We start from the raw sequence: 72,089 nt of genomic DNA, 5'->3' as shown, positions 1-72,089 counted from the left end.
GGGTTATCCCAGAAATATTTAAGGAAGCAGAGATGTAATCCTGAACAAATTATAAGTGAATCTGTGCCTGCATGAACAAAGGTAATAGAGGAAATCTATAAAGTCACGGTAAAAGTCTTTCATCTTAAGAGCCATTTCCCCATAGAAAAGTGATTATAAGGTGTCCTAGGTGGTGCTGTGAATAGAGCGCTGGGCTTGGAATCAAGAAGACTCATCTTCATGAGTTTAAATCCAGCCTCAGACTCTTTGTAGCTGTGTGACTCTAGTTAAGTTACTTAACCCTGTTTGCCTCAGCTCCTCATCTGTAAAATGAGCTGGAGAAGGCAATGAAAACCACTCTAGCATCATTGTAAAGAAAACGCCAAAATGGGTCACCAAGAATCTGAAACAACTGAATAACAACAAGAGATCAAAGGGAAAAAACAAACAGCTTTAAAAAAAATGATAAACTAGGTGGCTCAGTGGATAGCACTGGACCTAGAGTCAGGAAGACCTGATTTCAAATCCAGACGTAGACGTTCAATAGCTGTGTAAACCTAAGCAAGTCATTTAACCTCTGTTTGCTTCAGTTTCTTCATCTAGAAAATGGAGAAAATAATAGCACTTAGCTCTCAGGGTTTTTAGGACAAAAAGAGATAATAATTATAAACATGAAACCAACAAGACTTGGCAACTGATCAAATATGAGAACTGAGGCAGAGTGAAAAGATGGAATATCTGCAATGTTGATAGTTTGGGACACTGAAAGAATGATAGTATCCTTGACAAAAGTTAGGAAAAGTGGGTTCATTATATAGTCAAGAGCACTGACAATTGAAGGTATTAAATGAATCACCCTAGTTCACAAAATTAGTAAATAGCAGAGTATTAATTCAAGTTCATATCCTCAGACTCTAGATTCAGCACAATTCCCCCTACTCCATTTTGCCCTATTATAACAGAGAGTAAAACCCAAAGCTGAAATAATTTGGAAAGAAGTCTACTAAGTTGCCTGGCAGAGGGGAGAGCCAAAAATGCTGTGGCCTATTTTTCATCACTTCCTAGAAGGTTTTGAGGTTCAACTTAACCTAGACCTCTTGAGTTAAGCATCAAGTAAATCTATTCTCTAAGCAAGTGGTCTGGTTTCTCAGCCACACAGGGCTGAATTCAAATACTGCAGTAAAGTTTTTCCATAATAGTAGGAGTATAATTACAAAAGCAGAAACCTATTTTAAGGTTTAAAATAACCAAAATCAGTGGAGGTATCTTCTTCATTGTCAAATTGTCTTCCTATCAAGAACTTGATATAATTCTTTTATGGAGGGATGTTTTCCCAGTGTGTCATAGTCAGAGGGATCAAATTGGGTAAGCATCGAATTGGGTAACATAAATCAGGGGACTTAGACTTGCACCATGAAACAAATGTACAACCCAATACAAGGAGATTTTCTCAGTCATTGAAAGAACACATGGCTACAAGTATCACAAAAAGTTAAAAAAAAAGCCAGATTCACAATGCTACTTTCAATGTCATAAAGGTCAAGCAAACTTAGTTAAGCAGAATCATAATATCATATATCCCCTAAGGCAAAAATAAAATCTTTAAATCTGGTGTCTGTTGATAATAAGTTGACTCAAAGATGTAATTTCAATACATGCTAGTTGAAGTGTACTTCAAGATTTTCATAAGTAATGGACAAACAATTTCTCAGATAAAAATCATTCTTTATAAAATACATCTGTAAGCCCCCTTACTTCAGGTATGGGAGGTCCTTGTTTTTCATTCAACCACTTCATTAATTTAGAACTTCACAACATTCTTTAAGTCTTTAAAGTGACTTCTCTCACAGAGTTATTAAGATTTTATGACCTTATTAAGCCTGAAGATCCAGGGACCTGAAAATCTGGCAAATACCCAAGAACTTCACAGATATTTACAAAGCCTTTAGTACTAGCCCAAATAGTACACAATTATTATTATTCATTTTAAAGCAAGATATACCCAATTAAATACTTGATTTTTTTAAACCAGAATGACAACACTATTTATCCAAGGAGGAGTTAAATTTCCAGTGATACAATTATGTCACCCTCTGGGTATTATTTTTAAATTAGTGGTATTTCCTATAGGATTTTCCAAAAATCACAATACAAGAAAAATTAGAAGCCTGACAGTAATATAAACAATATTGTAGATTTTTAAACGCAAAACTTATTTCCAGTCAAATAACATCAATTTGGATGAATGCATTTGCAAATCATTTCACACAAAAAATCATTTCATCCATCTATCATTTGGCATTTATACTAATTGTATTTAAAATCAGTAGAGAGTAATTACTTTTTTAATTCTTATTCATGCAGTTTCTAAGTATGTTGCCTTGTTTCTGAATATCAAGTGTATCTTGTATAAAGGTCTGATCTACCTATAAAGGGTCAAACATCACAATTATGGAAGAACACATATTACTTTAAATAAGACCACATTATAGTTTGGTTTTGGAAAATAATTAAATCTGGATTTACAATCACAAATGGTATCATTCAAAATGTCAGTTGTCCCAATGATTATTAGCTGCCCGCACCTCAAATTGTAGAGCCTATTGCTTTCAGTAAGCTCCATTTCAAATTTTTATGGTGGTAGTCTCACATTCTTAATTCCTTCTTAGAATATTTAAGCATTTGTAAAAAGTCTTCAAAACATGATTTAGAAATTTGTAGCCAAGGAATTACATTTCAGTTACAAATGGAGTCTAATTATAATACATATTAGGAAAAAAAATATTTCCTGGAAAGAAGGGAAATCTTCCCTTGTCTGAGTTTTTCTTTATAACCCCAACCTAGCCAGGGGTGAAATAACAGTATATAACTGTATCTTGCAGTTTTTTTTTCTTTCCTACTTAAAACCTTATCTCCCACAGAAAGTCTGAAGTGGAAGTAAGTCTCTGCTCACTGAGAAGGAGAGTTTAGCATCAGATTACAGGAAGATGAAAGAATTGTTTCAAGTTTGAAACTTCATTAGGTTTCCCCACCATTCTAAACTCTCTGGATGCAACATTTTTTTTTTGTTTTGTTTTTAATAGTAGCCTTTTTGGCTGCTTGCATTTTCCCCTTAGAAATCTTTCAAGGTAGCAGAGTATACAAATAACACTAGATAACCACATACAACAAAGGTTTTCCTGTGAAGCTTATAGAGAGGATAGAATGGAAAAAAAAATAGGAGTTTTGTACTCCTGGGGTATGAGTGTTCAGTCCATAAATGATTTACCCTGGATAATTATTTGAATAATTCACTTTCTAGTTTCCCTCTTTAACCTGAGGTTGTCCTAGGTGAAGGGGTAGAGGACTGATGTTAGGTGATCAGTTAGTCATGGTCACTCAATCAACTAAATGGTACCAGTACAAGATAACCCACAACACAAATGTCTGAAAAAAGGTTTCCCTCATGGCAGGTCACGCGGTTCATCTGGCAGCTCTTGGGTTTGCGTATTGGATCATAGAACCATACTCAGCAGGAGATCAGGCTGGCTGCTGCCAGTATATGTAACAGACACAAGCATATGGTTTATTTCTAATAGCAATAAGAGGTTGAGAGAGTACAGGAAGACACTACAGATTTGAAGACTGCAGACTACAGGAAGAGATAGATAGACAGAGAGAGAGAGAGAGAGAGAGAGAGAGAGAGAGAGAGAGAGAGAGAGAGAGAGAGAGAGAGAGAGCTAATCGCCAAATTTAATCCAAGAACTTTTGAGTGATCAGTCTCAAAATGGCTACTAATTTGCCATTCAGGGTGGTTAAGCTCCTTCTACTTTACCTTGAGTAAGGTCAAGGTGTCACATAATCACTGTGTAGAGTTCAAACAAAGGAGCAAAGATAGTGTTCCATTTAAACTGTAAGATTACTCACCTGGTTCTCCTCATATAGATTGATCCCATCTAGGTCCACCCTGGCCCTTGGGTTGACCATCAGAGACCCTGCTTTTAACATTAATTATTGAGGCACAGAATAAAATTAGAACTGAAAAGGTTTAGAAAGAAATTTATGAAGTTGTCTGGTAGATAGGTGATCCACATAGCCAAAAAAGGGGTGGCCTGCTCCAAGTTACCTGTAAGTTATATGTTATATAGGATTCAAATAAAAGACCAAGGTAACAACAGTGATTGGCCAATACAAAGGTAATTTCCAGATAAAGCATGTGAGTTGCTTGAGATATATAGCATATTTATTTCCCTTATCCTTTATATTAATCTTGATGTCCCTGCAAGACTTTGGGGATCAATATAACCTAGACCTCTTGAGTGAAGCTTTAAACAAATCTAGTCTCTAAACAACAGATCTGGTTTCTCAGCCACACAAGGCTAGGTTCAAACAATCCAGCAAATTTTTTAAACAGCTCTTTGTGTTTTAAAGGTATTTGTAATAAGAACAGGAGGCTTATGATATTTAGGAATAAAATGGATCATTTAGAAAATTCAGTAACTGCAAAAAAATCAGAAAAGCAGGGAGTAAATATAGACAAAGAAAACATATGGGGTAAATGCAAAAATGGTTAAGAAGGACACAGAATTATAGTAAAAATACATATTAAAGCATTTTTACAACCTTTTTGTGTCTTTCATTTCCTTCTAGGAGTGAGTGGGTGTGAGATGGGATTGTGGCTCTGTGCAGAAGCTCCATGGCGGACTTCAATGCCAGTATTGCCCTATCTACCACCTTCTACCTCACTGGAATTCCTGGCTATGAGGCAATACACCACTGGATCTCCATCCCTTTCTGCATCCTTTACCTGATTGGGATAGTGGGAAACTGTACCATCCTTTATATAGTCTGGACTGACCCAAGTCTCCACGAACCCATGTACTATTTCTTAGCCATGTTGTCTCTCACTGATATGGGCATGTCCCTTCCCACTGTTGTATCTTTGTTTCGACTGTTGTGGTCCATCTCCAGGGAGATTGAATTTAACACCTGTGTGATACAGATGTTCTTCATCCATACTTTCTCCTTCACAGAATCAGCAGTGCTTCTAGCAATGGCCTTTGACCGCTATGTGGCAATCTGTTATCCCTTGAGGTATTCCACCATCCTCACCCCACAGCGCATTGCCAAGATTGGAGTAGCAGCTATTCTCAGGAGCTCCCTCTGTATCACTCCATTAATGATCCGCCTTGCATACTTCCCCTTCTGCCGTTCCCATGTCCTGTCTCATTCCTACTGCCTACATCAGGACATGATTCGCTTGGCTTGTGCTGACATTAAGTTTAATGTAATTTATGGATTAGTTTTGATCACTATTCTATGGGGATTGGACTCCCTAGGTATTCTAGTTTCTTATATCTTCATTCTCCGTTCTGTGCTAAGTATTGCATCCCGGAAGGAAAGGCTCAAGGCTCTCAACACATGTGCCTCCCACATCTGTGCTGTCCTCATCCTCTATGTGCCCATGATTGGTCTATCTCTTGTCCACCGTTTTGCAAAGCATGCCTCTCCCCTCATCCACATCTTCATGGCTCACATCTACTTGCTGGTGCCTCCTGTGCTCAACCCCATAATCTATAGTGTGAAGACCAAGCAGATTCGCACAGGGATCATTCGTCTATTTGTCCCTAAGAAAATTCACTCCATGAGGGGGTAAGTCATGCCAAGAAATTTTTTCTATCACATATGACAATTGGGATGAGCAAAAATCAGGACTTAAATCATATGGATCATTACCACTCTACTCAGGAAAAAGATGTCTCAACTAGGGGAAGATCCTTACGTTGCTGAGAAGAGCCAAGTCTATCAAAGTCAGTCATTGCACAATGTGGCTATTTCTGTGTGTAATATTCTCCTGGTTCTGCTCATTTCACTCAGCATCTGTTCATATAAGTCTTTCCAGATTTTTCTGAAGTCCATCTGCTCATTATTTCTTTTTTCTTTCTTTTCGTTTTGTTTTTGCTTTTTGGTGAGGCAGTCGGGGTTAGGTGACTTGCCCATGGTCACACAGGTAGTAAGTTTCAAGTGTCTGAGGCCGGATTTGAACTCAAGTCCTCCTGACTCCAAGGCTAGAACTCTATCCACTGTGCCACCTACTTGCCCCCTGCTCATCATTTCTTATGGCGCAATAGTATTCCATTGCATTTCTATACTACAGCTTGTTCAACCGTTCTCCAATTGTAGACATCTCTTCAATTTCCAATTCTGTGCCACCACAGAAAGAGCTGTTATAAATATTTTTGTACATGTGGGTCCTTTTGCCATTTTTATGATCTCTTTGGGATACAAACCTAGGAGTGCTATTGCTAAGTCAAAGGGTATGTACAATTTTATAGACCTTTGGTCATAGTTTCAAATTGCTCTCCAAAATGGTTGGATCAGTTCACAACTCCACCAACAATGCATTGATGTTTCCCACATCTTCTCAAACTTTATCATTGTCCTGTTCTGTCATGTTAGCCAATCTGATAGGTGTGATAAGGTACCTCAGAGTCATTTTCATTTGCATTTCTCTGATCAATAGTGATTTAGAGCATTTTTTCATATATCTATAGATAGATTTAATTTCTTCCTCTGAAAACTGCCTGTTCATATCCTTTGACCATTTATCAATTGGGGAATGACTTGTATTTTTATGAATTTGACTCAGTTCTCTATATATTTTAGAAATGAGGCCTTTATCAAAGACACTGGTTGTAAAAATTCTTTCTCAGTTTTCTGTTTCCCTCCTAATCTTGGTTGCATTAGCTTTGTTTGTTCAAAAACTTTTCAATTTAATGTAATCAAAATTATCCATTTTGCATTTCATAATGTTCTCTATCTCTTGTTTGATCATAAATTCTTCTGTTTTCCATAAATATGACAGGTAAACTATTCCTTGCTTTCCTAGTTTGCTTATAGTATCAGTCTTTGTATCTAAATCATGCACTCATTTTGACTTTATCTTGGTATAGAGTGTAAGATGAAGGGGCTTTGTTCTTAAACTATTTATGTATTTTACTAAGACTGCTTACAAAGGGAGTGGGTTGAAGCGTGAAGAATATACAGGGGTACATAGCTTAGGTAAACAGGATGTGTAAAAGATTAGCCAAAATGGAGTTGGTTGCTAGCCCTACAGCATTCTTGATCTAGTGAGCATATTTCTATTTCTTGTTCTTAATTTCAACCACAATCCATGTAACCCACAATGCTTCTAATCATGATCTGTTTAATCCACAGAGAATCATTTATGTTTTACAAATTGATACTTATCTTAGCTCTAGTCAAGATTGCCTCCTCACAGTCTTCTTCACATTCCTTGCTAATCTTCTCCAAGCTCATTTCTACCTCCATGGCTGCTAGAAATCTTCATATGGATGATCCATAGATATTTCAGTTTCAATATATCCAAAACAGAGATTATTATCCTCCTAGCCCAAACCTAGTCCTCTTGGCGCTTCTCTATTTCTGTCTAGGATACTACTATCATTACAGTCACATAAATTCATGATCTCCCTCAGAATAATTCTCAATTTCTCAATCTCCCTCAACCTCCTATCTAATCTCTTGACATATCATGTCTACCTCCACATTTCCTGCACCCATCTGCTCCTTTCTACTCTCATGCTCATCCTTTTGGTTCAGGACCCCATGACCTGTTACTTTGACTCTTAGATTAGCTTTCTTATTAGTTTCCCAACCTCTAGTCTCTCCCTTCTCCACACCATTCTCTCCTCAGTTGCCAAATAAAAAATCCTGAAGCATATGTCTGATCATGATGCTTACTTGCTCAAGAAGCTTCACTGGCTCCTTATTAATTCTGGAATAATGCATCAACTCTTCTGCTTGATATTTAAAGTACTTCATAATATGGATACAACCTATCTTTCTAGGCTCATTTCAAATTGCTTTGCTTTATATACTTTATGTTCCAGACAAACTTGGACTACTTGCTGTTTCTAATGTTATTGCTATTGCCTTCTCATCTCCAATTTATCCTGTTATAGTTGATTGTACATAATTTTTTTGCTTGTAGTTTCACCCATTAGATAGCAGGGACTATCTTTTCTTTTCCCTTGTATTCCCAAAATTTAGCACAGGCACATAGTTGGGACTTAATAAATGCATACTGACTGACTGACTCTGCTCCATGACATTCCATCTCCTGCTACCAAGCCTTTGTAAAGGCTGCCTACCCTTCCTGGAATGAACTTCCGTGTTCCCTTTTAGAATCTCTAGCTTGCCTCAAGACTCCAACTGTCACCTCCTAAACCCCAGTTATTGGTGCTTCCCCACACTGATATTACTCAGCACTTAGTTTTTAAATATTTGTTTTTACTCATTTATGATGATATTGCTTCACATGGAATAGAACGTAAGCTGTTTGAGGACAAGGACTATTTCATTTTGATTTTTGTGTAACCAGCACTGAGCAAAAAGCCTAATGTATAGCAGGTGTTTAATAAAGATATATTGAGCGGCATTTCTCCCCATATAAACTGTACATTTTTGAATAACTAGATAACATATTTCAAAATTATGAAATATATGAAGATAAAAAATATGACACCATTCCTATTACCTACAAGCTCTTATTTCACTTGGGAAAGGGAGTATGATATTTTCATAATTAAGTATAAGGTAAGGAGCAAAGAAAGATCAAGTAAAATGCACCAGGTATAAGTGAGGGAAATTAAGTGTGTGTGTGTGTGTGTGTGTGTGTAAACATATATATTCAGCTGGGGGGGACCAGGGAAGACTGCTTGGTAGAGCTATATTCTGATTGAATCACAGAAGCAAGAAGACTGAAAACTGAAGCAAGGACAGAATGCATTCCATCTTATATGGATGTTTTATATGATGTCTTATAATGCATATGTGATGTCTTACAATGAGTGGGGTTTGTTTAACTCCTCCTATTTGCCCCTCTCATCGAAAAATTATTGTTTCATTTCTCTTGGAAATTGTAACAAGATTGTTCTGTGATTCTCTCTGTTTGTTTTTTTTAAACTTTAACCATCCCGCTAGAAATATTTTCATTGTGGCAGAGCACCCCAGTGCTTATCTCTTGCTCTCTGTCCCTGATTCTCTTTCTGCCTCCTCCACATACTTCTGCCTCCATTCTAGATTGCTTTTTTCAACTCCAGTTAGAAAAAAATACACCCAGACTAGCAAAGACTAGTGATTTGAGCTTTGTTTTATTTTTTATAAAGATGAAGAAAAATTTTTAAAATTTTAGCAAGTCTGTAGCAAAACAGAATTTCAGACTCTTGTGAAGGAGACCAAGGGGAGAAAAAAGATGCAGAATTACTGCCTTGGGCTCTGAAAACTAACAGGTCTCATCAACAGGGCTTCAGGCCTGATACTCCTCCCAATTGATTGACCCACATATCCTTGAACCCAGTGACCTGGGCTCTGTGTTCCTTGTGATGTCTCTCTCTGTCTTCCTTTCTGCTCTTCCAGCTCTACCAAGCTTCTTGCCATCTTTCCTTCTCCAGTTTCCTTTGTCTTTAATGATAACCTTGGTTCTTTAAATTTTTCTTTCTCCTTCCTGGACTCACTTATGCTGGACTCATTGCATAGTGATAGTCTGACTCAGCTATAATCAATCCCAACCAGGGGTGCACTTTGCTCTTTCAGAAAGATCAGAGACCCTAACCCTAGGATTTACAGAAACCTCCCCAATTCTGCTGCCTTGGGGCCTTCACTTGGAAGCCTGTCATATCCCTGTCAGAAGGTGGGAGATGGAAGGATACTCTGGTAAGTTACATTCCTTTCTTCCTGGTACAATGTTGGGTGACCTGGGTGAGAGATCTCATCTGAATTTATGATAGCTATCTAGAACATTCAAAAATCTTAATCTCTCAGGCCATAACCAGACAATAACATTTGCCAAGCAATCACCAAAAAGTTCTGGGGTCCTAAGTTCTTCAGCTATTGTATTTGCTTGTTTATGTTTCATCTCTAAATCTTTCCTGTGTGTTCATAAAAGCATGGCTATGGAACTGGTATAAAAGTTATTCTTGCTCTGGGGCAAGTCAATTCCTCACAAAGCATTTAGTAAGCCTGCATTATATGCCACATATTATGTCCATTGTCTCAAATATTTTCCATTCCTCTCAGTATGCCTATGAGCTACTCCAACAATAATACTCTTTTTAAAGGACAAACAAGTACACTTAAATCCTCTACTAGGTATTGGGCAGCTAGATGGCATGGTGGATAGAGCCATGGGCTAGAAGTCAGCAAGATCTAAGTTCAATCCCCCCTCAAATACTAACCAGCTATATGACCCTGCCCAAGTCACTTCATCTCTGTTTTATCAATTGTAAAATGGAGTCAATGATAGCACCTACCTCCCAGGATTGTTGTGAGAATCAAATAACATAAAAGGTAATGTGATGTAAATTAATGTAAAAACATTAAACACAGTAAGATAATATTTAGCTTAGCAAATGAGATAATAGTTTTAAAAGTACTTACTTCAAACATAGTAGGGAAAATAAAAGCTTGTTCTGTTTTCCTTTCCCACAACGTGGATCAAAATTGAAAGAAGATCTCAAAGATCACACAAAGATCAAAAAGAAGATTTGCAAGATGCAAATGCATTTTGAATAGGAGCATTGGGGAAAGGTGGGGTGATGAGGCTTGTGTAAATGCAAGATGATTCTGGCACCTTAAGTTCAGAGTACTAGTAAGGGTCCATAATGACTAGAAAATTGCATGGATATTCTGGCCCCCTGATCTCCCACCTAAACATGTTTGGTTCCTTTCAACCGTTCCATATGATATGGACTCGAGACCACTTACCACCCTGACTGCTCTCTTCTGTATGCCCTTCAGCTTATCAAAGTCCTTCTTAAAGTGAGGTGCCATAACCATTGTTGGTGCTCCCAATGTGATTTGACCAGGAGAGAAGACAGGGCACTGTGACCTCCTCGTTCCTAGGAACTAGGACTCTCCTGATGAAGTCCATGATCAAATTGCCTTTTGTGACTGCCTTATCACAATACTGACAAAAGCACATTAAAAGGTTACAGATATTTTTCATTTAAAATGATTATTTTAAAACATCTCTTCTCTCATTTATACTTGTGGGGTATATTTTTAGAACCTCGGTATGATTTTATATGTATTGCTATTGAATTGATATTAAGTTAGATTATTAGATGCAGCATAATGTTCCAACTAGTTTGAAAGATCTTTTTAGATCCCAGGTCCGGCATCCATTATGTTAGATGTGTCTCCTAGCTTCTAGTCATTTGCAAAATTTATAAGCATTCCATCTATACTTTTGTTCAAATCGTTTATAAAACTGTTAGGTGACACCTGTCAGATCCCTGTGACACTCCACAGGAGGCTTCTGGTCAGGGTGGTATTGAATCATGTCTTTACAAAGAGTCATATCATGAAAGATGAATGAAATGAAAGTATCAATCAATAAATAACCATCCATTAAGCACCTTCTATGCATCAGGTATTGTGTTAAAACCTGAAGCTATCCAGGAGAAGAGGGTCACTAACAGTGTGAAAAGCTACTGAAAATTCAGGAATATGAGGACTTGGAAAAGAGAATTGGGTTTATATAATCATAGCACTGGTGGTTAGGTGGTGCAGTAGAAAGCATGCCAGGCCTAGAGTCAAGAAGACTTATCTTCCTGAGCTCAAATCTGGTTTCAGACCCTTACTAGCTGTGTGACCCTGGGCAAATCACTTAGCTCTGTTTACTTCATTCCTTATCTGTAAAATGAGCTGGAGAAGGAAATGGTATAATACTCCAGAATTTCTTCCAAGAAAACCCCAAATGAGGTCAAGAAGAGTTGTACACACCTGAAACAACTGAATGAGAAAGCTCTGGGAGAGATCTGATACCCAAAACACTGTTTTCTACCGTGGCTTCAAATGACATGGCCCCAGGAAGCACTCAATTGCAAAATGGATAATCTTAAAACACAGTTATAACCATGTCCTTTGCCTGCTCAGAAAGTTTCATTTGCTCCTTATTACCTATAGGATGAAATATGAAGTGGTACAAACTAGTTCCTAGGGCAATAGCACTAGAAAGGGCAAGGAGGTCAATGTGACTGGACTATAAGAGTACATGAGGCAGAGCAAAAGGAGATTAGCCTACAGTAAACTCAAAAGATGAAAACAAAGATATTTTAGAGGTTTTAAAAATACTGTTTTCTTTTTTTATCAACTGCACTTTTCAATATAGCTTAATAACCTCACCCTACCAAAAAGAGACATCCCTTATAACAAAGAATTAAAAAAAAAATCAGCACAACCTAATCACACGTTCACTAAGTCACCAGATCTTGTATGCACAGTTCTACATCCACTGTCTCCTTGGTGTTTGCCCTCTATCTTTTCTGCTCCTCTCACTTATACAAAAAGGTAGGGGAGCACATTTTTACAGCTCTTCTTTGGGGCCAAATGCTTGGTTATTATTACTTTGTAGCATTTTGTTTCAATTATTTTTGTTCTTATGGTTCTTTTGATTCACATTATAGTAGCTGTTGTATCTTGTTTTCCTGGTTCAGTTTGTATCAGTAGAGATGTTCAGCTTATGTTTCTACTTCTCTATATTCACAACATTAATTGTTTCTTAGAGCACAGTAATATTTGATAACATTCACATGCTCTAACATGTTTAGCCAATCTTCATATGATGAGCAATGACTTTGACTTAAGTTCTTCCTTACTATAAAAAATGCTACCATAAATATGTTGGTGTATGTGAGACCTTTCTTTTTAATCTTGTTGTCCTTGGGGCCTATGCCTTGTAGTGGGATGTCTGAGTGAATGGATGCTTTATTCACTTTCTGAGCGTACAGCTCCACCAGCAGTGCATTAGGTACCTGTCTATCCATGATCCTTTCAATATTCACTATTCCTGTCTTGTCATCTTTGTCATTTTGATCTATATGAGGTGAAACTACACTTGTTTGGATTTGGATTATCTTGGAGCATTTATCATTCATATGCATTTGTATTATTTGTAATTCTTCTTTTGAGAACTATTTATATCCTTCAATCATATGTCTCTTGGGAAATTGCTTTTTGTGTTACAACACAGAGTTACATTAATTCGATATAAACCTTGGATAACAGACCCTTACTAAAAATAGTTGAGAAAGGATCATAGAAATAAACAAGAGGAGGATTCTGGGAATATGGTGGAGTACATCAGAAAACTTTCAGCTTTCCAAATTCTCTACACACAAAAAAGACAGAACATTACTTCAGAGGGAACTTAGAGCAGTGGAAATAAACAAAAGTTGGGGTAAAGCAGTTGTCCTCCTAAGAAAACTTGAGAAGAACCTAGGAAATACTTTATCTCCAGAGGCAGAGATTTGGTCTTAGTGAAGTACAGACACCTCCAGGCAGACTCTGCAGAATCAATAAACAAGAAGCCCTGGGGACAGCTGGGGTTGAGAGGCAGCCTCAACCTTAAATACTTTCGTCTCATGGACAGTATGGGGGTCTAAAGACTGAGTAGGAGAAGAATGAAGAACCTTCCACTTTTGAGGGATGCCAAACATGGCTGTGCTGATCAGATGTCCTGGGCTGGGCGCAGGTGCAGGGGAGAAGGAGATAGCACACACATGGTGAGTGCAGTAATAGAGGGGTGTGTACCCTGCTGGCTGTGGGCACTTGCAGGAGAGCAGAGTCCCTTGTTTCAGTTTCAGGGCAGAGAGGACAGCTGTAGTTTGCAGCTACCTGAGGAATGACATGGAGCAAGACCATTTGCGGGAAAGTGTGGCTGGGGACTCTAGCCTTGGCTTAGGTGTCAAGAGAAGAGCCCATGGTTGAGCCCCGGAACAGACCTCATAAAATAACAGTAAGAAGGACCTGAGGCTTGGGACATTATTCCCCATATCTTGGTACTAAAACTTGATTACACTAATAGCTGCTTAAAACAAAATAAAACCATTAAATAATTAAAAAGCGTAAGCAAAGACAAAAAAGCACAACCATAAATAACTACTTTGGGGAGAGATCTGGGTTCATATTTAGAGGAAGATATGGAGCTAAAAAGCCACTATTTTTTTCAATAAGAAGAATCAAATAGTCTCAAGCACAAAAAGGGTTCTTGGAAGAATTTAAAAAGGACTTTAAAAATCAAATAAGAGAGATCAAGGAAAAATTAGAAAAAAAAGCAATACAAGAAAATCAAGAAAATTGTGAGAAGAAAGTCATCCAACTTGAAAAAGAAAATTAAAAAAAAATAAGGAAGAAAACAATTCCTTGAACTCTAGAACTAGGCAAAGGGAAATAATGACATTCTAAGACACCAAGAAATAATAAGATGAAATCAAAAGAATGAAAAAATAAAAGAGAACCTGAAACATCTCATTAGAACAACTGATCTGGGTGACAGACTGAGGAGAAGTAATATAAGAATAATCAGACTATCTGAAAAGTATGATAATAAAAGACTCTTCATATAATATTACAAGAAATTATTGAGGAAAGTTGTCCTGAAGTTCTAGAACAAGAAGGTAAAGCAGAAATAGAAAAAAAAAATCACTGATCCCCACCTGAAAGAGATCCAAGGAGGAAAACTTACAGGAATATCATAGCTAAGTTTCTAAGCTCCCAGGTTAAGGAGAAAATATTGAAAGCAACAAGGAAAAAAATAATTTAAATATCATGGAGATAAGAATTGCCCAAGACTTAGCAGCTGCTACGTTGAAAGACCATAGGTTTTGGAATGCCATATTTTGTGGAGCAAAAGATTTGGAGTTATGACCAAGGGTAAGTTGCCAACAAACTTAAGTGTAATCCTGAATGAAAAAAAGAAAGATATTTAACAAACTGAAAGACTTTCAGGAATTTGTCACAAAAACAGCAGAACTTAAGGGAAAATTTGACATATAACATCCAGGAGAAATATAAGATAAACATTAAAGGCCAATTATGAGGGACTTAATAAGGTCACCTGTTTACTTCTTATATGTGAAAATATTTTCAGTACTTTTATGACTCTCATCATTATTTGGGTTGTTTGAAAGAAAGGCTTGGGCTGAGCTGTGTTTGATGGAGTGATTCTAAGAAAAAAAATAAAGCTGTTTGGGAAGAGATAAAAGGGAGTGATTATCTTACACAAATGAGGCATAAAAGGTGAAAAAAGTGATACAAGAGAAGTTAGTAGAGGGAGAATGGGTAATGCTAGCATTTTACTCTCATTGGGAATGGGTTGAAGAAAGAACAACATATAAAAGTCTTCCACATTCAGAAAGAAATAAGATGGCAAAGGGATAAGGCTGGGGGAGAAGATAAGGAAGGTGTACTTAGAGGGATTGGTAGGTTAAGGAATAGAAGGGCAAGGTAGCAGGTAGAAGCAAAGTAGAGGAGGAATAGGGTATATAGGGTTAAAAGTATAGTAAGGAAAAATAGGAAGGAGGGAAATATATAAGTAGTTATAGCTTAAAATGTGAATGGGATGAATTTACCCATAAAATGGAAATGGATAGCAGATTAAAATTTTTAATTTAAAAATATGTTGCTTTCATGAAACAATAAAGATGAGAGATACACACAAAGATAAAATATAAGGCAGGAGTAGAATTTAATATGTAAAAAAGCAGAGGTAGAAATCATGTCAAAGTTAAAGCTAAAATAGATTTAATAAAAAGAGAAAAATAGAAAAACTATTCTGTGAGTCAGCAATATTAATATTGTTATAGACCATTTAAAATAACTAGACAGTATAAAATGCCTTAGAGTATACCTGCCAAAACAGACATAGGAACTATATGAATATAAAACACTTTTTATACAAATAAAGTCAGATCTAAATAATTGAACCAATATTTATTGTTCATGAGTAGATAAAGCCAATATAATAAAAATGGCAGTTTTACTTAACTAATATATTTATTTAATTCTATCCCAATTAAATTACTTAAAATATCTTACTGAGTTAGAAAAAAATATAATAACAAAGTTCATTTGGAAGAACAAAAGGTAAAGAACTTAAAATAAACTGGGAAGCAGGGAAGATGTAAAGGAAGCAGATTCAGTAGTATCAGACCTTAAACTATACTGTAAAGTGAGAGCATTGTTAAAGTGTAAAATGAATAATTTTGATTACTTTAAATTAAAATTTTCTTGTATAAATAAAAACTATGGAGCCAAGAATAGAAGGAATACAGGAAATTGGAAGAAAAAGAAACTTTCATAGACAGTCTCTCAGATAGGATGTGATAGGGTTGGAATACTACTGTGACCTAGGAAATGATCAGCTGTTTGGTTTAGTAAAACATGGAAAGACTTGGACTTATGAAGGAAGATGCTACCCATCTTCAGAGAAACAGATGACAAGTGAAAATAAGCATAGTACGGTCTTACATAAATATGTATGAGTATAGATGTGCATATATGTTTAGGTTTATAGATTGCTATATATATGTATATGTGTGTATACACATACACAGATATCTGTCTATCTATCTATCTAATATGGATATCTGTCTATCTATCTGTCTGTCTGTCTGTCAATCTATATCCATGCTTTATCATAGCTTTCTTTAGGGTGGGGTAGGGTAAAGGAGGGGAAAAATTAAAATAAAAGGTACACAGGAGAGAACAAAAGAAAACCTACAAGGAAACAAAGGAAAGCTGGGCAGCTTTGAAAACAACATGTAGTATTTATTATATAGGTTTTCTTGACGTGGAAATTTATTGTTTTATATTGAATGCTCTGTTATATTCTTCTGTGTCTGTGCCAATTTTTTTCCTTTTCTCATTTTGTATTTAAGTTGAAAATAATAAAAAAAAATTACCAAAAGAAGAAATAGGATAATTTTGTTACTGTCTTATTAAATTTAATACTCACAGGGAAGATCATATTTATTGGCTGGCTGGCTGACTGTCAACTATAAAATGAGGATAATAGTAGCACATATCCCCCAGGATTGTTATGAAGACAAAATGTGATAAAATCTATAAAATGTTTTGAAAACCTTAAAGCATTACATAAAAGATGATGATGATGATGATGATTGGTGCAAGGACGTGTTTGGCCACTAGACCATAAAGTGAGTGAAGGAGAGTAATGTATAATTCCAGAAAAATAGATTGGATTTAGATTGTGAAGGAGTTTGTATATTTGACTCTAAAAATAATACAGAGTCATTTGACATTACTGAGTAGGAGAAAGACGTGATCAGAGCTGTGATGAAGGAATGCCAGTTGGCCACGTGCTAAAGGATGGCAGTTAAATCATTACCATCACCACTGGATCAAAGAATTTCAGAATCTCTTGAAGACAGATCTCCAAGAGATTAGATCTCTTAATGAGAGAAGTCCAATCCATATTTAAACTGGGGACCCCTCTATAACATTTAAAAAAAAATCCAACTTCCATATAAAGACAGTATTTAGTGATTCATTAGCATAATGATAGCAATTTCTCCACATCTTTTACTTCTTCCTCATAATTCTTCAAATCAGTGTGCCATAGTTGTCATCATAGATCAATACAATGTATCTGAAAGAAACCTTACAAATCCTAACCCCTTCCCACCGCCATCATCAAAAATTTTATTTTGTTCATATGTACAAATGGAACCCTGAACCAAGCTTCATATTTCGATGTTGAGAGAACTCAGAAAAAAGAATGGACATTCAAAGCACAAAATTCAATTAGCTATACCGCAAGACTATTTACATCACATATAATAAATGTGTTCATGTAAATTGTGTTCTTCAGAAAGAGTATTCCAACAGGGTAAGTAGTGACATCTTAGTTGGGAAAGGTTCCAAGATGGGGTAGAAGATCAAAAGCTAGTAGAATAATAGGAGAGAGCCAACTCAGAAGGCTGGAGTGGAAGGAAGTTGGAGAGATAAAAAGCAGTATGGGGGAAGACATAGAATGATATGAATTTATATGGAACATGGGCTTCTACAGGACTATTGTCACTGCCCACAGCTGTCCAGATCTAAAAGATATTCATTCCTAATCTCCGGAGAGTAGTTAGGTTTTACCCCCTTCCATATCTCATTTGGATTAGTCTGAAGATTTACTGGTTAGCCCTACATTTCATGATTTTTTTTATTAATTTATTTTGATTTATCAACAATCACTTCCGTAAGCTTTGAGTTTTAAATTTTTCTTTCCCTCTCTCCCTCCTCCCTCCCCAAGATGGCACACAACCTGATATAGGCTATACATATCCATTCCTATTAAACATATTTTCACATTACTGGTGTTGTAAGGAAGACTTAGAAGCAATAGGAGGAACCACCAGAAAGAGAAAACAAAACAAAACAGAAGAGAAAAATAGCAAATAGTATGATTCAAGCTACATTAAAACTCCGTAGTTCTTTCTTTGGATGTGGATAGCATTTTCCTTCATGAGACCTTTGGAGATGTGTTAGATCCTTGCATTGCTGAGAAGGGCTAAGTCTATCACCGTTAGTCATTGCACAATGTTAGCCCTATATTTTATATTCATTCCTTCTCTGCCACTGCTTCCAGATGTCCTTAATCTATTGTTTATCCCTGTTCTTTTAATCCCTTCACAATTGAGATTAGGTGTTCTTCTTATAGGTAGTTGTCATTTTTTCTTTTTAAACCAGGGAGAATTTAATCTATGAATAATAGAAAATACAAGGAAATATTATTCAAAATACCAATTGTATTTAAATGTACGTCTAACGTTTTAAAGGTAGTGTAGTAATCTGTTAACGGTGATTTGGAGACTTCAAGGAGGTTTCATAAAAGAAACAGGCTGTCTATAAATGATGAAAACAATAGGGTTTTAGTGTGGTACATCCACATTAGAAAAAGTTTAAGGCTTAAAGCAATAGCTCTGGCTAGGAGCACAGAAACAGGGACAACATGAGAAGGATACAACTCAGGCAGAAATTGACACCTTCACATAAAGGCCAAGGAAGGAGCATAGCTCAGGAGTTTAATGGCATAAGAAAGCGTTCTGTTTTTTATTGGAAAAGAATCAGGTACTTAGAAGTTGGACTGATTTTTCATCCTTGATATCACAAAAAGAGTGTCAGCCAAAAGATATACAGGTGATCAAGTGTGGGGTAGGGAAATTTTTAGAAGAACAAACAAATATCTAAAGAATAGACACACAGCTACATGAAAAAAATTTAAAAAAACTATGTCATAAAAAATCCCAAAACAAAACAAACAAAAAAATTCCACAGATAGGTAGTACAAATAACATCAGCATTTTACAGATGAGCAAACCTCTGAGTTCAGAGAGGTTTTCCAGGTTCATGTAGATAACAATTTTCAGAGTTATTACTCAGTCAGACTTTCTAAATCCAACACCAGGGGTCTGGACACCATAGCAGGTAACGAGGGCTAAAACATACTGAATACATGACTTAAATCTGTACAACTTCTAAACTGGTGCATGTGTCTGCCTTGTGAGTCCCAGGTTCTCCTAACTTTCAACATCCTCTCTAATTGTGATCAGGTCTAGATCTCAAATTATGAGCTTGTTCCTCTTGATATTCCAGGAATGGAGATTCTTCCCAGCATTTTCTGCACAAGGTCAGTTACATTCAGCTTCTGAGTATAGGCCTTAAGTCAGTTGGTTAATTTCAAAATTCAATTCACAGTATCAGTAAATAAGGAATGGCCATCACCTCCTGCGTGGCCATTGGTCTTATCCAGTCATTGCCATTTGTTTAATCAGTCACTCAAAAAACACTTATTAACCACCTACAGTATGCCAGGCATTAGTCTAAGCTCTGAGGATATAAAGAAAGAAAAAAGACAGTCCCTGCTCTCAAGGCCTCATATGTAAAGTGGGAAAAAACATGAAAATAATTACATACAAATAAGCTATACCCAGGATAAAACTGGAGATATAAAGAGAAGGTACCAGAATTATGGGGGAATCAATGGTTCCCTCTTTCCCTACATCACTGACTCCTTCCTTATTCAGTGGGACACAGTCCAATACATATGTTTCAGATTAACTACGTTCAACGTCTCACCACAGATTTAACCCCACGAGTCACAAAGATAGATTCTTCCTTTACAAATAAAAGAAAGAAACATTGGAAATTTTGACTAGGAAGAATGAATTTTATGTGCCCAAAGTTATTCTAAGATACTGTTTTACAATTAGGAAAGCAAGTCGGAAAAGTAAAGTGCCTCTAGTCCATAGACCACCCAGCTTACAAATGAAAGAATTGAATCTAAGACCTAAGTCTTCTGACACTATAACCTGTGCTGTTTGTGCTAACCAGACTGGGCATCTCTAGAGCTCATGTTCAGTAAAATTTCTTTCTCTTTTTCTGGAGCTATGGCCTCTTGGCACTGGGTGTGGCTTGACATCTTGAGGATGAGCCCACATAATAGATTTGTGTAAGAAGTCCCATGCAGAGAATCTACACTGGGTTCCCCTGAACCATCATACATCTCTTTTAAGAAGACTTCATCAGGTGAAAAAGCCCTAGTACACGCACTCGTATCTCTGAGGTCTTCACCCCATAGATGATGGGGTTCATTGTAGGGGGCACCAGCAGATAAAGGTTGGCCAAGAGGATATGGGCATGATGGGGAACATGGGGACCAAAGCGGTGGGTGAAGAAAGAAAAGAAGGCCAATGTGTAGAAAACTAGGATAACACAAATATGTGTCCCACATGTCCCAAAGGCCTTTGCTCGGGCTTCACGTGAGGACAGTCCCAGCACTGCTCGGAGGATTAGCCCATATGAAATAGCAATGAGGATGAAGTCCATCCCTGTGGTGAGAAAAGCTGCTGTAAGTCCATAGACGCTGTTGAGTGTGATACTGGCACAGGCCAGCTTGGCTATGCCCATGTTCTCACAGTAAGTGTGAGGGATGACATTGGTCCGGCAAAAGGGCAGATGAAGGATAAGGAGAACACCAGGAATGACTACAATCACACTCCGGGACACCAGGGCCAGCCCTAACTTTCCAATGATAGATGTAGTCAGTAGAGAAGTATAGTGGAGTGGTGTACAGATGGCAACGTAGCGGTCATAGGCCATGGCAAGGAGCACAGCTGATTCTGAGAGGAACAAAGCATGAACGAAGAACATTTGAGTAAGGCAGTCTGCAAAAGTGGAGATAGCTGGGCCCCTCCAGAAGATAACAAGCATTTTGGGCACAGTGACTGTACAGAGGATGATATCATTGAGTGCCAACATGGCTAAGAAGAGGTACATGGGCTTATGGAGGTTTCGGTCCCCAGCTACCACCACCATCACCAGAGTATTGCCCACCAGTGCCAGAAGGTACATAAGGACAAAGGGGATGGAGATCCATACATGTGCTGCTTCTAACCCTGGGATACCAGTCAGCAGGAAGGTCATAGGGCGAGTAGAGGTGTGGTTGGGTGCTAGAAGAGCAAAAGAACCAAATTCTGTGATATAAAGTAGAGAAAACACAGAAAAGGTAAGTGAGAAGAGGAATAACAACCAATATCTCGGAGTAGGAAAGGAACACAGGGGTCATCTAGATATTCTCTCATGAGCTGGGATTCCCTTGACTGCACAGCAACAAAGTGGTGGTCAAACCTCTGCTAGCTTGAAAGCCTCCTGGGATCCCACTACTTCCCTAGGTAGCCAATTCTACCTTTAAGAAACAATTAGTTTTAGGATTTTCCCCTACTAGCCTTGAGCCTAAATCTGGCTTTGAAACTTCTTCTACCCACAATTTCTAGATTTACCCTCTGGGACCAAACAGACAAAGTTTAGTCACTCTTCCATATATCAATCCTTTTAATACTTGGATATCATGTGCCTAAGAAAAGTTAGAAAATAATAAGATGCCCAAGATAATTAAGAAAATTGTAAGATAACCTAGCTATACTCCTAATTGACCTAATTGTTATCATGGAATTATAGCAAGAAAACTAGGTCTGGAGTCAGAGGATTTTGATTCACATTTTGCTTTTTAAACTTTTATCCTGCATGATATAGGGAAGTCATTTAACCTCCCTGGGCCTGAGTGATATCATCTGTAAAATGCTAAGAAGTGGGGAGGTGGGGCAGGGAGAATCAGTGGACTAGATCAGATGCAGATTTTCTTAAATACTTTTGTCTCATGGACCCCTTTTGAATTCTGGTAAAAACTATTGACTTTTTAGAATAATTTTTGAAGTAAATAAAATGAAATGTGTAAGATTGCACAGGAAAGCAGTTATATTAAAATGGGTAATAAAATAGAGGGGAAAATGTCACAATCACCAAGTTAAATACCCTTGATCTAGATGGCCTTTGAAATTCCTTCCACCTCTCGATCTATGATGATAAGATATTAAATAATTATAAATTACATGCCAGGTATTGAAAGAACTTCCTGATGAAATTGCTAAACCATCATATATTATAACCAGGTGTTATTTATACCAACAATGCAGGACTGGTTCAATATTATGAAAACTATCAGCGTAATTAACCATATCAATAACAAAACCAACAGATATCATATGATTATCTCAATAGATGCAGAAGAAAGTTTTGACAAAAAAAGAGCACTCATTCCTCTTAAAAACACTAGAAAGCATAGAATAAATGGAGCTTTCCTTAAAATGATTAGTATCTATCTAAAACCATCAGCAAGCATTATCTGTTATAGAGATAAGTTAGAAGCCTTCCTAATATGGTCAATGATAAAGCAAGGTTGCTCATTATCACCATTATTATTCAATATTACTAGAAATGCCAGTTATAGCAATAAGAGAAGGAAAATAAATTGAAGGAGTTAGAATAGGCAATGAGGAAACAAAACTATCACTTTTTGCAGATGATATGATGTTACATTTGGAGAATCCTAGAAAATCTACTTTAAAAAGCTAGTTGAAATAATTAACAACTTCAGCAGAGTTGCAGTATGTAAAATAAAAGTATAAATTTCTTGTCCTCCTCTTGGATATAGGTCAGAAAGTGGCCAGGACAAAGGTATGAATGCAGTTTTTAATCTAGAGTTGAGTCATTGTCTTGCTGGCCTCTTCATAGGCAATTGAACTGAATAGCTCATATTCAATTCTCAGATACTTTCTAAGGTGGGAAGGGGGTGAGGGGCCACATCTTTTTTTTTTTAATTTGAAGACTTTCCCCTTTGCATTTCCTTTCTGACCTTAGAATTTTGCTGAAGTTACTAGGAAGCAACTTTTACATACGATATTTAATAGGAATAAATGTAACATATCACACTTGGGTTTTAAACATAACATTAAAAAAAAGAAGCTGGTCTAGATTTATTTCAAAAAGATCTTAGAGTTTTATAGATCTGTAAGCTAAAAATGAGGCAGTAGTTCAAAACGGTGTCTGAAAAAATCTTAGGCCCTATTAAGAGACCCATGGTTACAAAGAATATGATTACTTTCTTGTATTCTCTTCTCTGAAGATTACATCTGCAATCTTGTAGTTGGTCTAGGTAATACATTTGAGGAAGGAAATCAACTGATAAACTGAACGGTTGACCAGATGAGAGCATTCAGGATGGTAACAAGAGTAAAGATCATTCCAGCAGAGAAGAGAACAACAACAACAACAACTAGCATTTATATGTCATTTTAAAGTTTACAAAGAACTTTATAAATAATATCTCATGTTATCTTTATAACAGCCCTGAGTGTCATGCATTATTATTATAATCTCCATTTTACAGGTGAGGAAACTGAAACAGACAGAGGTTAAAACAGAGGTGATGATAATAGTCAGGAGAAGAAAAAACTTATTATGGGATAGTCTGTAAGTCTTTGAAGGCTTGTCATATACAAAAGAAATTAAGTTTTCTCAGAGTGAAGAATAAAAGTTGCAGAAAGGCAATTTAGGCTAGATGTTACAACATACTTTGTAAAAATTGCAGCTATTCAAAAGTAGAATGGGTTGCCTCAGAAGGTTGTAGGGCCTGTTCTCGTGATCTTTGAAAATTTGAGTAGAGTAATTAATAAAAGCATATTTTGGTTGAAAGCAATACTATTCCATGCTTAGTCTGATAATTGACTACTAATGCTGTTAATAATTATTAGGTCCATGGTGAAGCCAAACTGTTGGCCTGTGGAGCTTTAAGGATCATTAAATTGTCCTATCCATCATCCTATATTTAATTCAACCCTCAGAGATAGGAACTGGATGTGTGCTTTCATGGGTAAACTCTCATTGAGGAAATTCCCTTTGTTAAGACAGGGCTTCACTTTCTTTGCAACTTATGATTTTATGGAATTGCCTAGGGCAGCGGAGTCAAACTCAATTTAAAATAGAAATGGGGCAACTAATCCATACATAATTATGGATTACATAATGACTTAGTTTTAAAATGGAATATTATCTCCATTTTATTTATTTCCCAAATATACATTTGTCTGGTTCAGGCTGCTCTCAGGAGCTGTGGGTAACATGTTTGACACCTATCTCTGACTTGCACTCAGAGGTACAATGACGTCCTATTTGTTACAGAACCGGTAAGTCTCAGAGGCAGGCCTTAAAAACCCAGGTCTTCTTGGCTTCTCCATTCACTGCAATATGCTCCCTCTAATAACTGAAAACCTATATCCATAAATGTGTCCATAGAAGAAGATTTCCCTAGTTTCTATTACCTTAGTGCCCTACCCTCATATTCCAGAAGTATTATTGATACATTAGGAATGATTCAACAAAAATTATTAAACAACTCCTATGTGTATAACATTTTTTTTCTTCTCTCGAGATGGAAATCAAAAAACCAGAAGGAAGAAAATAATTGATCTGATCAGCTTAAGGTAGCCTAGAGTTTGGGGTATTGATAGGGGTTACCCCTATTTCTAGTTACTCTCAAAAGTACAGTTAAAAGATAAGAAAATACCTTTTAATTGCATTGTTTTCCCAACCACTTAGCAAAGGAATTGGTGAGGCACAAAATCTCTTCTTATTTTCAGGATCTGAGATACTCCAAGTACAGTGGTATAAGGGTCAAGCTTTGCTGGTGAAACAACTATGAGTAAGTAAGAGAGATGCATGTTGTATATATGTGTGTGTACATGCATATTTTATACACACAGCGTAGAAAATCACGTGTGGTGTCAGAGAGTCACCTGGGAATCATAGCAGATGAGTTTCTGAGTCTGTCTATCTCCCTTGTCAATTTATACAATGCTTCGTGTGTGTGTGTGTGTGTGTCTGTGTGTGTGTGTGTGCGTGTATGTGTGTGTGTAACGGTTGCCATCTCTAGGGCAAGGGAGGAGTAGGGAAGAAAAAAAGGAAAAAATAAATTTACATGATAGTTTTTGTTGTATATTTAAAGGAATAGCAAGTTGTGCATAGTGGATTTGCAGTTTCATGTGCAATCATCTTTTTTAATGTACTATGTTATGGAAATTCCATAAATTAAAAACAAAATAAATTATAAAAAGGATTGTGATGAGGATGAAAATAAGATAACTTTGATAAAGTATATTGTAATTCTTCAAGAACTATTTAAATGAAATCATCATTATAAAGGGATATCTTCTGAGGAGGATATTGAGAGAGGAGACTGGTTGAATAGGGGAAGGTCCCGGGCGAAAAATCCTACAATTTCAGATGGAATGAAGATGACTGATGGAACAAATCTGATACTGATAGAACAAAGAATACCTTGGCCTTGGGTGAATTAATGTATCCTCGCTATCTTATTAGTTACTTGATTCACAGAGTGGGAAAGGAAGGATGGGGCTGAGAAAATATTATCAAGCACACAGACTTTTCTGGCCCAGCAAAAGAGATTCATCATAGCCAAATACCTTCAGACATCTCCTTGAGGCTTGACCAACATGGGACAGAGACACATAAAGAGTTACTTTGTCCAACGTCTCTAGGCCACTGGACCTGGCATCAGCCAGGTTCTGACATCTGACCACACGAATGGGACCCAGTGAGGAAGGGACAGCTCTATACCCCTTGCCAGCAGGAAGCAGTTTCAGAAGCTGAGACCTTCACCCCTTATCCCAAAATAATTTGGGTCCCATTTGTTTGAGGGGGAATGATGAGGTACTGGCCCAAGCAGAGACCTTTGCCCCTTACTCCAAAAAGAATCTGGGTCCCATTTGTCTTCCGGCCCTAAGGCTTGGACTCTCTTTGGATTCTCTTACTTGATTAAAGAACTCTGTAGTAGTCACCTGAGGCTATGATCCTATCAACTGGCTTTTCATTATGGCCTATGCCCAATCTCCCAATTCTCTGTTAGCCTTAACCTAGCCTAGCCCTCCATTGTCTTACCTCCACATGGTCCTGGCCAATTTCTTCTTCTTCTTTTTTTTTTTTTTGGTAATTTTGTTTTGAATGCACAGTGTAGAATTTATTTTATAGGCTTTTTTAAAATTAAATATAAATTTATTTATTTTTAGTTTTCAATATTCACTTCCACAAGTTTCTGAGTTCCAAATTTCTCACCCCTCCCCCCACTCCAAGATGGCATGCATTCTGAATACCCCTTCCCCTGGTCTGCCTTCTCTCTCTCCCTCCCCCTTCTCTTATCCCCTTCCCCTTCTATTTTCCTGTAGAGCAGGATAGATTTCTGTACCCCATTTCCTGTATTTCTTATTTCCCAGTTGCATGTGAAAACATTTTTTTAAAACATGTTTTTAAAACTTTGAGTTCCAAATTTTCTCCTTCCTCCCTCCCCACCCACCCTCATTGAAAAGGCAAGCAACTCAATATAGGTTGTACATGTGCAGTTATGCAAAACACTTCCTTAGTAGACATGTTGTGAAAAACTAACTCTATTTCCCTTAATCCTATCCTGCCCTCCCATTTATTCTATTCTTTCTTTTGACCCTGTCCCTCCTCAGAAGTATTTGCTTCTGATTACCCTCTTTCCTAATCTGCCCTCCTCTCTATCACCCCCTGCTCTCTTGTCCCCTTCTCCCCTATTTTCCTGTAGGGTAAGACAGATTTCCATACCCAATTGAATGTGTATGTTATTCTCTCCTTAAGCCAAATCCTATGAGAATAAGATTGCCTCATTCCCTCTCACCTTCCCCTGTTTCCCCTCCACTGTGAGAGACTTTTCTTTTTTTTTTGTGAGATAATTTACCCCATTCTACCTCTCCCTTTCTTCTCCGAGTATCATCCTCTCTCATCCCTTAATTTTATTCTCCAGATATGACCCCTTAATCTTCAACTCACCCTGTGCCCTCTATCTATCTATATATACATACATACAATTTTTTTCCTTCAACTACCCTAATACTGACAAAGTTCTCATGAGTTACAAATATCATCTTTCCATGCAGGAATGTAAACAGTTCAATCTTAATAAGTCTCTTATGATTTCTCTTTCCTGTTTACCTCTTCATGTTCCACTGGAGTCCTGTATTTGAAAGTCAAATTTTCTGTTTAGCTCTGGTCTTTTCATCAGGAATGCTTGAAAGTCCTCTATTTCACTGAATGACCATTTTTTCCCCTGAAGGATTATACTCAGTTTTGCTGGGTAGGTGATTCTTGGTTGTAATCCTATCTCCTTTGCCCTCCGGAATATTATATTCCATGCCCTGCGGTCCTTTAATGTAGAAGCTGCTAAATCTTGTGTTATCCTGATTGTGTTTCCACAGTACTTGAATTGTTTCCTTCTGGCAGCTTGTAATATTTTCTCCTTGACCTGGGAACTCTGGAATTTGGCTACAATATTCCTAGGAGTTTTCCTTTGGGGATCTCTTTCAGGAGGAGATCTGTGGATTCTTTCAATTTCTATTTTGCCCTCTGGTTCTAAATATCAGGGCAGTTTTCCTTGATAATTTCTTGAAAGATGATGTCTAGGCTCTTTTTTTGATCATGGCTTTCAGATAGTCCAATAATTTTTAAATTCTCTCTCCTGGATCTATTTTCCAGGTCAGTTGTTTTTCCAATGAGATATTTCACATTGTTTTCTAATTTTTCATTCTTTTGGATTTGTTTTACAGTGTCTTGATTTCTCATAAAGTCACTGCTTCCAATTGCTCTATTCTAATTTTTAAGGAAGTATTTTCTTCAGTAATCTTTTGGACTTCCTTTTCCATTTGGCCAATTTTCTTTTTAGGGCATTTTCTCCTCATTGGCTTTTGGACCTCTTTTGCCATTTGGGTTAGGCTGTTTTTAAGGTGTTATTTTCTTCAGTATTTTTGGGTCTCCTTTAGCAAGCTGTTGACTTGTTTTCATGATTTTCTTGCATCACTCTCATTTCTCTTCCCAGTTTTTCCTCTACTTCCCTTACTTGCTTCTCAAAATCCCTTTTGAGCTCTTCCAAGGCCTGGGACTGATTCATATTTTTCTTGGAGCTTTGGATGTAGGAGCTTTGATTTGTTGTTTCTTCTTCTGGTTGTATATTTTGATCTTCTTTTCACCAAAGTAAGATAATATAGCTGACTCTTTTTGTGCTGCTGCTCATGATCCCAGCCAATTACTTGAGTTTTAAACTCCTTGTTAAGGTAAGAGTCTGCTTCCAATGTGGAGAGTGTACTGTCCCAAGCTTCAGGGGTTTGTATAGCTGTTTTCAGAGATACTTGTAGGGACCTGTAAATTGTCAGTTCTTCCAAGGTGGTATGATAAGGGGAGAGGTGTTTACTCCTGTCCTGGCCTGTGACCACAAGTATTCCTTTTGGTCCTGTAACTTTGAGGAGAGGTTTCTCTCCACAGCCACTACAAGCTCCACCATGCCAGTGCTCCTCCTCACCCCAGCACTGACGCCCAGAACTGTGACCCAGATCCATACACAGGCAAAGCAAGAGATTCCTGCCTCAGTACTGGGAAATAGATCCCTGCAGTCCCTCTCTGATCAGCCACTGGATTCCCCCTCAGTCTGTGGGCCAGAAGCTCGGGAAGCAGCTGCCCCCCCCCCCGGCCAGGCTCTTGGGGAATGGAGCTGAGACCTCACCTTCCTCTCTGACCACCAACAGAAACAGACTTTTCCCACTGACCTTCTAAGTTGTCTTTGGCATTTGTGAATTGAGGAGTCTGGAAACCTCACAGCTGCCCGAGATTCAGTCCTCTGAGGCCTGCTCCAGGTTTACTGTGGCCTGTGCCAGCAATATGCCTTTCTGATCAATCATCCAGGTTGTCTTGGGCTGGAAATTTGTTTCACTCTGTCTTTTTGTGGGTTCTGCTACTTCAGAATTTGTTTAGAGCCATTTTTTATGAGTATTTGGAAGGGTTTGGGGGAGAGCTCAGGGAAGTCACTGCTTTCACTCTACCATCTTGGCTCCACCTATCGGCCCTGGCCACTTTCCACCCTTAATCTTATCTAGACTCTATTCTCCCTTGACCAAGTGGTCCAAGTCCCTGGCATTCTGTTCACTCTGGCATACTGGCCACACTCCCATCAACATCCTCCCTAGATCCCTCCCACAATCTTTCTGTATATAAGGTCCATCTTGTCTGCATTTAGGTGCTGAGATTTTTATATCTAGCCAATAGCTCACAAATGTTCAGATTCCTTAAGAGTCTGGCCAATATGGTGGAAGTTTAATAAACTTTGTGTTTGGCTGAAAAAAAAAGTTACTTTGGGAGAAACAATTGGGAGGCACCATCTTGTAATTTTGTTCTGTTTTCCTGTGGGAGAAAATAGCTTGAATACAAATAGAGAATCACCTGAAGAACTTTTGAACATGCAAACCCACAGTCCTAACACATCCAGGGTACTACATATGATAGTGGTGTTTAACAACCGTCTTTACAGAGAAAAGAATAAATTTAAAAAAGGTGTTTTAAAGTTTAACCTGAATTATTCACATTTTCTCCATTACCCTTTTATGTCTAGATTATCAACAAAATAATAAATTGAACCCTGATTTGTAGCGTTTGCAAATTTTTAAAAATTTAACAATCAGCACCGTGGAAACTGAAACTAGCAGGCTCCAGCAAACTTTGGAAGGTGTCTTTCCAGAGCAGTCATTTAAGCTTAACACCAGCAAAATGATTTGTTCATATTTGCTTACATTAGTTTACATATCTTTCAGGTGGCCCTGTTGTCAGGAAAAAAAAAATCTGGGAAACTGGGAGATGGCTGATCTGGGTCCTTCCTCAAAAAGAAACCTCCAGGAAGAACTCACCAGTAGAAAAAGGGTTATGAAGAATCAGGGGGGAGGCCTGCTGGGAAGAATTGATTCCTATGATGGTTAAGATGTATCTGGAGTCAAGGGAAGCATCCAGTCTGTTTTTAGGGACTGGTGAAGTGTAGACTGGTAGCAATGTTTGAGGAAATAATGAAGATACACTTTGTGGAAGGTTCTCTGGAATTTAACTGTAGAAGCTAAAATACAAAGGCAAAACAAAAGACATTGAGAAACTTACTTTCTATTCCCTCCATTTGAAAGTTCCATCAATGTCAAACTTTGATAAATTAGGTTTTTTTTAATTAGAAGGATCCTCAGTGCCAATCTAAGTGAGTGGCATCAAACTCACATAGAAATAGGGTGAATACACTGATCATAAGGATCCTTGACTCTAGATTCATCTTAGGTAGTAATAGTGAAAATGGACATCTTTCCTTAAACTTGATTTTACTGGACAGAACTCCAACTATTCTTCATTACATATAATGTTTTCTCATGGTTTTAGAGATACATAACTTACCATATTAAGGACAGGTAGGTGGACGAGTGGATAGAGTACTGGCCCTAGAACCTGGAGGACCTGAGTTCAAATGTGAACTTAGACACAATAGCTGTGTGACCCTGGGCAAATCACTCAACCCTGTTTGCCTCACCTTCTTCACTTGTAAAATGAATTGAAGAAGAAAATGGCAAACTACTCCAGTAACTGCCAAGAAAACCCCAGATGGAGTCACAAAAAGTCAGATGTGACTGCCATGAGAGAAAACAACAAATTGGACCCCACTCAAGACAACAATTTACCATATTAATAAACGGTATTTATTCCTATATTTTGTAGTATTTTAATATAAAAAGTATTAGATTCTACTTTTTCACTGTCTATTGACATAATCACATTATTTTAAAAGTGGTTATTAATGTGCTTTTATGTTTTTATTTCTGATGTTGAACCAATCCTCTGTTACTGATACTAATAAAAACTAGAGAGAATATAACTGTTTTAGAACATTTGCTGTTGTAGGTTATTTGCTAATACTTTGCTTAATATATTTACATCCAGATTAATTCAGAATATTAATCTATGGATTTCTTTCTAAGCTTTATTTCTCCTTATTTTACATAATAAGACCAAATTGGTGTCATAGAAAGAGTCTGGACTGTTCCCCTCCTTACTTTCATTTTTTTTCCCCAAAAAGTTTATATAATATTGGAATTACCTTTTCTTTGAATGTTTTCAGTAACTCACTTATAAATCTGGTCTAGGGGTTTGTTTTTCTCTCTGTGTATTCTTTTATGTTTTCTTCAATTTATTTCTATGATGATGTTTATATGAATTGCTTTGATTTTGATATTGTGTTATTTAAGTAATGTTTCTTTCTGTTAATTTTGGTATTTTATTTTTTCTAAGAATTTATTATTTCATCTAATTTATCAGTTTTGGGCAGATGATAGAGAAAAATAGCTTGTGATGTTTTCCTTTAATTCATTTTTAATTCTTGTGAATTCTAGTTTTGCATTTTTTTTCAAATTTCTGTATTAGTTATATTGAGAAAGAAAATAGACAAAAAACTCAAGAAAAATAAAGTTTAAAAAAGTATGCTTTAATCTGTATTCAGACACCATCGCATTTGATCATTGTATTGCTGAGAATAGCTAAGTCATTCACAGCTGATCATCTTACAACATAGCTTTTACTCTGTATATAGTACATGTCACTTTGCATCATCCCATGCAAGTCTTTCCAGGTTTTTTTTCTTTTTCTTTTTTTAAAAATTTATTTATTTATTTATTTTTTGTTTTCAGCATTGACTTTTATAAGTTTTTGACTTCCAAATTTTCGCCCCTCCTTCTCTGCCCCCGCAAGACAACATGCAATCTGATACAGCTATACATGTACATTCATATTAAACATATTTGTACTTTAGTCATGTTGTGAAAGAAGAATCAGAACAAAAGGACAAAACCACGAGAAAGAAAAAGGAGAGAGAGAGAGAGAGAGAGAGAGAGAGAGAGAGAGAGAGAGAGAGAGAGAGATAATAGTATGCTTTCATTTGCATTCAGACTCCATAGTTTTTCTCTGGATGTAGATAGCACTTTCCATCATGAGTCCTTTGGAATTGTCTTATGTCATTGCATTGCTGAGAAGAGCTAAGTCTATCAAAGTTTGTCATTGCATAATGTTGCTGTTACTGTGTACAATGTTCTCCTGGTTTTTCTCACTTCACTCAATATCCGTTCATGTAAGCCTTTCCAGGTTTTTCTGAAATCTGCCTGCTCATCATTTCTTTTTTTTTAAAGTATTTTTTAAACTTTATTAGTTTATTTTGATTTATCAGCAATCACTTCCATATGCTTTCGAGTTTAAAATTTTTCTCCTCCTTCCTCCCCACCACCCTCCCCAAGATGGCACACAATCTGATATAGGCTACACATTTACATTCCTATTAAACATATTTTCACATTAATGAAGTTGTAAGTAAAAATTAAAACCAATAGGAGGAACCATCAGAAAGATTTCTGTTTTTTTTTCTAAGAGCATCCTGCACATCATTTCTTATAGCACAATAATAATCCATTGTAATCACATACCATAATTTGTCCAGGTATTCCTCAACTGATGAGCATTCCTTCAAATTCCAATTCTTCATCACCAGAAAAGAGATGCTATAAATATTTTGTACGTATAGATCCTTTTCCTTTTTTTAATCTCTTTTTGAATATAGACCTAGTAGTCGTATTGATAGATCAAAGGTTATGCATGATTGGGCATAGTTCCAAATTGCTCTACAGAATTGGTTGATTCAGGCAACAACTCCACCAACAATGCGTTAATGTCTCATTTGTCCCACATCTACTCCAACACTGATCATTTTCCTTTTTTATCATATTAGCCAATCTAATAGGTATGAGATAGAACCTCAGAATTGTTTTAATTTGCATTTTTCCAGTCAATAGTGGTTTAGAACATTTTTTTCATATGGCTATAGAGAGCTTTAATCTTCGTCTGAAAACTGCTTTTATCCCTTTATCATTCATCAATTGGGGAATGGCTCTTATTTTTATATATTTGACTCAGTTCTCTATATGTTCTATATATTTCATGACTTTGAACTCTTTGTTAAAGTGGGCTCTGCTTCCAGGGTGGGGCATGCTCTGACCCAAGCTTTAGGGTTTTTGTGCAGCTGTTTTCAGAGATACTTCTAGGGACCTGTAAGTTTTCAATTCTTCAAAGGTGATATGATCTAAGGAGAGGTGTTTACTACTCTCCTGGCTTATGCCCTGGTCTGTGAGTGACCACAAGCACTGTTTTCTGCCCTGGAACTCTGAGGAGGCTCCCTGCTGCATTGTGGCCCACAAGCTGTCATGTGCTAGTGCTCCTCCTTGCTCTGGGACTGCCACCCAGGACTGTGACTCCAGTCTGACTATGGACAAGGCAACAGAGTCCTGCCCGTAATTGCAGCAAGAGACCTCTGTGATCTCCTTTTGATCAATTGTTCGACCCCTTACTGTCTGTGGGCCAAGAACTTTAGAAGTAGCAGCTGCCACTGCTAATTTAGTGGCCCTGATCTGTGCTTACGTGGCTTTTGCTAGACAGGGCTCCACTGTCACCCTGGTGTGACATACCTTCCATGTTGACCTTCTAAGCTGCTGTTGGCTGGAAAATTATTTCACTCTGTCCTTTTATGGGTTCTGCCACCCCAGGAATTGTTTTTGAAATTATTCAAAGGTGTTCAGAAAGTTTTTGTGGACAGTTCAAGTGAGTCTCTGTCTTTTCTCTGCCATCTTGGCTCTGCCTCCTAGTTTTGCATTTTTAAGAACAGTTTGGTTTCATAACTTTTGGAAAAAAAATAGACTAAACTTATCTTTATTTATGTTATTATTTTAAATACCAGTTCATACTTTTGTTTATCAATTTAATGGCTTTTTCTGCTTTCAACTTGATTAATCTTTTATTTGTTTTCAGGATTTGTTGTTTGGGAAAATTGATTTATTGCTTTTTCTAGGATTATTTTTTATATTGCATATCCAGTTCATTGCTTTTGTTAATAAATGTGCATAAAAGTATAAATTTTGCCAAAGAGATTGCATTAGCTATAACCCATCTATAACCCATATTATCTCATTGTTGTAATTTTTATGATAAGAATTCTATTTCTTTATGAAGTTTTTTGATTCACTAATTACATACTTTTTTCTTTTCCTTCAAAGTTCTTTCTTTGAATGTAATTTTACTGCACTATGATAAATGAAACTTACGTTTAGTATTTCTATTTTTCTGCATGTTCAATGAGCTCTTTATTCACAGATACTTGATAAAATTTTATAAAAGTTTCATATGCACTAGAAAAAAAATGTTGATTTTCTTATGTTCCTATTCAGTAATTACCTGAGAATTATATTCTCTGATTTTCTTATTTTTCTAAAGTTCTTATGAAGTCCTTAAATGTTTTATTCTTTATATTTTGTTAGATTTATTCAGTACCAAAATAATACATTTAGTTCCCTATTATGTTTTTACTGAAAATTTATCTCTACATTTCAATTATTTATGCATGTATATATTTACATAAATATTATTCACATTGATTCATTACCTATGATGCCTTTAAATATAATGTACTTACCCCTCTTATCTCATCATATGTATATAATCTTTAATACTACAGTCTTTTTCTCTTCTTTGTATATGAATATGCTTGTGTTTATTGGTATTGTAAAGTTCAAAACAGCAAAAAAATTAAAGGAAGATAAAGAAAGGAAGGAATGTTGCCGAAGTAAGCTTCTATAGGTGATACAGGATATGGGATCAAGGTGCGAATAGAGGATTTCTTCTCAGTAATGAGAAAGGATAATTTCATCAGAGATTGAAAGGAAGGACTGTTTGGGTAAATATTGGTCTAGGTGCTCTTTACAACTATATAATTGTGTGATGCTGAGGAAATAACCTTTGAGTTGGGTTTTAAAGAAGGGGCAGCTAATTAGTAAGTTAAGAATTCCTATAATCCCCATCAGATCTTATTTCCATGTTATATACTCCATTGAAGTTTATCTCACAAACATTAATCAATTTGGTTGAGTGAAGGGATGGATAATTAATCCATGTGATTAATGCTCTATGAATATGGACTATGAACAGATATCTGTGATGAAGACAGAAAAGAATACAAGGAATTTAAGACATTGTCCCTATCAAAGGTAGCTTACATGCTAATGGGGCATATGAAATATTTTACACAAAATACTACATTCAGGAAAAATTGGGAAAAAATAGGAGAGAGACATAAGAAATTGTGGTTTTATGTATGCATTGGTTTTTTTATATTTGTTGGTGATTTTTAAGTCAAAAATTAAAAAGAAACAATTAAAATACAATAAAGTTCTCTAGAAATTTAGAAGAGGTAAACATTTTTTCAATATTCTGTTTGGGATATTTATTAAGTTTTGCCCTCTGGCCCTAGGACACTTTACCCTAATGTAGCTTTATCCAGAACTGTCGGTTCTGAGGTATCAAGATCAGACACATTCCTGATGCTTACAAAATCAGTCCAGTTTATTGCTCCCCAAACTGGTATAACTCCTACAGTCAATTTAAGATAGACACATCTCTACATTGTCTTTCACAATGCTTGAAGCATAGTTCTCCATCTTTGCCATAACATCCTGGCTTCAAATCACATGTTCTTGTTAATCACCTGTAACAGTCCTTGTTACTTCAGGAGGGCTGCCTGGGTCATACTCAACTGCACCTGCAGTCTTCGGGCGTCCCCGGAAAACAAAGGAGTGGAGTCAAAAGAGAGGTGTAGTTTCAAAAGGCTTATTCAGCCATTCTCTCAAGCGGGAAAACAACTCAGCAGCTACCCCACTCGCTGCTGCTACTGCTGCTATTACTCTACTACTACCCTGGTCCTGCCTTCAGCGTTTTATATCTTTTACTCATGGGAACATACCCCAATGTAACAGTGAATAAAGCAACAAGGTTTACGTATCTTTACCAGTACGCAACACCAAACATCTTTCCCATGCGAATAACAATCAAAGTATCCACATTTCTTTGCAACATTGTCCTGACTGTGTCCTTCTCCCATGCTGTTCCGTAAAACACCATGTACTTTTCGTTCCCGGAATGTTCCCAATACTTGATACATGAACTAGCAATACTTGATACATAAGTTAGCAATACGGATATCTCTTTGTGCCGAGAGCTGACTGTGCTTGAGCTAGCAACATTGTGTTATAGTTTGAGCTTGCCTAGTATCAGAGTTCTGCTGATTGGGGAATGCAAGGTCCATGGACGGAGAACCGAGCCAGGATATTCTGCACATGTACTAACACCCGAGAGGGGCCTTCGCCCATCAGTGAAGTCTCATGAACAGCCTGTGGTCCTCAACGTCCTACCGGTCCCCACAAACACCTTAACACATAATTTGGAGCGACTATAGATCAAGCATATGTGTGTGTGTGGTGTGTGTGTGTGTGTGTGTGTGTGTGTGTGTGTATGTGTGTACATATGTATGTATATAAATGTATGACAATGTGTCTAGTTTTATTAGATATATGCCCTGACCAAAGACCACACAGTGGCTTTTACAACCACTTCTGACTCCCCTCCAACCCTGGGCAATGGTATTCCTGCATTACAACAAAAAAACTTACTCCCAATCCTGGAGAAAGTTTGCATTTAAGAGTGGTGAGTGTGTCATCAAAGATGAAACATTTCCTCGTCTATGGTGAGCCTGACACTCTTCCTAATTCTATTTGTCTGATCATGACAGAAATTTCCCAGCTATATGATTTTACCTTTCACTTCACTTTTAACTGGGGTCCCAAGTACATGTTTATTTCCATACCATACTATGCAAAACTCTTGAGATACGGCTTTACCTTTCCTAATCCTAGTTAGAGAGGTAGAGAGTTCTGTGGTCTGGTGGCTAATATTACCTTCCTCAAAATTTATCCAATATCAAATCCATTGGTCCTTTTTATGATGGACTTTGTGTTATCAAAAACTATGTCCAATAAATTATTTCCAAATAGCCAAAATTTTGACAGCAAAGAGAAATACAAGACCCCCAAATTCTAATCTTTTGAAAGCAAAAGGCCACTTTCTGAACTAGTACACCAATAGAGAGACAGACGTGAGAAGAGTAGATAGGACCTGCATGTACAATGTGCATGCAAAGTGATAGAGGTTTTCTAAGAAGAGTATGCTAAAAACTTGAATCTGGGAGTTCTTCTAGGGAGAGTCTTAGTGTTTGGGCCCATGGTGATGATAGCAAAGAGAAACAAGGAAGGATCATAGCTAACACATACTAAGTAAAGAGTCACATAGTATAAAACAATATTTACTGATCCCTATAACTGCCCTTAACACTGGCTTTCCCTTGACTTTTACAGATTTGGACCATTTGTAGTCTAGCTCCAAACTAGCTATTGCATTTGGTTGTGCTGTGAAATATGGGATGAATGAATGAACGAAAAAGCATTTATTATGTGCTATTTGCCAAACACTGAAGATACAAATATAAGCAAGGAAGACAGTCCCTTATTTCACAGAGCTTATGTGATAATGAAAAAAGACAATACATAGCAGAAAGTGGTGGCCAGAAGAGAGAGAGAGTGAGGTCAGTGACATGTCCTTTCCAGGAATTATTGGTTTTGTAATTTTATTAATGTTATCTCAGAGCCACATTTGCAAAGGGAAAGGGTAGCACCATGATGTGGAATGACTGGGAATGTGAAATGGTAAATGTGCATCAGGGAAATGTAAGGGAAAAGATCACCAATCGGAGCCAGGAGAGCAGGGGATCTCACTTGGCATGACATCATAGTCACAACACCCCCCTTTCCCAGGAATGACCTTTAATATTTTGTTAATTCCCCTTAATTACAGTCACACATTGGCCTTATACCGACTAGATGGGTGGAATCAAGTATACAGATTTAAGAATAGGTTAGTATGCCTCTCTCCTGCCCCATGAACCATTGAAATATTTATTGCCCATCTTGAAACATAAAAAAATAGTCACTTACCATCTGGGTTGAATTACAGAGGAAATGGTCCACTTCTGCTGTCACCTTCTCTGGAAAATGAGTTTATCATCAAAACTGTATTTGAGGAAGCACCCATTAATACCTGGTTTAGGTCATGACTCTTTGGACTGTTCTGAAACTCGCACAATGCTAGTATCTCTCTACCTGACCCTGACCTGCAGAATTTTTCAACTATATTTTATATGTTATCTTCTTTCCTTCAAGTCTAAGCTACTTGAGGGCAAGGGCTGTTATGTATTTTGTTTGTATTTTTATTCCCAGTAATTAGCACAGTGCTTGGCACATGGTAAGTAGGTAATAAATGCTGTCTCTCTGTCTCTCTCTCTCTCTGTCTCTCTCTCTCTGTCTCTGTCTCTCTCTCTCTCTCTCTCTCTCTCTCTCTCTCTCTCTCTCTCTCTCTCTCTCTCTCTCTCTCTCTCTGTTTCTAATCTGTTTATTTACCAGTACTTCCTAGAAGAGAATCCAAATTCAACATGTTTTATTTGAGCATATTTTTAAAATCATTTTTTGTGCTAGAATCCAAGGTGAAAGCATGGAGAGTTGTTTCACATAGTCCTGTTCATATATGACATTTTTCTGATTGAAAAAAAAGACATAAAATACTGCAATTTCTCCTAAAAGAGATTTATAATTACAGAGAAGAATTTGGCCTAATTATTAATGCAGAATAACCAGGTGCATGAAGAATGAATATTATTCATACCATATTGCAGTTAGGTGGACTTCTTTTAGAGATAGTATATACATATAAATATATGTATGTATGCATATATTTGCATATGTTATATATTCATGAGTGTATATTATATATCTGTCAATATATCTATATGTGTGTATACTAAAAATCACACATACTAAGAAATAGTTTCAGAATTAACCAGGAAGAAGAGAGTGGGCTGGACTGACTTAGAAATTGAAAAAAAATATATAATGAATATTTAAAGCAAAAGTTCCTCTTTTTAATATCAATTTTCTTCCAATGATGGTGTATGGCAATGAGTCAAGTAACACTAGAGTTCTGAAGCGATAAATTTCTAGATCACGAAAAGGACAATGGAGAGTTGTGTAGAGGCATTATGGGAATGAACAGGCCACCAAACTTAATGAACTTTGGAGTTTGAATGAGAAGCAAAGTGAAAGATATCAAAGGAATGTATAAGGAATAAAAGAAGATAAGTTGGTCATGTGGCTAGATTGAGAAATAATAATGGAATCCATATGTTCAAATGGTATCTCCAAAGTGTCAAGAGAACTCAATAAAGGCATCTTGTCATTTCAAGTTGAAGCCTTTTACCAAACTTATGGTATTATACGTATAAGAGTCTGACATTATGGACACAAATGGTTGGGTCATCCAATGCATATTCCATTGTAGAGAAAACATTCATTAATGTGAACATAATTTCATTAGAGTGTGGCAATGCTTAGTTTTGTGTGTGTATCAATTGATTCATCATTGCCATATTCGTCATAATTATTATGATCACCATCTTGATCAATAGCATCAAAACCAGCATCAATATCATCATCTCTTTTTTTCAGCATCACCAACATTCATCATCAAAATCCCACTTCTGACACATTGAATTGAAAGCCCACCTAGTATAGCATACAGATTTGGAATGTGGAAACTTTGAAATAGAATCTTATATCAGACACTAGATGTGTGATTCTGGCTAAGTCTGAGCTCAGTGTTCATACCTATATCCCAACAGGATTTGACCCAATGAGCTTAAAAGTCTCTGCCAGCTCTAAATCTATGATCCTATGCATATCAACATAATCAACTCTTTTATTTTGATCATCAAAATGATCATCATCATTTGATCATTTCTGACATCATTATTACTTTTGCCCCCTGATTATCACCACCAAGATGAGATGGAGGCAGACAGGGAGAGGATACAATTGGCTTGAATCTTGGATGAAAAGATATCCCCTGAACTGACTCAAATCCTGTCTCTAGATGACTGTCCCCTTCCCCCCCCCCATATCTCCCATTGTTCACTTGTGCATCTAGCAATATGGGAAATAGAAAAATATGATTTAATATTTGATTTTATAATAGAATTAGGACTAGAAAGTTGTTGCCAAGAGCATGTTTACCAGTACTATGCCTGCAAAATGCAGAAATATTTTTAATTGAACAGTCAACTTCTCTGACAGTTTGTTCCCACTAGACTGTTGTGTTTTCCAATAATTGTCCCTAAAATTATTCTTCTGTCATAACCAAGCATTCTATTGACCTGAGGACCTATAGTCTCTGGCAACAGAAACAAGGCATGTGACTAGATTGATCCATTTTTGGATATCAGGAAGAGTTAAACTAAGTTTCCCCCAATAAGGAAGAGGTAGAACTATCTCCTTTTTTCCCACCATTGTACTCCCCATTAATAATTGGGATTTATTTTTCCCTGTGGACATCTATGTTGTGTTCTCAATTTCCTATTCCATACTTCCCAAATCCCTCTAATACTTGTAATCAAGGTTATGACTGGGCATAGTGTTGATACATTGCTATATGAAATGGCTCTTCAGGCCTTTAGGGGATTAAAGACTTTGAGGATTCTATCCCGGATTCTCTTTGTCCTCACCCCATAGATGACAGGATTTACCATAGGTAGGATCAATAAGTAGATATTAGCCACAAAAATATGGACATGAGGAGCAACATGGTGTCCAAATCTATGTGTGAGGAATGAGAAGAAGGCTGGGGTGTACGAAACTAATATAACACAGACATGAGATCCACAGATTCCCAGGGTCTTGAGACATGCATCCTTGGAAGGCAGCTGGAAGACAGCATGGAGAATGAGAATGTAGGAATAGATTATTAATATAAAATCCAGTCCTCCAGTAAGGAATGCAACAATTAGGCTGTAAGCTCTACGTATTCTGGTCTCAGCACAGGCCAGTTTGATTAAGGCCATGAACTCACAGTAGGTATGAGAGATGATATTAGTCTTGTAGTAGGGAAGCCATCTGAGCAGAAAGGGGTGCGGGCTGAGCAACACAGCTCCACGGAAAACAATAGCCAACCCCAAGCTCCCAATGACTGTGTGGGTCAAGATTGCTGAGTGTCTAAGGGGTTTGCATATGGCCACGTAACGGTCAAAGGCCATAGCCAGAAAGAAACCAGATTCCATTGTGGAGCAGGAGTGGATCAAAAATACTTGTGTTAAGCAAGCTTCAAATCGGATTTCCCTGTCTTTGAACCAGAAGAGGCTTAGAAGCTTGGGTATTGCAGTGGTACACACGATTAGGTCTGCCACAGCCAACATGCAAAGGAAGAGGTACATGGGCTCATGAAGGCTAGGGTCAGTCTTAATGATAAACAGCAAGGCAAAGTTTCCCAGCAGAGCCAATATGTACACCAGGCAGAAGGGGATGGAAATCCAAATGTGAGCATTTTCTAGCCCTGGAATTCCAATGAGAATGAAAGTGGAGGAATGGAGATTCGTCCTGTTAGAGAATGACATTTTTTTCCCACAGTCAACATGTAAGATAATGGATATTTCTGAACCTTTAAAAAAGATCAAGAAGATATCAAGTTAACAGTAGTTATCTTCTGAAATAATCAAAGCTCAAAATAAAAAAGAACTAAAGCTAGAATTCACAGGCCAGTGAGATTATCTTTAATATCTCAAAAATTCCAGAAAATCCTGTTGAATCTCAATTCGTGCCTGCAAGCTCTCCCATCCACAAAATTTGCCTAATGCAAGTGCTGCTCCTAACCTTTCCATGGCCACTTACATGATCATGCTGATTCAGCATAGTTAGAGTGCATAGAAACTGCTTAAGAGGCTGGTATCATGTGGACCTGGCCACACTAAACATGAGGAGACAAAATGCAGTGACCAGGTTCCAGGAGATGCTGCTAAAGAATTTCATATCTGCTTGACTTCAATATGGATAAGTAAAATTCCTACCTTTGGACAGTGCTAGATAATAATCACCAGATTCCTTGCTTGTAGTGGGTCACACTATGGGAGTACAACACAGTTCAACAAAGGAGAGATGGATGCCAAGAATTATGAGGTATTATTGAAGATCTAGTGACACTGCCCAAAATTTCATGACCTCCAGAATCAAGGCCAATCATGCATTATGTAGCAATACCACCGAGGACCCATCATTAAATGGCTCTAACTGAAAGGCAGCTATACACCATCAAGAGTCTGATAGATAGCATAGCCCAGGATTTATGCATCTGAAATGAGGAACTGACCCCATAAATCAACACAGAAAATGTATTCTGGATGTAGCCCAGAGCAATAATCTTCAGGTGAATATCAAACATCCTTGAGGCCTATCTGAAGAAGACATCTTACAGGTGAATCTGCCCATAGGCATTCCTATTGAATATGAGTTGGACCAGAATATAAAGCCTATCAAGCCCATGCAGCTCCTAGTATATAAAGAAATGATAGACAAAGCTATGGAGACTGAGGCAACTAAAGGCAAAGCCAAGTGGAAGTAGGGTCCCACACACAAGCAAACAGGAGCTAGTCCCTTCCCTCGTTCCTGCCTCTTCCACATCTTTCCCATATACACTAGATCCCATCTACACTGATCATAGCCTTAGGGATCACGACTAGTAGCTATAATTGTGAAACTCATGGTTCCTATTCTTATTTCATTCCTATTTTAGACAACTGGATTTCTCTCCAGTGGCCCCCATTCCTGAAATACATTAGTCAAAATATATGCTTTGTGGTTTGGAACAATAAGGAACTGATTGGTTATTGGAAATGGGGACATGGTAAGAAACACCCAATATGGGAAGGCAAGAAATGCAATTGCTTCAGTTATTCCTGGGAGCCATGTTTCCAAGGGCTTGTTACCATTCTAATAAAAAAAAAAAACTCCAAGTAATTAAATTTTTAAAAATGTTAAAAATAAATCAATAATAAATTTGAAAAAAGAAAAAAAAACAATCTAAATGATAATAAATAAGAAAAGTCTTATTTGCATCATAAATCCTTCCTGGGATATGAAGAAATGATTTCTGTTTAAATGGTATTGTACCCTCATGTTTATTCATTGTGTGTACTTCCACAAAATTTCCTTCTCCTAGATTGGGTTTTCTAGTGGCTATTTACATGAAACCGTCCCTTGTGGTAATCATCAGAATTCTTAAGCCACTTTAGAAAGGGAAGAACACTTCGATTTCTAAGGAGAATGCAAGTTCATCTTTCTATGCATTTTAATACCCTTGCCTTTGTTTTGGTAGCAGCGATAGACATCTAGATAATGTCAAAATGGGTTCCATTTACTTTCCATGTTATATTTCAGCTGCCTTTACCTGACACTTGGGTCATATTATCAGATTTAGTATAATCATAATAAAATTATCTTTGTTTTGTTCATGATAATAAAGGAATGCTGGGCAATTTTAAAAATAGATCCAAAAATATATTCAATCAGTTCACTGCCAGAGGTACCTAGAGGTCATCACATCCTTCCTTTGCACTGACATTTTCAAAAGGATGTTGTTGCGAAATAGAGCAAAGTAAGATTACTCCACAGGCAGGCCCCAACACTCATTATCTCCTAATGAATCTCATTCTGCTTAAAGGTAGCCCTAATATTCAGTCTTTCCTTTTATGGATGTGAAATTTGCCTCTCTTTAACACTCAATCACAAGCCCTATTTCCTCATTTTATAGCTAGCCAGAACAAATTTAATCTCTCTTCCACAATTGGCTGTTTCAAATGTTTGAAAGCTTCAGTGTTTGAATGGATTTTAAGCTCAGGATGACTCACCAGTTTGTTGTTACTCAACAGAAGTTGGTTTGCGAGGTGTGATACTGGAAGTTTGCTCTGTAGAATAGATAAAAGTGAAAGCTCAAATAAATTCCATCCTTCCTCAAACAGAGCTCAGCTATCACATTCTCTTCTGCTTATTCCCTTTTGAGATAGATACTAAAAAATGAGAGTATGTCTACAGGAAGTTAACAAGTGTGATCAGGAAATATGAAACCACGTCTTGTGATAATCTTTTGAAAAGCATTCTAGTAATTCAAATTCAAATATCCAGGAAGAGAGCTACTAATTTCCTCAGGTGTATATATTAAAATGTGAAAAGTATTGGTAATAAATTATATGAACTAGGTATTATAATTCAAGAAGTCAAATTTAGCATGGAGTTATTCATAATTTAAATATAGCAATGGAGATATACACTTTATTTCAAGTAATGGATTTGATAAAAAGTGGGGAAGTGCGGATGAATGATGACCCGGTAATATCGCACATAAAAATGTAAGACTTCTATATTGAAAGCCATGAATCAAAAAGGGGAGATATTGGTAGAAAATATTTGGATGAGAATCAATGCAGGGCAAAATGGAAATAACATGGTGGCGGGAACACGGCACTGACAGATGAGAAGGAAGAGTATGATAAATTCTAAATGCAGTTTACAAAGCTGATGCAAGAAACAGACTATCATCAATAAAATTCAAATTACATGCACAGTGGCTAGATATCTTTCTTTTCTAAAAATAAGAAAGTTGGAAAATTCTCAATTTACTTTAATGATATCGTCCTTTCAAAAAAATAAACGAAGCAGTGAGGGAAACTGGATCTATTCCTTATTAATAAGAATGGACTGGTTGGCTAAGTAGAAATGACAGGAACAGTGCAGCAGGGGATGGGGAGGTGGAAGTTCTCACATCACCTCAGAGCTTTTGGTGGGTCAGCAAGAAAATGTAATCTGAGAGCAGTGAAGATGGGGAAAAAGAAGCTTTCAAAATTATGCAGCAAAGCTAAGTGGGATATCATAGTAAAAGGCTCTGCGGAGAAAATTACATCACAGGGGATTCAATACTCTCAATAGTTAAGAAAGACATAAAGATTCCATTGTTGAAAAGTTAGGGTGAAGTCTAAAATAATGGATGTGGAAAAATGAGGGATACATAGACCGTGTCTATTTTTAATATTGAGATGATGTAAGAAACAGCGAATAAGAGGAGTACGAATTAGCAAATGTTCATAAGAATAATATTAAGTACTTTATTTAAAGCCCAGATAATTTGATGGATTAAAAGGATAACAAAAAAGTGCTCTTAAATGTATTTGGGTACAAACAGAAATAGAAGGCAGGGATAGGACTGCTACCCTAGGGAGATAGGATATTGATGGAGAGAAGAAAGAAGTATTCAATTCTTCGTATGTTTAGCAATTCCATAAAAGATAATAATCTTCAAAATAGAAGAGATAGAAGTTGAAAAGCATGACTTATAGGGAGTCATAAACCAGGAAAAGAAAGGACTTTTTAAAAAGATCATCAGCTGATCTGAATAAATTTTTGGACCAGGCTTTCAGATGCAATAATACTGAAACCAAATTGTGAATATAATTCCTTAGCCATTTTAAAAAACAGAGATCCTTCAAAATTAAGATATATGGAGGTAATGCTAAAAGTCTGGAGTTAAGTGAATGTTGTTACTATTTTCACAAAAGAAAATATGAGTTTTTCATACTATATATTGTTGAACTTGATTTTGATTCCTACGAATATTCTAGAGATCTAGAATGTGAAGAATTCTTGAATATTGAAAGAATAATTTGGAAAATTATTTTTATGAAACATTATATTCTGTCAGGGAAAGAAGATGTGATACAGGGGAAACAACTGATATAAAAACAAATTTATCAATAAAATCTATTTTTAAAAAAGTTTCTGAGTGAAGGAGAAATTAATTTCAGATTAATTTTGGCTGCATCTAGAATAGGTCATGACAGACTTACCCAAATTCATTCATTCATTCATTCATTCATTCATTCATTCATCTTTTTCTTTCTCTTTCTTTTCTTTTCTTCCTTCCTTCCTTCCTTTCCTTCCTTCCTTCCTTCCTTCCTTCCTTCCTTCCTTCCTTCCTTCCTTCCTCTCTTTCTCTCTTTCTCTCTTTCTCTCTTTCTCTCTCTTTCTTTCTCTCTTTCTTTCTTTCTTTCTTTCTTTCTTTCTTTCTTTCTTTCTTTCTTTCTTTCTTTCTTTCTTTCTTTCTTTCTTTCTTTCTTTCTTTCTTTCTTTCTTCCTATTATGTTATTAGCCTGACAGATGAAGCAAATTCCATAGACATAATATAACTCTAGATTTAGTAAAATATTTCATAATATTCTGGTGGAAATCACTGAAAGATTTTGCCTGTTTAATTCATAGCTGATCAAATGGCATTATGCAAAGAGTGATAATTATTGTTATTATGGGAGAAAATCTTTGCTTTAGTTCTATAAGTCTCTATTCTTGACGCCATTTTGTTAAATAGTTTTATGAACGATATTAACAAAAGCATAAATGTCATGCTTACCAAGTAGGCAGGGAAACGTATTAGAATTGTTCTGCTTTGCATCAGAGGAGAGAACTAAGCATTGGGGAAAAGGAGCAGAGAGAGGTAATTTTAGTTTAGCATACATAATATTTCCTAACAAATGGAATTCTCAAAAATTGCAGTAGAATGACTCAGGGAAGAGTGAGTATCCTCATTCCTGAAGGTCTTCAAGCTGATTGTCAAGCATAGCTTGTCAAGGATGTTGAAGCAAATAATCTACGTCACATATATGTTAGACTACATGACTCTAGAATTCCCTTTAACTCTGAGATACTAGGAGTCCATGATTCTCTAAAATGTAGATATTTGTCTAGGAGAATAGAATAATTAAGGGGAAAGGATAACTAGGCAGTTGTTTCCCAATATTTGATTATCACATGAAAGAGAAATTTAAATGTTATTACTTCAGAAGGCAGATCTATAACCAATGTGTGAATGTTGCAATGTTGCAGATTTCAACTAAATAACTAATTATAAGGAAGAACTTTTGCATGATTGTAGCTGTCCTGAAAGGGAAGGAAGGAGCTGTTTTATGAGGTAATGAGTCATGTATCAATGGCAATGTTTAAGCATTGGGTTGTGACTTCTGCAAGGAAAAAACAAAACAAAACTATACTCTTTAGTAAGGAATCCTGCATTGGTTGCAAAGTTAAAGTAATTGAACTCTAAAGGGCCTTTCTATCTCTAAGAGTCTATAATTCTCAGAGTAGATTTACTTACACATTAAAAAAGTGTAAACATTTCTTGGAGTGTTGGGGGGGGGGATAAGCTATACTTTAAAGTAGATCAGTTAATAGCTAGCTGAGCACAATATTTAGTAATCAAACATAGACTAGGTCCTTGTTGGTACACGATTGGGGTACCTGCCACTAATTAGGAGAGTGACACTATTCAGGAAGATGATAAAGCACCAAAGACAAAGCTCATTAACTTCCCCATTTTGCTGAGGCCCAGGCTTGCCGCATAGAGGCAATAGAGGCTGATGATTTTCAACCTGCAGGTTCAGAAATAATCAACGATCCAGAAAGATGCTTCTAGCTAGTCAGTTAATGTTAATGTTGAAAACCTAACAAGACCTAACCATTGCTTCTGGTAGTGATCTACAGTGTACTTATAGCCTTACTTGGCAGCTCTATGTGAAATATCTGAAGTGACTTATATTCATCCATTTTACTTTTTCCTTCTTCCCCATCCTCCCCAGTGAGGAGTGGGAATGTGTCAGTCATTAGTAGATGATCCATGCCACAACTCATGCAGGATCCTGCTTTTGGTAAACACATTTATTAAATGACTGCTGATTTGAATTGAATGCTCCTCCAAAGCAAATTATGTTAATAAAATTTAATGAAATTTAAAACAATTGTCTATGTCAGAGTTGACCAACAATGGACCTATGGGGCTGATGACAACAGTACCAAATGCTTCTGACCTGCATTGAAATATAATTGGGAAATATTTAATGGGATAAATAAAAATACTATAAAATACAGATCACATTACATTTGAAAAGTATGTCAGTGTGTTGAGAGGCCAGCAAGGATCCTTATGCATGTATTAGTGGTCCCAGTTCTATTTTGAGCTTGACACCACTAGTGTCTCATTCTTTTCCCTCTCCAATAGCCATGGTAGATAGGTATTCTGTTTTTCTTTTCTCTACAAATGAAGAAACAGTGGCCAGTTGTCAAATTTAGTCAAGGCATGACACCAAAGAAGAAATATAAGAAGTATCTCCTCCCCTTATTTGTAAAGGAGGGGGACTAAAGATGTGGAATACTGGATATAATATCAGATTTTTTCTATGTGTTTCTTAGTTTTGCTGATTCCCCTCCCCCCTTTTTTACTCCCCTTTCCCCATTTTTACTTCACTTTTATAAGGGAAGATTCTCTAAAATGAGGACAGAGGAATACATTAGAAAATGTGGGTGATGTAAAAACAAAAATACCAATAAAACATTTTAAAATATTCCTTTATCCAAAATAGGTGATAGGGGCTTAGATGCCAAGGCTTTTGTTCAAATCACTCAATTGTTGGTTCCTTTACTAAATTTATTCAACTCGTACATTCTCTGATGCATGTCAACCTATTGGTTCAAGTCCATTGGAGAGTCCTGAAAGACTGCCTAAAGGAAGAAGACATTTTATATGAATTGATGAAGTGATTAAAGGAGTTATTCTTATAGCACTTCCTAGGAGAGAACTGTACTATTAGAGCCCTGGACCTGGAATCAGGAGAACTAAGTCCATATCTCCACTCCATTGCTAACTAGCTGCATGGCCCTGAGCAAAGCATTTGATCTCTCAGAGTCACAGTTTCCTCATCTGTAAAATGGGGATAAAGGCACTTACTCTTTCTTCACCATAGGGATTGTTGTGAAGAAAGGGCTTTGTAGACTTTAAAGTACTTTCAAAATATGAGTTATTACAACTACCACTTAATTAAGTGATATGTTCATTGGTCACATACAGTCTACCCTTTTATGTACATGTGCCTTCTCTCTGGTAATCAATTATAAACTCCTTAAGGGCATCAAAACCATCCTCTTAGGTATATCTCTTTCATTTTCTTGCTGTGTGAACTTGGGCTAGTCACTGGGACCCCTGAATCTATTTCCTCATCTATTTTTTGTTTTGTTTTCTTCTCATGGTTGGGTATAAAAGTCAACAATCCCTCTTCTAAGCAATTCACAGAGTGTTATAAACTGTGAATGTAAAGAGGATGGTTGGCAAGTATGTAAGAAAATGTAACCACCTTTAAGGTAGAAGAGGCTTCCTGAGTCCAGCCTCCCTCTTGCTTTAGTCACTTCATCTTTGCTTTCTGGACGGTGAATGCCCAGTAAACATCCTATAAAATTTGTCTTCATTTTAGCTGAAATCAGCGACCCAGTTCAAGGCCAAAGAAGTTGCTAATGCTAGAGGAAAGTGAACCAAGGAGAGCAGGGGGAACCATGTATACTCATGTCATCCTGGAAGACAGATTCAAAACTATGTGATGTCTATGGCAATTTAGACCTCCTGCTTCTCATATCTTTCTTTTCCTGATCCAAAGATCAGGCTCCCTTATCTATCCCCAGCTTACTCACCCAGGACACTCCTAGAATGAGATGGGTTTGTTACTATGCCAGGTACTATACCTGTCCTGGGGCCCTAAAGGGCTGAGAAGAATTACTGCAAGAGAGGATGAAGACTCTGGTTCTGTTCCTGGTATAGCCTGTGGCTCCTGAAACTAAACTGATTTATATTCATTTTTCCAGGCACTTTGGATTCCCATAGGCTTTCAGGAGGATAGGATCAAACAGGGACACCCAGGTGGAATGGGTGCCAGGGGGATGGGTCTCAGATCAGGTTCCTCAGGATTTAGGACTCATAGTCCCTAGAGTGGTATCTTTAGAATCAAGGGACAACCAGGCAAAGAATAGACCAAGCCTACCTTGGAGTCTACCTCTCAGGACGCAATTACTTGAGTAAGAACTCTGGTTTTTCGTTATAATTAAATCATGACTGTGAATGTAACTCATTTTATAAAATTATTGAAAGTCACTTTCACCTTTTTTATCTGATTTGGTTCTTGTAACCCCTGTGCACTAGGTAGAGTAGATTATTATTATTGTTGTTGTTGTTATTATGATTGAGATTCAGTTTTGCAAACAGAAATAATTTTGTAGTTGTAAGATTTAGAAATCAGAGATCTTAAAGAACATTGAATTTGGAATACTCTCTTTCCTCACCTCTGACTTTAAGAATTTTTCTCTTCCTTCAAGGTTTAGCTCAATGTTTGCTATCCACAGATGACCTTTATTGATTCCCCCTCCCAGGTATTAGGGTCTGCATACTCTTCTTTTACTTGCATTTATTAATCTGTGAACATGCTATATCAACCCAATAGAAAAATAGACTGGAGTATTTTGTTTTGTTTTGTTTTGTTTTGGTCTTTCCCTTGCACCCAGCATAGTGCCTTGCCTAGCACAGGCACTGAAGCACAAAATACATAATTGTTGAATTGAATCAGAGTCCCTTATTTTACATAATGGAAAACTAAAGACCAGAAAAGTCCAGTCATTTGCCTAATATGGAAGCTACAATGAGTGGTACTAGGAGTCCAGCCCATGCCCTCATGATACAAAACCAGTCTTTCCATTGCTGCATATTCCCTCATTCTGCCACTTGTTATCTATGTGACATTGGTTTAGTCGCACTTTCCGAGTCTCAGCTTCTGCCTATATATAACAGAAATCATATTTTCATTGCCTGTTTTCAAGAATGGTATGAGGAAACTGCTTTGTAAATGTCAAAGTGATGCAAATATTTTCATTATTCTCATTATATATCACTACTATATCTATGGCAGCTGAGTTGTGCTGTGATTATAACACCAGACCTAGGTCAGGAAGACCTGACTTCGAATCTAACCTCAGGCACTTATTAGCTGTGTGACTCAGGGAAAGTAATTTAATTTGTCTGCCTCAGTTTCCTCACCTGTAAAATAGAGACAATAATATCTACTAGTGTTGTGGGGATGAGATATTTGCAAAGCAGTAAGTTAATCAATAAACATTTATTAGGAGTATGAGTGAAGGCAGAAGATATCAGAAGTAATTCAAGACTAAGGCTTAGAAGATCATCAATAGGATAAGGGAACAAGGAATTCAACAAAACATGATAGTGTAGAGTTGAACTAATTTACTAAGGGGTTAAGGTTGGGAAAGGAATATAGTATAGAGTAGAAATGGCTCCACCCATCCATCATGTTGCTTTTAAGTAAAGCTCTTTATAGAATCTATTTGTCTAGAATGATGACACAGTCGTAAGTCTCTTTCCTTCAAGTCTCATTGATACCCATTAGGCTAAATTTACCTCTTTGTATTAACTCCTCTTCTTTGAAGGCTGTGCTTTGGGGTTTTGAGTATAGACATTTGAGACCACGAGGTTTACTACTGTGTCTTATCTTGTCCTTTTTTTCCCCTATGAACTTTTGAATATTTCAAATGTTATTCTTCTTACTTTGTAACTAGTCTCTATGATAACTTGGAATACATATACACATATGTACATACGTGCATTTATGTGTGTTCATATACATGATATTCTCTATCTCTCATACATTTTAGTTTAAATACTATTGATTATATTTCTAAGACTCCTAAGCAAATCAGACCATCTTTTGGTAAGTGTGCACCCTTTCTGGCCAGGAATAGATCATCCTTCTGTTTCAAACAAAGGCTGAAAAATCCAAATCCTATCATCAGATCTTGAATAGCTCTTTACTCTTCCCACCATTTTTATTTTCTTTTGCATCCCTTACTTTCCAAGGTCAATAGTGAGAAAAACACAATGGCTGTTCCTGTGGTATTTAGTTTCTTGCCCAAAATTTCATAAACATTGAGAATAATTTTCAGGTTCATTCTGTTAGTATCTTTCGAGTCTAATCAGAAGTGAGTAGCAGCTTTCTATTTTGATAACTCTTAGGAGGTTCTCTGGGAAATTTTTAATTAATTTCAACAATTAAATTTATTGAATTATTATTTTGATTCATTAAATGGCAACAGAATTTTATTAAGTACATACTGTGTGCAGAGTATCGGATTAAGTGCTGTATGAGACACAGAATTGTGGTTAGACACACTATCTTGTTGAATAAAGCTTACATTCTAGCAGAAGGTTAAGTAATGTAGATAGATAATAATATTGGTTTAGTAAATTGGAAAACTGCAAAAAAAAGCTCTATGTGAAATTTGCTAGGAAAGGTTGTATAAGTAAGGTGGATTTTGTTATTCATTTTTAGATAATAGTTCCCAGGATAATAGATAGTAGTTCCCAGGATCATGGTTGTAAACAATTTCTACTGTGAGATACAGAGGATTTGTGAATGTGCTTGCCTCAACCAGCCCCCATTGAGTCTTAGGGGGAATATGCTAGCTAGAATGCTTTGCCTGCCTTGAAATGCCTCCATTAAGGATTGGGGGGGGGATTTAAGGGATTGCACAGCTGGAATGCTATGCCTGTTTCAACTGGCCCCCATTGAGACTTAGGGGTTATTGCTCCCCCCCATTATCAAGAACCATTGAGAAGAATAAATTATTATTTAATCCCGCCGAAGCTGTCTTGCTGTCCTTCTGGCTGCCCATATCAAGAGTGAACTTCTAGGGGACGGAGCCCAAAAAACTCCAGTGGCTCCAGTGTTACAGGTGGGGGAATGAGGGAAGGCTTTATGGAGGAGGAGGATTTGAGTTGGTCTTATTAACCAAAACAAATAAATAAATAAATAAAAATCACAAGTCCATGATCAGGATAGGAGTTAAACAGTCAAATTGATAACAGAGTGAGCAAAGACAGAGACTGGTCAGAGGGAACTTAACATTACCAAATCAGTAAACAGAAGAATCTCTGATTTTCTCACTGTGAGTAACGAACATGGTAACAATACTTTAAAATTTAATACAGAATTGCCTGAAGGAAATAGAAATTAGGTAACTTGTCCAGGATTCCACAGCTAGCAAGTATCTGAGACAGGATTTGAGTCAATGTCTTTCTGACTCCAAGCCCAGTAATCTATACGCTATGTCAGGCCGCCCCTATTGCTCCTTATTATTACTATTATTATTACTATTTATTGATCACCATTATTTCTTCTCTGCTACAGTTGAAAAAGACTCCTCAACAGAATTCTTCATCAATCCAAAAATTTATCAATGAGGATATAGTAACAATAACAACAATAGTAGTAGGAATGGTAAATAATAATATAATAGGAACAGAGACTGGCCCTTTGATTTTGTTTTCATGAAGAATTCCAAGATATTAAAATCCTTTCTACAAATGCAAGATGACACATTTTCTTTAATTTATTGTATTAGAGATTTGCCTAAAGCCCTGAGAAATTGAATGCTTTACCTAGGGTTGCTCAGCATCTGTGTCAGAGGCAGGACATGAAAGTCCTGATGGCTCCAAGTCTGACTTTCTCTTGACCATGCTATTACATAGACCAAAAAAAAAAACAACAAAAAACCAAAAAAAAAACCCCAAAACAAACAAACAATAACAACAAAAAAACACACCTCAAGAAAAATAAAAAAAAAGAATGCTTCAATCTGTATTTGGACACCATCAGTTCTTTATCTGGGAATGGATATAAGTTTTCATTATAAGTTCTTTAGAGTTGTCTTGAATCATTGTATTGCTGAGAACAGCTAAATTATTCTCTTCTTACATCCTACTTATAATTTCTTATACAACAATAGTATTCAATCACAATGGCATAGAACCATTTGTTCAGTCATTCCCCAATTGATGGGCATCCCCCTAATTTCCAATACTCTATCCCCAGAAAAAAGCTGCTGTAAATATTTACATTCTTTTCCCCTTTGTTTTTTATTTCTTTTTGGATACAGACCTAGTTGTGGCACTGCGAGGTCAGTGTATGCACAGTTCTATAGCCCTTTGGGCATAGCTCCAAATTATTCTAAAAATGATTGAATCAGTTCATATTCTAGTAAAATATCATTAAGCAATGACTTTTTAAAAAAGCACATATGTTTGGGAGGTACTGTTATTCTCAGTATATCACTTTTTTAAAATGACTAAGACAACAGGCTTATTTCCAACTACTGGATGTCAGCCAACTAGAGTGATGGAATGGGACTGATTGGAGTGGACAAATATATTATGCTTCTCTGTGCACCCTGGACCCTAATCCAGGAAAATACTAAATCTTTTCTTCACTAGACTCAACACTCCCAACTCAACTCTTCCTCATATTCCATCATTTTGAACATACTGAGTTAGATTTATCACCTTCTTCTAGACCTACTCTAATTTACCAGTGCCACTGTTTGAGATTTAGAAAATTTAATGTGATTGAAAAGCTTCCTAGGATTAGAAAGAGTAGAACTCCCTGACAGACAAGAATTATTAAAGTAAAAATGTGTTACCCACTAAGGTCAGAGAGTTTATGTAGTGGGCATTCTTGGTCAGACTCAAAGGTTATCTCCTGAAGAAAAGAGTTGGGATTGGACCTGTTCAATTATTTTATGCTCTTCCCCTTCTTATCCTTTCCTTATCCCATAATGTTTTCTTCATCTCTATTTCTTTTCATGTGGCCAGTGTCCTCTGTCTTCTTAAAATCTTCCTGAAGAAGGGATGTGATATCATACACCAACACTAATTGTGAATTAATCTGTGTTCGCTCTCCCAAGGACAATTGCCTTCTATGTATAGCTATGGAATGGATATCTTCCAAGCATCAGTGTTTGGTAAATAAACATAGAACTAAACCCAATATGCCAAATCTGGCCCAGTAAAGACAGAATACATAAGGACTAGCACATTCCTATTTTGGAACACTAGACTTCTGTTTACAAGTTAATATTCTAGTTTTTCTGGTTCATTTTTGTTTTTGTTTTTTGTTTTTTTAGAAGCAACTACTGACATTTGGATTTTGGGCAATCTTAATCACCAGGACTCATTTACCTGAACTGTAGCCATGCCCACCCTTATTCTTTTGTTTTTCCTATACATGTTTTACTATTCTGGCCTTAGAGTAAACTCCTAGAGGTCAAAGATTAAGTCTTTGTAATTCTCTCAAGATATGCCTGGAGAAGCTCTTAGGACAATTTTTCAACTTTGCAATGGTACCAATTGTTGAAGTCAGGGAAATGGTGGCTAGGACAACAATGCATTTTGAAACACTGTACTTGAGATTCAAGGTGATCTCATTTCAGTCCTTATCAAAGTGCTTCTGTGTATTTTCACGTGTATAAATGTGTGTCTGTTTAGTGAGAGATTGAGACAAGCATTAACAGCAATGGGACACTATCAAAGACTGATTGGGCACATAACTCATTAGAAGCAAGGGTTGCTATAAACAGTCTTTTGAAAAACATTATCAATGGTGAATAATTTGTGGTCATCTGTTAATAAAATAATGTGTTAATAAAAAAAAAAAGCTGGAAAGACTAGAGGTTCCATTCAAGTGGAAAAAGGCCATGGAGCTGGCCGTACACATAAGCTAGATAGGTGCTTCCTATGTTGTAGAATTTCAGGAGTCCCTGGATGAATGTCTCTCTATATTTTTTTCCTTTACCTTTAATAGAGAATACAGGTTTACATTCTGTAAGTAGAGATCATTATGAAAAGGAAAATATGTCTCGATGAGAGAAAATGGGGACTCAATTCACGTAATCAGAATGACTGATACTAAGTTATTTCTGCAGGGTAGATTTTGAGAGAGGGAGAGACAGCATATATGAGAAATATCTATTGAGACATAAAGGGAGGAAAATTAAGACAAGAAAGCTGAGAGAATGAAGAGTATCATATAAATTAAAAAGAAGGTTTTTCCTCCTAATTCAGGCATCATACCTTAAACAGTGCTCCCTGATTCGCACCAGAATTAACTACATCAAAAATTTATGTCTTTGACAAAAACAAACAGAAAATTAACTTTGAGATCCCTTGAGTGGATCAGAAAGTTATTATCTTAGGAGACCTAATATCAGGTCTTTTGAGTCCAACAGCCATTTAATCTCTTTTCAAGGGGAAGATTCTTTGGATCCTGATGCGAATTTGCTTGGTCTTGATGCTGTAGATGATAGGGTTCATGAGAGGCGGAAAAAGGACATAGATGTTCCCCATTAGGACATGGAGTAATGGTGAGAGGTGTTTTCCAAACCGGTGCACCATTGTAAGACCAATAATTGGGATGTAAAAGACCAGGACGGCACAGATGTGAGAGATACAGGTCTGAAAGGACTTGAGTCTCTCCTCCTGGGATGCAATAGCTAAGACTGTATGTAGGATCAGGATGTAAGAGAGGAGGATGAGGAGGGAATCTAATAGCAAGGTGCAGATCACCAGAGCCAGGGCATAGAAGCTATTGAAGCGGATGTCAGAGCAAGCCAGCCGGAGCAGGTCCTGGTGTAGACAAAAAGAGTGGGAGAGGGTGTGGTGACGGCAGTAACTGAAGAACTTCAGGCGGATGATGACAGGAAGAATTGACAAAGTACTCCTCAATAAAATAATCAACCCAGCTTGAATGACTTTGGTATTTGTCAAGATAGTTGTGTATCTGAGAGGATTACAGATTGCAATAAATCGATCAAAAGACATGGCAAGAAGGACCCCAGATTCTGTACAGGACAGACTATGAATGAAATAAGTCTGGGCAATACAGGCATCCAGGCTGATATCATTGCTGAACCCCCACAAGATCCCCAACACTGTGTGAATGGTAGACAGCCCCATGCACAAGTCAGTGAAAGCCAGCATAGCTAAGAAGTAGAACATGGGCTCCATGTAGACTTGGCTCGGTTCGGATCACATGGAGAATCATGCAATTCCCCAAAAGGACAATAGCATAGATGGAGGAGAAAGGAATGGCAATCCAAGAATAAAATTGTTCTAATCCTGGAAAGCCTGTGAAGAGGAATGTGGAGACACTGAGGTTGTGATCAGGATGAGTTGACATAAGTGAAAGAAGGAATTTCTTGGGTGAGGTCAGAACCCTCACTTACATACTAATCTTTCCAGAGCTTTGAAAAAAAAAAGAATAATCACTTAGGCACCTTAAGCATCATCAGTTCAGAAGTAGGGAGCACTGCTTTGTTGTAGAAATATTAGTTTTATGGGAATTATTAGTTCTTTTGGCTAGATGTTAAACATTCACAATATTGGCAATTCACTTTGTGTAAAGTGTTGTCGTCCATAAACTAAGCAAAGAAGCAACTGCTGGTCTGAATCTGGTTGTTGAATTGATCAGCACTTTGCAGGAATTATTTCTCTGTTGCTCTGAGTTAGTCTAACTTGTCTCATCAGAGTTTTTTAGCTTTCCAATTAGTTCTCATTGATAAAATAAAAACTGGAATCAATTATTGCTGCTTTCTTGATGTTCTTTAGTGAATGGAATCGAAGGGACATAGCTAGCTATTCCTCAGCCTCTGTGGTAGGGAGGGACATATTTGCTAGTATTTATACAGGAAAGAAAATGGCAATAAGTGCCAAGGGGAACCTTTATCTCCTGAGATGATCAGACTACCTTTGAATCCAGAAGGGAATGATGCAAAACTCTTATCATAATTACCACTTGCTGCAGACTCTGCTGTGGGAGATTGATGGAGGGATATGCACGTAGCTCATATCTTGCTGATGTATTTCCCTGGGGAACCTTCAGTTTGAAGGTCAAGTGGTTATAGGCCCCTGGAGCTAATGCCATCCAAAATGTTTAATTTGAGAGAAAAGACTGAGGGATGGGGAAGAGGGAAATAAAATTATATAAAATGAATGGAGGGGACAAGAATAGTGATATCTATTATTGATATCTTTAGCATCTAAGATACATCTTTACTCATAAAGTATTAGACATAATAAAACTAGTTCCCATTTACATAGTGTTTTAAATTCTGAAAAACACTTTATGCACATAGTTGTCTTTATTATGATAGACATTGTAAATTTAAATATTGCACTTTACTGATGAGAAAACAGGCTCAGCGTAGTTAAATTATTTGCTTGTGATCATATTGCTGATAAGTCTAGGCTGCATTATTCAAGCCCAGGTGTCTTTAGATTGAGGTCTAATAAGCTTTCCATTGAATATCACTTTTTTTTTCAATATTTACTTTCTCCCTGATATTAGGTTGGCTTAGAGCTGACTCCTGACTAAATCCAAGGGAGTGAGGCTAATTGTTCTCTCTGTGGCATTTTAAGATATTTCTACCTTTCTAGGTCAGATATTTAAATAATGACCACATGTGTACATATCTACACAGATACCAAAGTACAATAGCCCTCATTTGATGCCAGTACTCCTAGAAACACAAGATCAAAAGAGGAGATATTTTTCAATATTTATTAGCTGTGATAGTTTATTAAAAATATTTAGAGTGAGTCATTGGATCATAGTTGTTTTTGTTTTCCAAGCAGTAAGGGAACCTGGACATAATCTGTTCAAATCATCTCATCTTAAAGACGGGGGAACTGAAGCTCTGAATGAGTAAGCATCTTGCTTAATGTCATATTGATAGTAATATTGAGAACTCAAGCCTAGGTCTTTCTCACTTCAAGTCTCATGTATTAATTCTCATATGTGTGCTAACATAAAGACCTCCATATGCAAGAGAACTCAATTATTCATGTATTTCTACATATAAGAGAGGGTGGAGCTAGGACTATTGACAGCTGAGAAAAAGAAGCTTTGGACTGTTGAGCAATAAGCAGCTTGTGATATGTCCAATGGTGACTCATCACAAAGATCTCAATTACCTTTATTTTTATATTAAAAACACCAGTGGGTGTGGCTTCAATGGTCATTTGTTCCTTTGATTCCCTAATAGTCAACTGTAAGGGGAACTTCACTCATCCTCCTCCAAGTAAAAATAAACCAACACCAAATGTATTGGAGTGGGGTATCCTTCAACTTGATGTCTGCCTATGTATGAGTTATTCTTCATTTTGCATATGCTTTTCCTTGATGTCTTAGATTTTAAAACAGAACTATGAAGTCTCTATTATATGAAAAGGATTATACTAAACATTGTTTTAGAGGAGAGTTTTAGACCTGTCATTTTATGTTTGTAGAGATTTCCTCTCATGGGAACTCCATTAAGTGATAAAGATCAGTAACTTGTCCGTAACTTATATTCTTAGAGATTTTCCTGAGATATCTAGGCTTGCTAAGTTCCAATGTCTCTCTATTATTTCCATGATTAGATATCAACTCTTCTGTTAGGTATTTAAAGGTCTTCAGAACTGTCCCCTTCTCATCTTCTCAATTTTCTTACTCCTTACCTTCTTCCATACACACACTACAATCTAGCTATACTAGTTTATAGCTATTCTTGAAATATGACACTCCATATCACCTCTACATACCTTGGAACTATGTGTTCTCCAAACCTGGAATGTTGTGTTCTCCCACCTCCATTTCTGGGTTTGACTTCCCTCAAAACTGAGCTCACCTCCCAACAAACATGATTTAATATATTTATTATGTGAGGAACTGAAACATATCTGTAGAAAAAACTCATCAGAAGTGAAAATAGAAAACTTTGAAAAACTAGCTAAATTGAAAATTTTTTAAAAATTTAAGGCAAGATAATGGAATGAAATGTTCAGAAGACTTTTAGTTCTTGGTTATCACCTCAAAACAATGCACCAATTAAAGGAAAAAGCAACAACAACAACAATAATTAAAAGAGAAGAAAGAAATAGATTTTCTAAATGCTCTATAAATTACTATTGATTAGAGAAATGCAAATCAAAGCAACTTGAGGTACCACATCACACCTATTAGATTGGCTAATGTGACAAAACAGGAAAATGATAAATGTTGGAGATGTGGGAAAATTAGAACACTAATGCATTGTTGGTGGAGTTGTGAACTGATCCAACCATTTTGGAGAACAATTTGGAATTATGCCTAAAGGGCTATTAAAATGTGCATACCTTTGACCCAGCAATAGCACTTCTAGGGCTGTATCCCAAAGAGATCATACAAATGGAAAAAGGACCCACATGTACAAAAATATTTATAACAGATCTTTCTGTGGTAGCAAAGAATTGGAAATTTAGGGGATGCTGATCAATTGGATAATAGCTGAACAAGTTGTGGTATATTAATGTAATAGAATACTATTGTGTAATAATAAATGATGAGCAGGCAGACTTCAGAAAAACCTGGAAAGACTTGTATGAACTGAAGCTGAGTGAAGTGAGCAGAACCAGGAGAACGTTGTGCACAGTAACAGCCGTGTTGTGTGATAACTAACTTTGACAGACTTAGCTCTTCTCAGCAATGCAAGGATCTAAGACATCTCCAAAAGCCTCATGATGGAAAATGCTATCCACATCCAAAGAAAGAACTAAGGAGTTTGAATGCAGATTGAAGCATACTATTTGCTCTTTTTTCCCCCTTCTGTTTTGTGTTGTTTCCTCTTTCTTGTGGTTCTTCCTATGTGTTCTAATTCTTCCTTACAACATCACTAATGTGAAAATATGTTTAATAGGAATGTATCTGTATAGCCTATATCAGATTGCATGCTATCTTGGAGTGGGAGAGAAAATTTAAAACTCAAAAGCTTATGGCAGTGATTGTTGAAAACTAAAAATAAATAAATTAATAATTAAAAAAAACACTTTAAAAAGTGGATTTTCTACAATGTAATATATATTATATATGTAATGTGTGTATAGTAATTAACTTACACAAAACTGTATATTTATATGTATCTATAATATATGTGTATATACATATATGAATACATGTGGTTTGTTTTTTAGTCTTTATTGCTGTTGTTTTTCAGTTGTATCTGGTTCTTCTTCATGATCTGGCTTGCAGTTTTCTTGGCAGAGATGTTGGAATAGTTAGCCATTTCCTTCTCCAACTCTTTTTGCAGATGAGGAAACTGAGACAAATAAGGTTAAGAGGTTTGCCCAGTATCACAAAGCTGGTAAGTGTTTGAGGCTAGGTTTGAACTCAGGAATTTGTCTTCCTGACTTCAGGCCCCACACCCTAACCACTGCACCACCTAACTGCCTGCTATGGTTTTGCACATAGTGAACACTCAACTGCTTCATTCTTTCATCCATTTACTTAAAGAAAGCACACGTAGTGCTCTTAAGGCATGTCTTCCCCTCTCCTCTATCACACTGTATCTCCTTTTCCCCTCAGGAATTGACCAGATCTCAAATTCTAAATATCAAGACCTCCCAGGAATTCTGTTTAGATAATTTATATGAACATAAATAGCCTATATGGACATATACACATATTTGGAATATTAGTAAGTGTGTGTGTGTGTGTGTGTGTGTGTGTGTGTGTGTGTTTCTGTTTGCTCATATGTATGTGTGCATGTGTGAGGAGCAGAGATGACTGGGATTCATTGATATCTTTCGGTACTCTTCTCAGTTCATCACAGTGACAAGCTTTGTGGGATTATCTGTTAGTAATATCTACCTCAGGCTGGAGTGCATTCTCTTGGGGGTTATTAGGTGGATGATCCCCATACGAATTTTCTTATTTTTCACACTGTAGATGATGGGATTGAGAACTGGGGGCACTAGCAGGTAGATATGAGCCATAAGGACATGCACAAGAGGAGAGGCATGCTTGGCAAAACGGTGGACAATGGAAAGGCCAATCATGGGCACATAAAGGATGAGGACAGCACAGATGTGGGAGGCACATGTGTTCAGGGCCTTGAGCCTCTCCTCCCAGGATGCAATGTTCAACACAGAGTGAAGGATGAAGATGTAAGACACCAAGATGCCCAATGAATCAAATCCCCAGTATAGAATGAGCACAACCAACCCATAGATAGAATTGAATTTGGTGTCTGCACAAACCAGCCGTATTATATCTTGATGCAGGCAGTAAGAATGAGAGAGGACATGAGAATGGCAGAATGGGAAGTATGTCAGGTGGATCATCAATGGAATGACAGGGAGGGAGCTCCTGAACACAGCAAATATTCCAATCCTAGCAATGTGCTGTGGGGTGAGGATGGTGGCATACCTTAATGGATGGCAGATGGCTACATAGCGATCAAAGGCCATTGCTAGGAGTACTGCTGATTCCATGAAGGAGAAGGAATGGATAAAAAACATCTGTATCACACAGGGATTGAATTCAATCTCCCTGGATATGGACCACAACACTTGGAGGACAGATATAAGGGTGGGAAGGGACATGCCCATGTCTGCAAAGGACAACATGGCCAAGAAATAGTACATGGGTTCATGGAGGCTTGGGTCAGTCCGGATAGCATGAAGGATGGTGCAGTTACCCACTATTCCAATAAAGTAGAGGATGCAGAAGGGGATAGAGATCTAGTGGTGTATTGCCTCATAACCAGGAATTCCAGTAAGGTAGAATGTGGAGGAAGGGATGCTACTGGCACTGAAGTCTGCCATGGAAACAGCCCCCAGGGCCACAATCCCATGCCCTTAAAAGAAAATGAAAAACACATTAGAGGATAGAATGAAGACTTTGCTATATATTTGGATACTGTTCTAAACCATAACAACTTACCTATATCTACACTCACATTTTTTTTTGTATGTCTCTTCTCTTTACCTCCCCTCTTCTCCTTTGACCAATAATCATAAAACAGTCCTGGAGTTCAAAGTTCTTTTTAATTTTTTAAGTCTATTATTCTGCTATTGATATTATTCAAATTGAGCAGTTAGAAAATTAGTCTCTGAGTCAGTCTTTGCCCTCATTGCCAACTTTATCTCTGTAGTATGCTCTAATAATGTTATTTTTTAATTTCATATTCAAGTCTGATATTTGTCTTTATAGTTCCCCTTTTCAAAGAGCAAAATTGCCAGAGTCTGAAAGGGGCACATCTCAACATAGGAAAGGACGGGAAATTTAAGGCGATACCCACAAATCTCCCAAGAGAAGGGAAAGAAGAAACATGGATTCACTAGAAATAGGAAAAGAAGATGCATACGTAAAAAGGAAGCAAGATTCTTACAGAGGTGCCATATTAAATAGCAAGTTGAGCAGGCAAAAATAAATCTTTTTGCTTCTTAATGGCACAATAAGACCTAAAGACCAATTTATCTTTCTCCATTTTAAATTGTTGTTGCCTGACTTTGTTTTTTAACAAAAAAATTTGCCTTTTACATGTGGTGGCAAAGAGAGGAGATCTGCTCTTTCTTGCCATGAGTTGTGAAATTTAAAAAAATGAGCCTTTATTTCAGCATAAATGGGCAGGCATGTCTAATCTGTAAGTTTTGCTTTCATTATTCCCAGTTCTTATACAAGGACATCCAAAAGGCATATGGATTCTGCCTGTCTTGTGCTCTAAGGTCAATCTAGCAGCTTAATATGCCCCTGCTCTCTCCTCTGGAACCAACTTGTCCCCAAGGGTAGTGACTGTCCCATTGTGAACCCAGTAAGATGAGATGTTTTCTATGTACTATAATTACCATGGACGTGGGAGTGAGTGAGAGGGAAGAATGGCTAATTCTGATTTCCACTTGCTCCGTATGGATTTCCTTTCTATATGCACTAATTGATGCTTCTTCAAGTTGGTACCAATGTCTCAAAGAAAGTCTTTTATTGACTTCTGCTTTAAATTATAAGTAATGGTTTTTCCTTCCATGACATATTCGATAATATTTTCAGTATTTAGTGACATTCAGAAGGATGGTCTTATAAAATGACTCCTCTATCTGGAATTAGGAGAACTGGATTTCAATTCCAATTCTAATACTTAAAAACTGTGTGACCTTGGGCAAGGAATTTACTTTGTCTAGACCTCAATTTCCTCATGAGTAAAATGGGGGGATTCTTTTAGGAAATAAGATCATTCTAATTCTAAAACGTATGAAAGCTACAAGTGAGGGACTTCTCCTACACTTCTGACTAGTTCAATATCCTTGATTCTGTGGCCAGCCCCTTCATTTCTGTTCTGAAGCCTGGAAAAGGAGGCTTAGAGCCATTCAGTTAAACTGTGGCCCCTTTTTGGCACAGGGTCTATGGTTCTTGCTACGCAAGCTATTATATTTTCTTTACTATAGATTTATATGGGAAGATTATGAAGTGAGAGGGTTATGTTTTCAAGATGGAAGGATGGAATGGAAAACTTTACAATGCATTAGGGATTACCTTTTTGCCAGTCATTCTCCACATCCCCATCTCTTGGTCAAGGAATAAATTCCACTTTGCTTAGCAGCTTTTCTCCCTGGTTCCCAGGGGGGGATTAACTTCTCCCCTTAGAGGCAACACTTCTCTCCAGCCTATTGCCTCCTACTTCCTTTTCAATTCACAGTTAATACTGTCTCCTCTATCTCTGTTTGTTTCCATTTTTATATAATGCTCAAATGGAAAGGAGTCCAAGAGGCCAGATGTTATGGGTTTAGGTTACAGGAATCATTCTGCCATAAATCTCCAACTTCTTGTGTTCTAAAGTGAGTCTAGTCAGTAGCCCCCCTCCTCTTATTGAGGATTTCCAGTGATGGCCAACCAGCTTCTTCTGGAAATACACTTTCTGAAATATACTTTTGAATTTTTCTCATTGTTAACAAGTTTTACCTTGCATCACTCCAAATATGCTTTTCTGCAGTTTCTACACCTTATTTCTGATTTTGCCTTCTGGAGAAAAGCAAGGCAAGTTTAATCCCTGATCACAATGGTAGTTTTTGAATAATTGAAGAGTTATCATTTCCCTTCTTAATTTCCTTGTCTATGGTGCAATTATGCTTAGTTTCTTCAGCCTGTTCTCCTAGGAAATGGTGTCAGGCCCATCATTATCCTTCTTACAATCCTCTATTCTCCAGGCTCAAAGTTGTCAGCTTTTTGACATTGACTCAAATCTCCGTAGGGTATTTCAGATATGGTCTGAGCAAAGCACTGTATAATAAGACTGTAATATGATTAAAAAGAAGAGCAAAAAAAAAAGGTCTTGAGCTAAAAAAAGACCTTACATGTACCCTAGTGCAACCCCTAAATTTTCCTCATTATCAACATGTACTCTATTTTGTGTTGCATAAAAAAGCTGTAGTTATTTTTGCCTGCTGTATCACACCATTGACATATATTGAGCAGGGAGTTCACTAAAACCCTCAATTTTTTCCACAATAGTTGCTGTCCATTCACACTTCTGTTCTGTCCTTGTGAAATTTATTCATGTGCCCAAATAAATGACATGCATTTTTAAAATTTAATTTATCCCACTTGATCAGCTACCAAGATAACTTTGTGTCTTGATTATATCATCTTAGATATGAGGTCTCCAGCTTTGTGTCACTTGGAATTTTTATAAATATCCCACCTATCCCTTCACCTCAGACATTGCTAGAACTGTTAAAATAGCACAAGTCCTTGCCTTCCTTCCCCTACATTCTCAATTTCACACTTAAACCCTTTTCCTTCTTTCCCCATTTCTAAGTCCTTTCTTTGCCCATCCCTGGTTGCTGTTTCCCCTCCATCAACTCACTCACTTGCAGAATGCTTGCTGTCAGCCCACACAAATGCCTTCCTATGTCCTTGACCTGGAGGATTGAGTTTTCTAGGCTCTCCAAGGCTATGGATGAAGGTGGAATCACAGGAAAGGAAAGCAGGTCAGTGCCCATGCCTCAGGCGAATCTCTCTATTTATGGAATTGTTTGTGTCCCTTGTGGAAAGAAACTTTGTCCTAATGAAAATGAGAAACCACAGGGGTCCCTTGGTGAGCAAAGTGTTTGCCTTCACAACTTTCTCACCTGTCTTTTGTATGAAACTACTGAGTATCTAATAGGGCACTTAATTGTCCATTTTGCATCTCTGGCAAGGAGACCCACTGGAGTATATTTAGTTTTCCAGGCACATTTTCAGGGGACACCTTGAGGGAGAACACCTCACTTAGACGGATCATTAGACTATTTTAGGAATTGGATCTGGAAGGTACTTTAGAGATCACTAGTCTAACCCCACCATATTATAGATTAGGAAGCTAAGGGTCAGAGAATTTAGGCAGTGGCAAGTAGCATAGCTGAGATTTAAATACAGTTCTGACTTGAAAGTGCTCTTTCACCTAAATTATGAAACTATAATCAGACAAGTATTTGCTGGCTATATATCCTGTACGGGGCTAGGTGCTGCGGAGGTGATGGGACAAAACCTATAAGACGTGGTACGTATTTTTCAAGAGTGTACACACTACTCTGAAGATGAGTCACATCAGAAACAGAAGCAATACAAGGTAATTACTTGCATGGCATGAGCAACAAGAGTTCAGAGGACAGAAAGTGACGAAGATTAAGGCAATCAGGAAGGACTTCTCCCATTAGATCGGACTTCTAATGGGGTACAATTTGAAATGTGAAAAGGATGTAAGAAGAAATTAACAAAGTAGAGAGAAGAGGTGAGGAGTTTAAATTCTATAGTCGGGGGTGGACAAAATGTACACATACAAGCCAATATTTAAAAAAAAAGGTTACAATATAAAAACAATTGCAATTGTAGAACACCAACTGGAAAATCAAGAAAAGCCTCTCAAAGAGGGAGGTAACAAAGGTAAACTTTAAAGGAAGCCAGAAATTTAAAGAGATCAAAGCAAGGAGAGAAAGCTTTCCAAAAGCACGGAGTATAGAAAACCTGGTCAAAGACATGTGCACAGTTGATAGAATGTGTTATATGGAAAATATTAAATAAATCAATGTGGCTGTCTCATAAAGTAGGTGAAGGATCTAAAATCATTCTGGGGAGATAAGCAGATGTCATAATGAGAGTGACCTTAAATGCTGAAGAGAATAGTTCACTTTTTCCTCATAAGAAGCCTTGGGAGTTTCTTGGGTGAGAATAACATAGTCATAATCATAGTCCTTTGCAAATTATCTCACACGGTTCTTATCAGAAAAAAAAATCAAAACGTTAAAATGCTATGTAAAAAGAATTGCTATATGTAGGATTTGGAAGAAGGATGTTAGCAAAAGAACTCATGGGGGGTTAGTCTTTCTTTGATAATCTATCTCTGTATCCTCTTTTCAATCTTGGTATCTCTTCTCTGTAACTCCTCATATCTGAAATGTTTATTAGGTGTAATCTTCCAGTTTCCTAGCTAATCTGTACCTATATCTGCTTGTTTTTGTTAGCTATAGAAAACTAATCAGTTATTTCAGATGTTTTCCCTTCCCTATAAAACAAAACCTTGGTCCTCATTGGTTCTGTTATCTGAGGAGGTGACGTGTCTCAGGCTGCCCCCAAAGATGGACTGTTCCAATATGAGTCACTCTAGTATATGAAGTGTCATTCGTGGAGTCAGTGTTCTTTGGGGCTTTACTTGTGGCCCTAGCTATGGAGTATTTTATTGCACTAATGTCGGAAAGGGACTATTTTTTTTTCTGCTGGTGGAAGAGACAAGACTCAGTCCATCTTCTATTGTGATTATAAGGTATGTTTAAAGCAAAAGGTCCAGAATATCGAGGGAACTAATGAAAAGAAATGCAGGGGAAAGTGGCCTAGCTGTTCCAGATCTTAAATTGTATTATAAAGCAGCAATCATCAAAAGTACTTGGTACTGGCTAAGAAATAGAGTGGTGGATTAGTGGAATAGGTTAAGTATGCAAGACACAGAAGTCAATGACTATAGTCATCTACTGTATGATAAACCCAAAGACTTCAGCTTCTGGGATAAGAGCTCAGTATTTGACAAACACTGCTGGGAAAACTGGAAAAGAGTGTGGCAGAAACTAGGCACAAACAAAACCCATGTAACCAAGATTTGAAGGAAAGTAGAAAATTAGAAAAGAATTTTTACAACCAGTCTGCATAAGGGCCTCATTTCTAAAATATATAGAGAATTAAGTCAAATTTATAAGAATACAAGTCATTTCCCAGTTGATAAATGGTCAAAGTATATGAACAGGCAGTTTTAAGAGGAAGAAATTAAAGCCATCTGTAGTCATATGAAAAAAAAATCTCTAAATCACTATTGATTAGAGAAATGCAAATCAAAACAACTCTGAAGTACCACATCAAACTATCAGATTGGCTAACACGACAAAAGAAGAAAATGCTAAATGTTGGAGAAGATGTGTGAAAATTGGAACAATAATGTATTGTTGGTAGAGTTGTGAAATGATCCAACCATTTTGGAGAGAATTTGGGTCTATGCCCAAAAGGCTATAAAACTGTGCATACCCTTAAACGTAGCAATAGCACTTCAAGGTCTATATCCCAAAGAGATCATAAAAATGGGGAAAAGAGCCACATGTACAAAAATATTTATAGCACCTTTTTGGTGGCAAAGAATTGAATTGAGTGAATGTCCATCTTTTGAGGAAGGGCTGAACAAGTTGTGGTATATGAATGCAATGGAATACTATTGTGCTATAAAGAGTGATGAGCAGGTAGACTTCAGAAAAACCTGGGAAGACTTATATGAACTGATGTTGAGTGAAGTGAGCAGAATCAGGAGAACATGGTACACAGTAACAGCTACATTGTATGATAAATTTGATAGATTCAGCTCTTCTCAGCAATAGAAGGATCTAAGACATCTCCAAAAACCTCATGATGGAAAATGCTATCCACATCCAAAGAAAGAACTATGGAGTCTGAATGCAGGTCAAAGCATACTATTTGCGCACTGTCTCTCTCTCTCTCTCTCTCTCTCTCTCTCTCTCTCTCTCTCTCTCTCTCTTTCTCTTTTTTTTTCTTTTTTCTTGTGTTCATCCTAATTCTTCTTTACAATGTGACTAGTGTGAAAATATGTTTAATAAGAAAGTATATGTAAAGCTTATATCAGATTGCATGCTGTCTTGGGGAGGGCTAAGGGGAGGGAGAGGGAGAAAATTTAAAACTCAAAATTTATGAAGTGAATGTTGAAAACTAAAAATAAATTAAGTTAAAAATTAAAAAAAAGAAATTGGGAAAAAAAGTTCCTCTCAGTCTTGGAACCTTGACCTAGAACTACTTATGGGTAATAAAATTGCCAATCAGGGCCAGCTCATCCAGTGACACCAAAGGATCTTCCATAATCATTTTCTGACCACTTGTCAGACCTCTTTACCATCCCTGGGCTGAGAGCTCCTGATGCTGCCATCTCTGTCATAGCTACCTGCAAGTCCTGCCATTGGTGCCACCAACACATGTCCTCTGGGCCAGCCCCTACCCTAGTGTCACAGACCTGGCCTACTGAATGCCTAAGCTGCCTTAGATTGGAAAAAATTGTTTTGCATTGACCTTTTGTTAGTGGGTTCTGCCACTCTAAAATTCTATTTGATACATCATTTTAAAATTGTTTGAAGGGGGCTTTTTTGGGACCATTTGGCTGAGGTGCTCTAATCTGCCATCTTGGCTTTATCTTCTCAGAGAGTATTGTTGTTAAGGAGTAGGCTAGAATAGATAGCCTCTCTGGCCCTTTCAAACACTGAACCTTCTCTGACTGTTTTGTCTAATTGATTTATTTCAAGTTGTGATGAAGCTCACCTCCATTCAGAAGGCTCATGATATTTCACTGCTGATACAAACTTCTTTTGCTTTCATCCAAAGAATTAAAAGGTTTGTGCTCCTCAGCATTGTGTCTAGCACCAGTGTTCTCTCCTATATAACTAATCTATGGCCAATCATCCAGTTTGTTAAGGGTCATATGCTGTTTGAGATAGATAAGTACATTGTGGATACCTAGTTTACTCACAGGATCCACCTAGGCACATATTAATTTAGAGATACCTTTTCCTTGAGAAATAGCTTGCTATAGTGGAGAGAGGGCAGAGGGCTAGACTTTGAGTCAGAAATAGCTGGGTTCAAGTCCAGCCTTTGACTTAACTTCCAAGTGCCTCCAGAAATTCTCTAGTTGATGTGCTAAAATAGTTATTAATCTGCATTGGGGAATTTTTACACTGAGAAATTCCAACACTGATTAAACCATAGGTCTAGACAGGCAAACACAAAAAGTTGTATCTCACAACTTGTTCCACCTTCAGCTTGATTTTCTAATTTGAGGTCTTAAGAATACTTGAGGATCCAAAATGTGACAATTATTAAGAGAAGTTCTTGATATATGGGACAGATATATGACTTTTGAGGATGATGTCAATACAATCATGTCTCCCATGAATCAGTCCAGATATGTAATGTGAGAGAAAAAAATCTAAGACTGAATAGATTCTATAATAGATCCAGGAACTTTCTCAGGTGATATTTCTTAACATTTCAGATGGCTGCTCTTTTCTCCTTCGGTGGATGGGAACCTCTCTTAGGTATAAGAAATCCCCTATACTTTTGTCATACTTTTTTTCTCTGGAATATTTATAGATTTCTGGTGGTCCTTGATGGACTCTTAAGGACCTAGAGAGATTTTGTGTAGAGGTGATAGATTAGATGGACAAAATGAAATATACTTACAGAAAGAACCACTGTGTTAATTTCTTTTGCTTGACTATCCATATTTGTCACAAAGAGTTTCTATTTTGGCAGAGGTTGGTGAGCAGTAACATCAAAAGAGAAAAAAAGAAAAAATCTCAAAGAAACATTTTAAAAATGCACAGAAGAGAGCAGAAGGGAGTTTATAGAGAAACAAAAATGAACAGGACAGTTTTATTATTGCTAGGGACAATTTAATGTATACTTTCAAAATGTAATAAATTGCTTCGGCAGTTAGGTAGTACAATGAATAGAGTGCTGGGCCTGGAGTCAGGGTGACTCATTGTTTTATGTTTGTTGATGTTTAAATTTCTTTTGTTAACTATTTCCCAATTGCTTTTGAACATGGTTTGGGATGCACTGATGTCTCTGGTGTACATAATATTTTTTGCCAGTTTGTTTTATTTTTATTTTTTGCTTTAAATAGTATTTTATTTTTCCCCAATTACATATCAAGAAAAATTTTAGCATTCATTTTACATGATTTTGAGCTCCAAATTTTTCACCCTTCCTCCTTCTTCTCCTAATCTTCTGAAAATGGTAGGCAGTTTTACATGGTTTATACATGTACAATCCTGTAAAACATTTCCATATTCATCATAATAGTGGAAGAAGAAACAGATCAAAAGGAAAAAAAAGAAACATGTGAAAGAATAAAGCAAGTGAAAAAAATATGCTTCTATCTGCATTCAGAGTCCATCAGTTCTTTATTTGGATATGTTTGCATTTCCCTTCCTGAGTTCTTTGTACTTGTCTTGTATGATTGAGTTAGTGAGAAGATCCGAGTCATTTCGTAATTGATCATCATACAATGTTGCTGATAATATGAACAATGTTTTCCTGGTTCTTCTCATTGCACTTTGCATCAGTTTGTATAAGCATTTCCAGGTTTTTCTGAAATCTGCCTGTCCGTAATTTCTTATTGCATTGTATCCCATTACATTCATATACCACAACTTGGTTAGCTATTCCCCAACTTATAGTCATCCCCTCAATTTCTAATATTTTGCCACCATGATTAGAACTGTTATAAATATTTTCACACATGTAGGTCCTTTTCTCTTTTTTTATGATCTCTTTGGGATACAGACCTAGTAGTGGTATTGCCAGATCAAAGAGTATGCACAGTTTAGTTGCCCTCTGAGCATAGTTCCAATTTGCTCTCCAGAATGTTTGGATCAGTTCACAACTCCACCAACAGTACATTAGTGTCCCAGTTTTCCCACATCCTCTCCAACATTTATCATTTTCCTTTTTTTTTTGTCATATTAACAATCTGATTGGTGTGAGGTGGTATTTCAGAATGGTTTTAGTTTACATTTTTCTGATCAAAAGTGATTTAGAGTGCTTCTTCATATGCCTATAGATGTCTTTGATTTCTTCATCTGAAAACTGCCTATTCATATCCTTCGCCTATTTATCAATCGGGAAATGGCTTGTATTCTTATAAATTTGACTCAATTCTTTTTTTAATTTTTTTTTTATTTTTTAGGCAATTGGGGTTAAGTGACTTGCCCAGGGCCATACAGCTAGTAAGTATCAAGTGTTTGGTCTGAAGTATGATTTGAACTCAGGTCCTCCTGACTTCAGGGCCAGTGCTCTATCCACTGTGCCACTTACCTGCCCCCCAATTCTTTATGTATTTGATAAATGAGGTCTTTATCAGAGTTACTTGGGGTAAAGATTGTTTCCCAGCTTTCTGCTTTACTTCTAATCTTCATTGCATTGGTTGTTGTTTGTGCAAAAGATTTTCAATTTAATATGAAAAAAATTATCTTGTCTACATTTCATAATACTCTCTGTCTCTTGTTTGGTCATGAATTCTTCCCCTGCCCATAAATCTGACAGGTAGACTACTATTCTTTGCTTTTCTAATATGATTGCTTCATTGTGTATGGTAGCTTTTAGCAAGATATAG

General features: G+C 36.9%; 4 protein-coding genes and 1 pseudogene across 4 annotated transcripts; 1 reads left to right on the top strand and 4 right to left on the bottom strand.

The window, feature by feature from the left end:
• Window positions 1-4,654: 4,654 nt before the first annotated feature.
• LOC110195078 (olfactory receptor 51L1-like) lies at window positions 4,655-5,614 on the top strand. The gene has a single exon (XM_020967725.1). The coding sequence runs from the start codon at window positions 4,655-4,657 to the stop codon at window positions 5,612-5,614; it is 960 nt and encodes a 319-aa protein (XP_020823384.1).
• A 14,732-nt stretch (window positions 5,615-20,346) lies between these two features.
• LOC110195079 (olfactory receptor 52D1-like) lies at window positions 20,347-36,085 on the bottom strand. Its single transcript, XM_078146208.1, has 2 exons — window positions 35,923-36,085; window positions 20,347-21,311 (listed from the first exon to the last, which is right to left on the bottom strand). Exons 1-2 carry the CDS (start codon window positions 36,083-36,085, stop codon window positions 20,347-20,349), a joined length of 1,128 nt encoding a protein of 375 aa, XP_078002334.1.
• Window positions 36,086-40,525: 4,440 nt separating this feature from the next.
• On the bottom strand, window positions 40,526-41,470 carry LOC110195181 (olfactory receptor 52K2-like). The gene has a single exon (XM_020967812.1). It carries the CDS (start codon window positions 41,468-41,470, stop codon window positions 40,526-40,528), a length of 945 nt encoding a protein of 314 aa, XP_020823471.1.
• Window positions 41,471-55,839: 14,369 nt separating this feature from the next.
• LOC110195080 (olfactory receptor 51V1-like) lies at window positions 55,840-56,785 on the bottom strand (annotated as a pseudogene).
• Window positions 56,786-61,266: 4,481 nt separating this feature from the next.
• LOC110195081 (olfactory receptor 51L1-like) lies at window positions 61,267-62,226 on the bottom strand. Its single transcript, XM_020967727.1, is given in 1 exon segment — window positions 61,267-62,226. A coding segment is annotated over 1 exon segment (960 nt).
• Window positions 62,227-72,089: the final 9,863 nt, after the last annotated feature.

The sequence above is a fragment of the Phascolarctos cinereus genome, unplaced genomic scaffold, assembly GCF_003287225.1.
Source record: "Phascolarctos cinereus isolate Bilbo 61053 unplaced genomic scaffold, phaCin_HiC Scaffold_726;HRSCAF=1367, whole genome shotgun sequence".
NCBI classification, from domain to species: domain Eukaryota; kingdom Metazoa; phylum Chordata; class Mammalia; order Diprotodontia; family Phascolarctidae; genus Phascolarctos; species Phascolarctos cinereus.
The sequence above is the reverse complement of the archived record's forward strand: the minus strand, read 5'-3'. Positions and strand labels throughout refer to the sequence as shown.

Bases quoted from the DNA above. Each gene is read 5' to 3' on its own strand.
- LOC110195181 (XM_020967812.1), bottom strand. From the start codon at position 41,470: ATGTCATTCTCTAACAGGACGAATCTCCATTCCTCCACTTTCATTCTC.
- LOC110195078 (XM_020967725.1), top strand. From the start codon at position 4,655: ATGGCGGACTTCAATGCCAGTATTGCCCTATCTACCACCTTCTACCTC.
- LOC110195079 (XM_078146208.1), bottom strand. From the start codon at position 36,085: ATGTATCAAGTATTGGGAACATTCCGGGAACGAAAAGTACATGGTGTT. The intron at 21,312-35,922 runs GTAAACCTTGTT...TTTATATCACAG, and splicing joins TTGCGTACTGGTAAAGATAC to AATTTGGTTCTTTTGCTCTT.